We start from the raw sequence: 60948 nt of genomic DNA, 5'->3' as shown, positions 1-60948 counted from the left end.
TTATCAAGCGAATTTCTATCTTCCCCACCGCCAATTAGACGATTCGTTTGTCCGTTTAAAAACTTATTTGACAATGTTAAAAACGTCAACGATTTTTGTCAACGAAGTCAAGATTTAGAAGTGTCAAGAAAACCAGGTTTTGATCAAGTCAATTCAGTCGCATCTAATCTACAAAATAATTTATTTGGACACTTTAATAACCTTCCTACTGGTTACAATCCTAAACAATATGCGACAGAACGCACTGGAGAATTTAATTACCAACCAAGCCCAAAAACTCAAAATCTACAGACTCTAAAAGGTCGATTTAAGCAAACGCAAATGGATGAGAGCGCAATGGAGGTGTCGTCGTCTATATTTGGTTATTACCCAGAGCCCAGGTTACAACAGCTAACTGTATTTGCCAACCACCAGGAACAAAATACTTACTGTAAAACCGGAGGCAATATTTTGCCAAGTTACACTTCTGCCGTTTCAATGGAAAACAGGACCACATTAAATTGCAACGATAACATTACCAGCACTTGGTCGGTTGCTAATCAAACAAATGAAAATATAAATATCAAACATCTTCAGTCGTAAACTAAACAATAACGATTTTTCTGTATTTTGTTTTTTTAAACTTACTATGTTAACTTTGTGCTAAATAGCAATAAATAAAAAGGCCAATTTTTAGGTTCCAGGTTTATAAAAATAATAAAATATATTGCATTGTTTTTTTAATATAAAGTCGGGTATAATTGCATAGAAAAATACCCCTTTTGTATTATTTAGAACAGATTTGCGATCAACGTAAAAATTACATACCTGTTTTACTTAATTTCTTTGTTACTTGCCACTTTATTATTGTTGTTCCACACAACTGCCTTCTGTTCTTTATTATAACCGTGGGAAAGGAAATGGTTATTGGTGTATACTTCTTGTCAACTTTATCCCAAAGTAACATTAGTTTACCCTTTTATTTACCGAATTAATAAAACATACATTCTCGGTTACATTGATGCATTATCTTGTATATCTTTTTATGTAGAACTTCTTTAATTTTTAAGAACATAATTATTTAAATGTATGTGTTGCAATATGTTTTTAAAATATATAAAAACGAGTTCTAACGTCAATCTAAGGTGGATTAGGGATTGACAAAGAACTAAACTTGAATTACAAGCTTAACGTTAACTGCGAAAAATATTATTATTAAATTATACGGGGTCATGCGCCATTTGCTAAATTTGTTTATAAACTTCATAAAAAATTAATACTTCCTAAAACAAGTCTTAAATATAACAAACTACTGCTCTCACATGAAAGTTAAAAATATGTTTGTATCTACCAATATATTAACACACGATGATGACAGTTGACTTGCGAGCGATGTATATGCAAAACTTTAAACTACGATATCACGAAAACAGCTTAATTGTTTTAAAAATATTGGTATTTTCGTGCTAGTTAGAAAATGGCAATATTATTAACAAGTAAACTCCGCGGTATTATAATCCATTTAACAACATGGCACAAAAAATGGCTGATAGTTTAGAAAGAAAAATTGCAAAACACACAAGCTTTTAAGTTTACCTTTTAACAAGCAAAGCACGTCACTATTTCCTTTGACTATAATTTAATTTTTAAAAAAGTTTTTAAATTTCTTGGAATTTTTTTTTTTGATAAACTGTTTATCGTAACTAAAAATATCAGCGTGTTTAAAACATTTCAATTATACTCCCGCAAGTTGTCGCTATGTGACTAGTGACATATTATTTATTGTTTTTTTCGAGACTTTTTGCCATATGTCAGATGCGAGTATAAAAACAATATTAAAAAATTTTGTTTACTAAAATGTAACCAAACAATTTGAAATAAGGATTGTGTAACGTAATGAGTTAAGTAAACCTGAACACAATGCAAATAAAACATGTGGTTCACAATATACAATTATAAAAATTTTAAAAAGTCGTAATACACCAACACTTTAAATGGAAAAAAATTGTAGTAGATAACAACAAGACGGATTTTCGGCTAGTAACAATAAATAAATTCTAGAATTATTAATTAAAACCAGATTGTGGGACCTTTATTTAATTTTTAAATTTAAGCAATTGTGGCAAATATGACCTTATTTTAACTCGACATAAAATTCTGCCCTTGCCAATTTTGTCATCGTCAAAAAGAAACGAATTTTATATGATGTTTTGCCCCTTTCCTATAATTAAGAAATATTTGGAAAACGCTTTGAGTTGGGTGTAAGAAACTTTATGTTTACTGATTATTTTAAATTATAAAAATAACTTTATAAAGTAAATAAAAATTTTTAATTGTTAAGTTATTTATTGTCAATTACCTACTTTGTTATGCAAAAGTTTAATACGCAGAGTTAATACCAACTTTGTCGTTGCTGCAAAAAGAAATCTGTAAGTTTATCAAAATAAAAAAAATATGTGGCAATGTTAAATAATATATCAAGAATATATATGTTATGTTAAAACATAGCATTAATAACACAGTTATTTAAATAAAATATTAAAGTCTTGTTTGCTATATTATCTTGTCTAAAGTTCTTGTATTGGATTTTTGTTTTTTGTATTAATATTTTGCGCAGTTCTGTAGACTCTATGCATGTTTTCATTTTTTGCGTGTTTATAAATAAAAATAACTCCTTTTTAAGGGGAGGACACCTTTTTAGTCCTTATCAAATTGTTCACAGTTGATCCTTTTTTTTAAAATAGAGTCTGCATTAATATTTATATACTAAGCAAATATAATATTACAAATCACTGCGTAAATTATCACTGGAATATATTTGTTGCAAGTTGCGACCATATTACGACAATTAAAATGCATTCCATAAGGCGGGTCAATTCACAAGCTATTATTATGGCGAAATATTTACGAAATTTTTTTAAGCTACTGTGTGAAGTCATAACGTGAAAATTGTAACCATCGTGCTTGATGCGTGATAGCTGCGTGCTCTTTGAATGTAAATCACGTGTGATATAACACGTGATTGGAGGCGTGGTCTTACGTAACACAAAATGTTGGGAATTAATCGTTTTTATCTTAGCTCTAAATATAAAAAAACATCTTAGTTTAACACAAAACATAAAAATGTAGAATATTAGTTTAACCCACGATTATAGGTGTTTTAATTGAATTAAAATCTTGGTACGTCACTGGTACTGTGAGATTAGTTAAAAAAGTATCAACGCAAAATCGTTTGGTACTTGTAAAACCAAAACTAACTTGCGTTTGCTAAATTAATGGTCCTTTATTTAATTTTAATAAATATATACATATTATGATTCTTCAAACATATATGTTATGTCAAAATGCCTATCGCACTTTGTCCACTAAGAGCTTAAATTTCAAATAAAGTTGTTTTAATGGTTGTCAGAAAAGGGAGGATGATACTTGAAAGTCCATTTTCCAAAATAATATTTATTAGAACAATGGACCAAGAGAGGCGTTTTTTAGGGGGTATCACAGGCGTGTATTTTTAAGCCAATGATGATCAATTAAAATGAATTTTTAAAATTTATTGTATTTACAAAGAGTCACCTAATTTTATCATACAGCGTATTTCTTTTTAGTCGTCCTTAGCTAGCGATCATACTTAACAAGCTTTGTGTTTAAAAATTGACATAATTTTAAGTTGGGTTAAAATACTAGCCAGAGTTAAAGAAAGTTAAAAAAAAATATTTTGCCTCAATAAAATTAATACTTAAATTAAAAATTAAGTATGAAGATTCTGTATGTCAGGCTACGGGCTGTAGTTTAGAATCAATAGTTACATAACTTTAGTAGAAAAATGTCTAAAAAGCAGGGCACAAAGAAAGCATGCTGGTTAGCACGAGCTTTCTGTTTGAAATCACGCATTGCCGGCGTGATCATCCCTGTTATACTATGACGTATAACAATGCTTGAGTTGTGATTGGTTCTCTGCAGCAATCCGCCCATGTAGTAGCGTTGTTATTGTGCGTGGTACTTGTGTGCTTCGAGCCTGTTGATCATATCAAATCATCATTTTTCGAGGTAGCAGTTATATTCGTGCCTTTTATAATTTGAGTGTTATTTCTAGATTTAAGTAAAATAAGAAACTTCTAAAGTTTTTGTGGATTATCAACAAATATATGAAAAATATGCGGTCTCTGCCAGATTCTCCAGTAAATTCGAGTGACGAATATGAGGTAAGCTTTTTTTATTTCGCATTTTAAACATAGTGGTAGAAGAAAAACAAACCTATTAATTAGGTATTACTAGCAATACTTAAATTTCGTGTTTTAGTAAATTAAATTGGGTTGGTACATTTTTTTATTTATCAATTTGCTGTTACGTCAAAGCTGTTATTTTTTTTCTAGCAATTACAATTTAATTAAAGTAATTTGTTGGTTGTTGTTATTACGGTCATTTTAAAATAGTTTTTACTTTTTAATTTTATTTGCGTATTTGAATCCTAAAGAACTATCGTGGGCATTTTTGTTCTTTATTATTTTGATTCAGCTGTAGGCGTACTGTGGTTATGAAAACATGCGCCGAACGCGTGAACAGCACGTGATTCTATTCGCTTGCTCTGCGTGGTATTGTCGTGCTTTGTGTTATTTGAGAAACGCCCCTATTTAGGCGGCGTTGATAGGCTCACAGCGAATGGGATCGGTCGCCTATTAACGTATGGTTTCCGTGGACACGTTATTAAACTATTTGCACATATTTTAACATTATTTTTTTAACAGGGCAATTTTCATAAATCTCCCTCCATGGACTCTTTCGTAAACCAGTGTACCAAAGAAAGGACACGCCACAACAGCGCTTCGTGTGGTGGGTGTACTGATTGTGAGGCTGCTGACACACTTCTATCAATGCGCGGTTTTCCCAGCCGGTCGTCGTCTCAGCGCAAACCAGTTTTACCTCCTAGGTTAAGATATCGGAAATTACACAGACAAACCTACCTTGAAACAATTAAAAACAAAGCTGCTAAAACAAACAAAGTGCAATCTGAAATCGAAAATAATGAGGTAATTTAGTCAAAACATAATAATCCAACAGTCCTTAAATTAGTTGTTGTTTCTACATATATAACATAAAAACTATATATAATTAATATTTTAGATTGTTACTCCTCCTTATACACCACCTCCAACACTTACTCCCGACACCCAATATGCAATCACACATATCACAAATGCCCAACCAAAGGTTACGATGTCTAGCAAAAGGGCTTTAACAACGGTAACTGGATCACACAGTGTTGAAATTTGTAACAATGAAGGAAAACGATGTCGCAATGACTCAGGTTGTCAGGAAGGATCCCCTCCAAGTTGGTATATACCCAATTTTTCATCAAGCCGTTCTAATTCTCCAATTAGTATGGGAACTACATATGATAACTCATCAATTTCGGATATAAGTGAACCAATATATCTAACGCCTGTTGCTTCACCAACAAGCAATGATGAAGAACAAACGGATGTTATAAAAATAATTAAACCTATTGAAAAAGATTCTAATCAACATGATTTAAGTCAAGACTCTGAAAGTTTTAACAGAAAATTTGTCCAAAAGTTAGTTGATTCCCAAATTACTGAAAAAACATTAACTTCTGTACTCCAACAAAATGATATTAAAGTTACAACTATTCCACAAACAACGGAGCTACCAGCTACCAGTGTTCAACAAATAAGATTCTTAAATAACAACCATTCTCATTTTCGCCCAGTTACAAGCAATAGCAATATTCAAACCATGCCCATTGTTATAATGGGCAATGTACAGAGTATTCAACAGGCTGGAAGTGCTGTATTACTTTTAATGAACTCCCAAAATCAGATGCCTTTAAATGGTACACATGCAGAAGAAAGAAAACTGCAGCCCAAGCTTCACTCACTAGCCCCAGCTCAAACACTAGCACCTGTTACTATTAATGCAACATCACCTGCTCTTCCACAAAAACCTGTGGACTTGGGCAGAAGGCGAACGCATGTGTGTACCTATGATCGATGTGGAAAAACCTATTTTAAAAGTAGTCATTTAAAAGCACATTTGCGCACTCATACCGGCGAAAAACCGTTTAAGTGCAACTGGGAAGGTTGTGACAAGTGCTTTGCTCGATCTGATGAGTTATCTCGTCATAGACGAACTCATACAGGTGAGAAAAGATTTGCATGTCCCATTTGCGAAAGGCGTTTTATGAGAAGTGATCACCTAACAAAACACATGAGACGTCATAACAGCAACAGAAAAATACCGAACTGGCAAAAAGAAATTAATAAGTTTACTCCTATTCAGCAAAATATTGAGCAAGCTGTTAGTCAATCAACTGCTTTAAAAAAATCTGTAAGTGTAGCACCAACATTCTTTCCCTCGCAGCAACCAAACATTGCAACTACGACTAAGGCTCAAGTAAAGATTGCACCTAAAATTCCTTCGTTTCCATCTTCCTCTGCAACAACGGTTATTCAGTATGTGGGGATTCCTTCAACAACTTCACATTTCGCCCCTGTTATGTTAGCTGTGACTTCATCGCCATAGGCAAAATTGGTTTCCACTCACTGTTTTATAAAAAACTATTCGTACTTTCGTTTAAAAAATATTTATTTTATTTCTACATCAAATAGTTTATATATTTTATCATTTTTCCAAGATAAAACTCTGTATCTGTAATAATATCAATCTTTTTTATTTAACTAAAGTTATTGATATACTTGTATAGTTTTCGTAATTTGCCAAGAGTGCAATAACACGCCTTAAATCGAATTTGTTATATTGTCCCAAATGAGTCAACATTGCTGTATACATTTTGCCTTTTGTTTGTATCATCAAACAAAACCATTCTAATTATTTCTCCTTCTTGGCAAACTGTTATTGTGCACAAAATAATGTCATTTCATGCGAACAGTTTGTGGTATTTAACAATTTTTTACTTATATCGCAACAATTAAAACTGATTTGCTTAAACTCTAATTTTATGCCACCAAAAACAGTGTACCAATGTAGAAAGCAAAGCTTCTTTTGCTTAATTAACTATTTAAACAATTTTATGGGTATAAAGTTTTAATTCATTTTTCTTGCATTCTTTTATAACAATAAAAAAAAAGTTCAAAAAGAGCAACTTGCATATAAATTGCACAACAAAACAAAATAACTAGGTGCACAAATCAAATATAGGACACAAAGGAAATATCAGGTTAACCTAAATTCATTTCGAAGTGAAAAAATAAAAGAGCAGACAGAAAGGTAGTTGTTAAACGAAGTAATTATTTATGGTCAACAGACGGGCAAAAGTTACAAAGCTAACGTGTTTAAATTTTTTAAAACTTACAATTTTGTAAAAAAGAAATATTTTCAACATTTTTATTTGCTTGCTGTACGTAAACTAAAGCCTGCATTACTTACAGTATGTAATATTTAACAGTGCTACAGCCGCAAATTTTATTTTTCGTTAAGCGTTCCCAATGTTGATTATGGAATCAGCTTTTTCAGTATGAGCTCGTTGGTCAAAATATGCTGTATCAATATCATTGTCGGGAACTGGAATAAACTCTGGAGTCACATCCAATAAATTATCCCAAGGAAGTTCCGAAAACAAAGAATTATTTCGAATTTCTTTAAAATAAACAAGTTTGTTAAAATAAAATATTGTGCCAGTTAATATTAGCTTTAATTTAAATCAATAAAACTTTATGTATATACCCTTAGCACCAGCTCTTTCGTCAGGATTTTTTTTAAGTAATTTTTTAACAAGATCGACAGCATCGGGCGATAAACTTTCCTCTCCTTCCGGCCATTCTATTTCTAAATAAATATAATTTTTTATAAAACGCTTTATATTTAAAATACTATAGCGATATCATATCTCTCCTTTGCTGTCTTAAGTGGCTTATATTATTCCTTAAAGAAACTTTATCAGATATTTTGTTTTAATAAAAAACAGTTCTTAAAGTGAACTGGTTTTAAAGTTACCTCCGCACAAAATATTTGAAAATATTTTTTCCAAACTACTATCCGAGTAAGGTGCAATTCCAACTAAAAATTCGTACAAACAAACCCCTAAAGCCCACCAATCAACAGATGGACCATGTGGTTTATGTAACAGCAATTCAGGAGCTAAGTAATCAGGCGTGCCTTATAAGAATAAAAGATTAATTTAGTTCATTATGTATACAGGTATATTGAAAATGATTTTATATTTAAAAAACGAAACACAAGTTAAATTGATACCCTTATTTTGCCAAGCTAAAAATTAGATAAAATACCCCAAATTCTTGACTCCATTGGGTTATTTTTTATGTTTCTTTTTACACTTTTTGGAGTTCGCATCGGCGTTGGCCTGGGCGTTAAAACATTACAAAATTTGGGCGTCGTGAAAGCTGCTTCACGGAAATGACTTTTCGGTGTACAGAATGGCAGACTCGCTTTTGGGGTTTGAAAATTAACTCGAGTTGGCGTCTGTGGCAAAAAGGGTGTGCGACCAAGGGTGTTGAACCGATGTGCTGATTTAGGTTGCCATGATTGCACGTTGACGTCAGCCTGAAAACAGCAGTTACATTGTAACAATTATTTTTTTAAATATAAAAAAAATTAAAATGCATTCAAGTAAAAACATTATAATTCTTTTGTTGTGTGTTTATCTGTTTTCAAATTTGAAAAACACATATTTCAACTAAATCGGTATTATTTATTGGTGGTCAAATGGAAGTTTCAAACCAAAAAAAAATGGTAGTAGAATTTCAAAAACATGTAACACTGTTGCTTATTTTATAAATTTTATACTTTATAAAAAACATTTTAACAGAATTACAATCGTGTACTATTATTAAAGTTATGAAGAATCTAGTTATTATTTTTACTGTATAATATAACAACATTTTAACCCCTTTTTAAAAATATTTTATTTACAAACCGTTGGTCGTAATGGTGTAACGTTTCCACTAAAAAAGGTTGGTATAGTTTGTGACGTCATCAGTGTTAAAGGAATCCCGTCTTCAACACCAGATACATCTAATTCGGCACCGCTAACCAAACTCTAAAAACGAAACTTTATTTTAGGAAACATTTGAAGGATTTTTGTTTGGTAAATTACTACATTACATTTTTAATTTTAGTTGGACATGTTGTTTTAATTTCATTCTCTGTTTTTTTTGGCTTAGTAAATGGGAGTGGGATCCAACTTTGCTGTTCCTTATCATCTTCTTGAGAGGAAAAAGAGTTATTTAAGCTCTTAACATCTGGAGCGAACCCACCAGGAATGTCATTTAACGAGGGTCGGTAATCAGTGTTTGTCAAATCACCCCAACTTACCGACCTTGATTTTAGAGATAAACTATTTTCTGCTTTAAACGCAGACTTTCGCATGGCTGATTTCAACATTGCAATTTGGCTGTCATCACTAAAACTTAACTCTAAAACAGGGCTTAAAGTTCGACTGCTCTTTGCTAGGCATTCGTTTTTACTAAGATCGTAATGACTGGAGAAATCGGGTTTGGGGTTTTTGGTGATTGGCGAAATTTTACCATCAATAGAGTTGCTATGAAAATGCACAAGTTCATGGCGAGGTGACAATTCACTTGATTTCAGAGAGGTACTAAATGTGTAAGTTTTGCTGATTAATATTTACTATCTTAAGATTATGTGTTATCTTTAAAACAAAGTGACTTCTTAGGCGAGTTAGTAATGTCACCTTGTCGAGTCCAATCCAATAATTCCACTTTCCATGCTTGTTAGTCTTCTTTCCATTTCGTGACTCTGATTACAAGAAAGTGACAAGCACCTGTATCGCAAATGGATGTTATTTTACTTCCTAAAGTATTAAGCATGGCATCAGACTACAAACTGAAATATTTCAGAATTAAGCTAAACTAAAGCCACACTATTTGCCCGTGAGCCTGGCATTTAATGATAGCTCAAACAGCACACCCTACTCCAATAAAAATACATGAACTTTAAGATGGTATGAAAAAATGACGAAAAAAAAACCTAATTCAAAATCCACAGTTTTTATAATTATAACGAAATATAGCATAGAGCAGACTATTAGATATTAATTAACAAGGTAATGCTACATAATTTTTTTTTTTTAATTACTGTGCTGGTGCTCCTGCTATAATAATATCTTCTTCATTTCCACGAATATGTTCTAAAGAATGTTCATGAGATGGAGTTGAATGTGTTATGTTATTTAATTCATTGTAACTAGATGATGAGTGTTGGTCATTTGGAGAAGAGTGAAATCTTTCTTAATAATAAATTGTAACAAAATCTTTATATTAAGTACAATTTTAAGTTTACAAGCTACATTTCTTTTTGTAAGCAGAGGTTGTATAACTAAATTATATATACTTTGCTGATTTGAATCTATGTTCCTGTCAGGAGACTGTAAACGTTCAGAAGATGAGTGATGTGAACTAACTGGTGTTTCTAAGACAAGTATTGTATTTTAAGTTATAAAACAATAAATAAGGCATAAAATTATTTATAGACCACCACATAGCTAATAAAAATTATTATTTAATTTACAACATTTACCTAGATTTGATTTTTTTAACTTCTTTTCTTCGAATGAAAGATCTTTAAAGCTAACATCCATATCTGATAATGACTTTTCAAATGAAACTGATCGACTTCGATTTTGTTGGTCTTTTGATAATGATTTCTTTTTATTTATTTCAGCGTCACCTGATTCTTGACTCATATTAGGATCCAAGTATTTGGTTGTTTTTAAATTAGATTTACTGTTAAGTATATCGAGAGATGAAAATGGCGATGAAAGATTAGTATTTTTGTTTTCAGAGTTATTAAGTGTTGTTGTACAAAAATACTCTTGATTTTCAAGACTGGAAGCTTGAAAATATTTATTGTCACCTGCATTACCAAGGTTGTTACCTATTGTTGATGGTTGAGCACTATATTCTAAACTTTGATTTTGAGAAACTGGTATTTCTATTTTTTCCTTTATAAAAATAAAAATGGTAACTTTATAATAGCCGAATGCAAAAAATTTAAACCTTTTAAATTAAATGAATTTCTGTAAAACAAAGATTTGACTGGGAATTTACATTACTAGAAATACCTGTGAGATTTTTATAGACTGAATGTTTGTAGTTAATCCCGAATGTTGACTTGTTTTAATTTTTCTTTTTTTGCATGGGTGAAAAGGATATTTAGAAGTCACTAAATCAAAACAAATGCTGTATGAAATAAAAAGCTTAATAAAAAAGGGACAGTTTTTAAAAATATTTATTACAACATGGTAATTCAAGGTGATTGCTTGTACTCATTCGAAAATAATGTTTTTCATCATCCGAGGATCTCCTTCTTTGTTTTCTTGTATTACATGTTTCATTGTTCTCCTTAAATTAAAAAAATAAATTAAATTTTTACATATTTTTTAAAAGTTTCATCATATAGAAGTTACAATTTAAAAAAAAATTTATACGAACATCAAATACACTGTCTTCCGGCAAGTTATTGGAAATTGAATGATCGCTGAAAGCACTGAATATTCTTGATCTAACTGTATCTCCATCATGATTATTTTTGTTAGAGTTATGTGAATCTGAGTCCAGCGAATTTCTAAAGCAAATTGGGGACATGTGATCTAAAAAACATCACAAGAAATATTTAACCCAGTAAAAAATTGTTTTTTATCTTAAGATTCCTTAGCCTTTTTTTGCAAATCTTTGGCCTTGAAGTAAAAAGGTTGACTTTACAGCCTAAACACACGGTTACATTTGTTACCCTGACCCAGTTTAAAGTTGCCTTACACAGTTTGCACTGTTTTTTAAAATGACGATGATAACCTACCTACTGACTGGTTTTGGATTCGGTTACAACAGCTGTTGAAATTGATCCTATTACCTCATGTTGTAAAGCTAAGCATTCAACTAGTATACCACGCTGCCAGTAATGTTTTGCAAAATGAAACTAGTTTGGCCTAAGAATTACTAATCCTTTTAAACCAATGTTTATATAATCACTAGGAAGTGTCTATTTTACTTAGTAAATAAAAAACTGTCTTGTACAATAAATCTATATATACTGGTAATTTAATTCTCCGACTTAAATTTGTAATTTAACTTCTTGGTAGTTAGAAGCAATAACAAATGACCTTTAAAATTTAGTATTCACCAAATGGCCAAACTGGTCAGATTAAACTAGTTTAAATATTAGCAATCCCACCATTTTACTTGTGCCATATAATATAACATTTTAGCTAGTTAATGGATTTCAAAATACTATTTAAAAATAAAATCAACTAAAAATAAATATAAACATTAATTTAACAAATATCCTACATATGCTATCTTTAGATTGAAATCTGTTATGCAGTCTTCCAATTCCTGCAGAACTTGGAGTAAGTAAAGCTCGTCTTCCAGACTGATTAAGTGGAGAGATAAGATCCCGAACTGATGTTATTGAACCAGACATGGATCCTATTGCTAAATTAAAATAATAACTGTTTCAAATATGTTTGGTTAAGGTAATACCATAAAAAATATCAAATTTTTAAGTCTTTATTACTTCTATCACGAGAGAATAATATTCTGGCAGGAGTTTCAGTAATGTCATCAGAAACAGGTTGTTGTGACCCTGGTGGAGTTATTTTAAGTTTAGCTTTTTGGGGTGAAAATAGTTCATTTTGAGCATGTTTGCTTTCCTAATAAAACAAACCAAAGATTTTTTTCAATTTTTTAAAATATATTATGTCAGTTAAAAGTACAATTGGTATCTAAAATTAAACTAAAAAAAACTAATGTTCGATAATTAAAACGACAAATTAAAAAAATTGTGTTGCATTGATTGTTGCACATCTGAATTCTAAAATAATGTTTAAGATTTATTTAAATCTAGATTTGCAATTAACCAAATATATAACTGATTTCAAAAGTTTTTTTTGGCGACTTTCCAAAGCAAACATTTCTGCCCTTTTAAAATTCACCTTTTTAAAGGTGTTTGTAAGTGTGTATTTTCGTGATAATTTATAATATTAAAAAAAAATCAAAACAAAAAAAAACATTTCTTAACAAAAAGAAATATTTTTTCTAAAAAACTATGGTTGGCAAGGATATGACGTTGTAAACAGAACAAAAACAAAAAGGTTACAATTAAAATATTTTTCGATTTAACAAGAAATTTAGAAAATGATTAAAAAATATGAAATATTGAAATAAAATACAAACCGGGGGTAAATTTTGATTGTCTGAGATTAAAGGGCTATGTATTGTGGGAAGATAACCACGGTTACAAGTTGAATCGTCAAGGGAAAATCTTCTGCCTGCTTGTCTTGATGGTTTTCTTCTTCTAGCAGTTAATGGGGAAGCTATATTTCCAGAGGAACTTGAATTCTAAAAAAACATAAAACATTATGTTTATACGACATAAGAAAAAAATGTTTTTCTGTAAGTTTGATAGTTTATAATTGCAGAACATAAGTATTTAAAATAACTTGCAGAAAAAACACAATTTTTAAGCAATTTTAAATTAACAATGTTATTTGTGTATATAACAATATTAATCATTAAAAAATTGAAACGATTTGAAATTTAGGAAATCTAATAAACTCACAAAATTAAAGTTAGAAATAAGGGATAGAACTTGACCAGGTGTCCTGCAGTATTCTTTATTTGTTAATTTTGATGTTGCAGATGGAGTTTTGACAACATCAGACATATTTAAATCTTAATAAATGTAGGATTAAATAAATTAAAATTGCTTTGTATATATATAATAATTTAATAAAATTTTAAATAAGATTTTAAATTTTGATAAAAGGGCAATTCTATGTTGCAAAAATTTATTATTTTCTTATAACCTATTTTAAAAAGGTTAACTACTAGTTATTACACTCCACGACTTTAACTTTTTGAAGCAATTTTACTGGTGGAATTAAGTTTAGAAGACTGTTTAAACAACAAAATTTTGCTTTAATAATGTATGATTAGATAATGGTAATTTTATAAACTGTAAAAAATGCAAACAAATAAAACCACAAACCTCTATCTAATGCTACAGTAGAAAGACCAAAATCAGTCAGTTTAATGTGGCCCTTTTTCGTTACCAACATGTTGTCGGGTTTTAAATCTCTGTATTAAAAAATTGCATTAACATGAATAATTGTAAGGTGTGAAATAATTTAACAATTATCTTGTTATTCTATACATTTAACATTTAGTCCCCAACTTTAATGACTTAAAAATAAAAAGATTTGTAAGATTTATAATAAAACACAGCGAAATTCACAAATGCCACCATTATATAAAGCCCCTAAAATAACAAAATATACCTGTGTACGATGCCATGTTTATGCAAATACTCCAGTGCTAAAGTTACCTCTGCTGCATAAAGGGTCGCCATCGATTCATCAAAATAACCAAGAACAGAAAGAAGAGATTTAACATCGCCTCCAATTATGTACTCCATAATCTAAATTTAACAGAGTAGTTAATTTTTTTATTAACTTTCTTACTCTACCAATTGTGATGTATTTTTCATTAACATAACATATTGATATTTTTAAATTTAAAAGGCTTTTCCTAACATAACTTAAAATGAAACAAAAATTACAATGTAATAATGAAATGGAGCAAAAAAAATAAAAGTTTATTGCAATTTGCTCATATTTTGGTAAAACACCTGATTTGTAACAACACACTATACTTACAAGATATATATCTATAGCAGTTTCCAATGAATAGTATAAATGTACAATAAAGGGACTTTTGCTAAGTGCTAATGCTTTTCTTTCAGATAACACATTTTGGGTCATGTTTTTGCGAATCATTTTACTCTTTTTCATTACCTAAAAAAAGTTAAAATAGGTTTTAAAAATTAGGATTAGTTATATAATAAATAAAATTTACCCGGCAAATAATTAAAAAAAAATAATAAAAATGTCAGTCTTAGTTACCCTAAATGATAGAAATAAAATACTAAGTGTTAAACAATACATTTAAATAAATTTAAAAATATGATACCTTAATATATTTAGTTTTATAATAACTTTTAAGGGAGGGGTCTCTAAAATGTATAACTTTATTACCATAAGTCCTACTATTATCCTTATTTAGCAATTTATCTACATAATCTGTATAATTATATATTAAAGACATTTGATAGGTTTTAAATTTTCTAAATTTCTTCTGAGCGCAGTATTAATATTGTAATATTTTAACACTCTGTTTTGTATAAAATATTATTTGTAACGTAAACAATGAGGAATTTTAAACCTACAAAGTTACCAAAATTATGTATATAATGTTTTTAAAAAAAATGTTGACAAAAGATAAACTTGTTTAAATATTATTAAATTAAAATAGTACATGTATAAGTAAACATTGTCAGATTGTCTTGTGTGTAACAATTAGATCTTACTTAAGTCTGTGGTACCTCCAATACAGGATCGAATGGATCAAATGTATATCAAATGATTATCGAATGAACCAAATGGATTGAATGAATCAAAAATATATCAATGGGTTATAAAATGAAATAAAAAGATCGCATAAATAACCCCAACCTTTACCCATTCAGAATAAACATGCAATCCATTTGGTCTATTCGGTCCATTCGATAACCATTTAATCCATTTGGTTCATTTAACATACATGAGCAATTCAATCCTGTATAGTTTATAGGTCCCGTCGGCGTCTGACCGTCAGGTCGTTAAGTACGTTTTCACAGACAACCAACCAAATCTCATACAAACATAATTGCAAAGCAAGTTCAAGGGATACACAAACAAAATGTAATTTAATAAATATATATAAAGTATTCAAAGTTTACCTTAATAGCATAAATGTGCTTGTCTGATATTCGTTTTCCGATGTAAACATGGCCAAAAGCACCTTGACTGATGGGTTTAACAATAACAAAATCATTTACTGTGGGGGGGCAGGTTGATTTAATTTTTATTGCATCAACTTCAGAAGTATCAATATCTCGTTCAAAATCCATTTTGTCAAACTTGCTCAAATTTTGTGTAAAAAATAAAGTAATTGGAACTGTTAGACAAAGACAGTGACAGTGTTTTAGAATTTAGATCTACCGCCATTGGCGACGCGGCATTTTAGGAATAAAAATGAAGGAACTAAAAATGAAAAAAAAAATAAATAAATAAAAATAAAAAACTATGTTGCACATTTTATTTGCTTTTACACATTAAAAAATACTCGTGTATTTTTTCCTTTTTTTGTTTTCAATTGTGTAGTTTTACTAAAATGACCGTCTTTTCTTCGTATTTTAGTGCTTTCCGCACTCCCGGTCTTTCCATTATTTTTACAAATTTTGTTTTGATTTTGAAACATAATGTTGTTGTCATTATACTTATTATGGTTCAAAATCTTAGATATTAAAACGTATTTCTTAATTATAAGTATTCTTGTTATGGCAATTTTAAGCAAAAGTCTAATGAAGAAGGTTGCTGAATGACAATAAGAAAAATGGTAGAAAGGAGGGGGAGAAAAATATATAAAAAATATTCATATATTCCTTCATCTTTTTTGTTTTTTATTTTTTTTATTTTGGTTTCTACTTGTTTTAGTTGAGTTATGTTTTATGCATATTTTTTATTATATAGATTTAGGTTTTTAAAATGGTTAAACCGATTTCGAACCATAATTTATTTCTTAAATAAATCTAATTTGACTTTGTAATTTACTTTATGTAGATAATAAATATTAGTTTACCTTAGGGCTATATATAAAAATAATTAAGCGATTTTTAAAGTAACTTTTGTTGTTGAATAAGTCAAGTAGAATTCTGAAAATTTAGTATGTTGTTTACTATAATATAGAGACATATTTTATATAACTGAAAATCACTAATTATTAATTAATAAGTGTTTGTTTAATAAAATTTTAAGTTTGGCAAATTACTTAAACCAATGCTATTTTACTCGCGCACCAAAACTTTTTTATTTAAAGAGATAAAAAACAGGCCCAGTCCATTAAGCTTTATTTAATAGAAATGATATACATTTGGTATTTTTATTGTTGCAATAAACCTTGTTTTAACAGATATTGAAATATGCCTTATATTGTGTAAAACATCAATTTAGTCATATAACTTTTTTTAGTTTTTTTACACAAAAAAAACTTTTTTTGTTTGTTGCACTTTTTAATTTTTTTCGTACAAGTGGCAATTTTAAAAATCAACGCTTTGTAAATTGTTTTACAAGTAGGATTTTCACATATGTTATATGTAAAGTTTTTACATAAAACATAGCTACCAAATTCACGTTAATTAATCATCCAAGTTTTTATATTCACGCATCGGAACTATATAGGTATTGTTATGTAAACTATTATAATTAATTTAGGTTTTGTATTAAACTACTATAACAATGTTCATTCTAGTCATTTAAATCCATATCTAAGGGTTAAACAGTAAATTTCCGATTAACTTCAGGAACTTCGTAATTAATCTTCGTATTATGACTTTGACTTGGTTATTAATTTATCATTTAATTTCATTTTTCATTATACTTCCGCAATCGATGTTGTAATAAAGTGTTGTTTAAACTTTTTAACGAGTTAAACACAGAAAGTGTTGTACGAAATTTCATAAAATTGCAAAAAAAATTTTTAAAGGCTATTGATTTAACAAACAAAAAATTTATAGATAGAACAGTAAAGTTCAAAATACATAGATTCCATTTACAAAGCTTAATCAACATAACATAAACTAATAAAGCTTACGTGTGTTTAAAATCAACTTATCAAGTTAGTATAATTTTTTTCATAAAAGGACTGTCAGTACAATGTCAAATAATCAGCTGGCACTGAAAATTATGCTCCAGCAAGGAAAGATAACTTGTAGCTTTTAGAATTAGATTAACGTCAAACGCTTAAATAAGTAGTTACAAAATTTAAAAAAATTTTAAATAATTCAATCAATAACTTAACTATTTAATAGTTTAGGTAAATGTAAAGTTGTTAAATAAAAATTTTAATAAAAATTCTTCTCCTATAAGTTAAATATAAATTTTTAGATTACTGGGAAATAAAATTAAACAAATTTTACTTTTTATAAATTCCACATTATCATTAAAGACCTAATTTTATTTATATTTAAAAAATAATGCAATTTTAACCCTCTATTTTAGGTAGCATCATAGAATTCAAACATAAAATCAATAACTTTGTTTTATTAAAAAAATAAACATTAACCAAAAAGTAAACAAAAATTAAAACTTTAGCACATTCGTTTTAAAATAATATTATTTTTAATTTTTAACTATATAAATACATCTTGAGAGTTTATAAATTATATTAATAAACTAAGGTAAGAATTAGTTTATCAATAAACTAATGATAAACTAAGGTAAGAATGTAATTATTTAGTTAATAAATTAATTAAAATTGAATAAGGCATATAAAAAATAAGTTTTTGTACAATTTCTAATGTGTGTTGTTAAGATCGTTGTTAATAATTTATAGTCGACTATAATTGGGTCGTTAAATTAAAACTTTGAAATTTGTAATAGCCCTTTTTAAATGAATATTAGATTATAGTTTAAAAAAAATTATTTATTGCAACAACAAAATGAAACTGAAACTCTGTTTGCTTATATATTTCCTGTTAGTCATTGAAATTGTTGATGCCAGTCGAAAACTTTTTAGACGTCGACGTAACAAAGGTGATTTTAAATTTTTGTTAAGATGATGCTGGTTATTAAAATTGAATTAGCACAGCAAGAATAATATATTATATATTTAATTTATCTTTTACAAAATTAAATTACAAAAAATTTCAAAAGTTTAAGAAATGATTCACAAATTTTAAAATTGTTAGTTAAAAAAATTGTGTTAGATGTTTAACTTATTCCCATAGTTAGTGGTTTAAGAAATAACCTAAAGGTTTAAAATAAACAAATTATGAATTGAAAATATTTAGCATATTTTTTAATCCAGCAAAGTTAGAACTTATAATAAAATTACAACAAATAAAGCAATGTTTGTATTAATTTAAAATATTTTAGTTTGTGAAGGATTGTCCAAAAAATACATTAAATCAAAACCGGTCATTTACACACATAAACAAGAATTTGTTTTATAAATCTAATAAAATGTTTCAAAAATATTGTCTTAGGAGGTAAATCGGAGTTTACTTGCAAGGATGGCCAAAATATACTTCGGCAACAATTTTGTAATGGTAAAAATGACTGTAGTGATCATAGTGATGAAATTGTGCAAGGAATTAATAACACCAAGCTAGTTGTTACACCTTTTTCAACTAATCCTATAATTAGGTTTTACATGTTTTTGTATTGCTATCTTATAATTACTTTGTAAATTAAGTAAACATTTTATTTTTACACGGCAGTTGTAAGAACGCTCAGAATGCTGTAAAACGCTTCTGTTCCCTTTCGAGAAGTGATTATTGCGACGGTACAATTGTATGTAGTAGCGTAAATGAATGCGATGTACTCTGTCCAAATTATTATCGATGTCCAGGCACCTCAATATGTAAAGATCGTTCGCTTATATGTTCCGGCGAAGATTGTTATGAATGTCCAGGTAAGTCAGTTTGGAACAACGGAATTGGATTTAAATGTGTAAGGGATGGAGAAATGTGTGGACTGCCTCAGTTTTTGGTTTTCGATGGTGTGCAAGATTGCGACGATGGTAGTGACCTGTGCTATTTAACTTATCATCCTGACAGCACTTTGCTGAACGACCCAAGGTTATAATTTCAATTAATTTTTGTAGTTGTCTCATTAAAAAAACGTTTTTTTTTAATAATTAAAATTAAAAGAATTATATATTAATTTAATTTGTATAGAGATATTCGAGAAATGAAAGGTGCTAAATTTAATAAAACCGTTTGCTTTGTGTGCCTTGATAAATCTCTAGTTATTTCCCGGAAACATGTTTGTAATGGTATCATCGATTGTCCTGATCTATCAGATGAATGTTTATGTGAAGGCGAAAAGATATCAGCTTGCAGGCAAATGGTTACAACAAAGACTGCCGCACCCATGTACGACAAACAACACAGGCTTGATTTACTCTTATTTGTTGACAACCATTTGGCCAAAAATCATATGCCTGAAAATCGCATTTTACGAACAAGCCCCTATATATATTAGCCCCCACTTACTACAACTTTTTTAGAAAATGCTCGTTAATTTGTAAAAAGGTGGCCTGTTTTTAGGCAAATGTCTATTTGGTCAAATAGTATTTAAATATCGTATACTTTTTTACTTTAGAATTTTTTCAACATTTTTCTTTCCAATAAAATTAATAACAAACTTATTATGTTCTTTTCAAAGTATGTTTTAAGACATACTGTATATTATGGTTTAAACGGGATGCACTCGAAATAACAAAAATAATTACAAAAATAAAAAAAACATTTAGCGCATATTCAACAGCAAGTAATTTTTTGTTTAGAAATGTAGTTGGTTTAGAAAACTGCTCATATGGAAACATTAAATGTCCGAACGGCGAATGTATTCAAAGAAGCCAAGTCTGCGACGGCGTCATTGACTGTTTTGATGAATTCGATGAAAGGTAAAAAATAACTTTGAGTGATTACAAAATTAAATAAAACGCTTTCGTAACAAATAAAACGTATTCTTAACTAAATAACATGTTGTATGTTTTGTTTAAACTTTTGCCAAATTAAAAAACAATTGGCGGGTTTATAAAGCAACATTTTTAGAAATTTCTAAACTCCAAAAAAAACTTGAAACTGGATAGGAGTAATAAATGTTACTCCAAATTTAGGCGATAAAAAGTTGTCATTTTTACATCGGGAATAATTAAATATTAAAATTATACAAACCGACAACTATGTTTTACCTTTTCTTTATTACCAAAGTTTGTATTTTCAGCTATTCATTCTGCCATGGAACAAAATCTTGTAATAAAACCGTTACGCCTGGGCATTTTTGCAGGTAAGCTGATCAAGTATAATAAAGTTCAAGTATAAAAAGTTGTACTTTAAAACGTTTATATTGGCAAGATGAAATTAAATTTATTATTATAAATTGTATTTTTTGCGTTTGTTAAACTTTATATTCAGTTTGCTGAGCGCAAAGATTAAGTTGAACTAATTCCATATTTAAATTATAGGTGTGATAAGAACAACAGTTATGCTGACTGTAACAACGTTATTGCTATATATTGCAATGGTGTCCCTGAATGCCCTCCTCCTGGTTACCAGTCTCGATGGGTTGTTCAACCAGGCCGACCAATTGATGAATGCAATCCACAATGTATTTTAGCGAAAACAACTACAATTGCCCCAACCACGACGCAGGCCTTGTTGAATACTAGTCAAACCCATTTTCACAAAGCTTTTAAATGTGCTGCAAGCGACCAAGTGGTTACAAAAAAAGATCGTTTTCTAAAATTAAAATGTTATATCAAGGTATTATGAAAATAATTTTAGTATTTTTTGTAACAACTTAAAAGTTTTGTAATATTGTAAACAACAATGTTTTTTTAGGTTAAAAGAAAGTTACAATTAATACAGTTAAACGCATCACAGTATTGCGATGGCGTTTTAAACTGTCCATTTTCGGTTCGAAATGACGAGATGGTAAAAGAATGCACGCGACGTTTTAGTTGTGCTTCCGGAAATTTAGTAAGTATTCCAAAATCACGAGTTTGTGACGGCTATTTGGATTGTAACAATGAAAGAGATGAGAAAACACGATTGTGCAGAAATTTTCACAGATATAATTGTTCAGCATTGGGCGGTGCAAAGGTATAACTTGTTGTTTTTTTACAATTCCGAAAAATACGCAGCTCTGTTCACCTTTTTGTAACTATAAAAACTAGTCTGGTAACAAGTAAATACGAAAAAATGTAGTTGTTATTTAAAAAAATTGTTTATATATGATAATTAGGTTTCTATTAGTGAAAATCAAATTTGTGATTTCGTAATAAATTGTGATGACATGAGCGACGAAAAAAATTGCACCAATGATGATCGATTTTATTGCGAAAACCAGAAACCGCTGTTTATTGAACGTCGAAAGGCAAGTCTTGTAAAATTGCCCTGAAGTCAATTAATTTGTTATCAACAACCAATGTTAACTCAGCTTGAAATCAAAATTGTTCTTTTCTTAGTTGTTTAATTTTTATTTTTTTTAAGAATTGTTAATATTTAGGTTTTTAACGGATTAAAAGATTGCTCAGATTGGAGTGACGAATGCCCAACAATTCGAAACGATAATCAAGAAACAGTTTTATCTTCACGATATGAATTAATTGCAAACCCTGTACTTAGGGTATTAGTGTGGATTATGGGTTTATTAGCTGTGTTTGGAAACTTGGTTGGTCAAACAACAAATACGTGACAAAACAAGGTTAAAAAAGAAATTTTGTTAAAATAACATAACTTTTATTTTAGTTGGTTCTGATACGACAAGTTTTAAACTTAAATCAAATCAACAATTCGGCAGCATTAAGGGCCAATCACCTACTTGTTCTGAACTTAGCAGTTTCAGATATTTTAATGGGAATTTATCTTTTTATGCTCGGTGCTTACGGGTTAAAATATTCGGGTAATTATTGTTCGCACGATTTAACATGGAGGTCAGGAGAAGTTTGCAACATAATGGGTGTGCTTGTTGTACTTTCAAGCGAAACATCTGTAATCACTATGGTAATATTGACTTCATTTCGACTATATGTAATATACAAGGTAATTACTCTTATTTGGCTGCTTTTTATTATCAATAATTTAAAGAAAACTAAAGTTAAAGAAAAGTGTTTGTTGCAACCAAACAATTTCTTTGCTATATTAAGTTACTAAATAACTTACAACATGTGGTAAAAAAAAGTAATATTATAATCTGTGCTTAATGTAGCCGTTCAAGGCGTCTCATCACCCAAAGCTCATCATTGTACTTCTTCTGATATTTTTAACTTGGATTACAACAAGTTTAATTGCAGTTTTGCCCCTTACCACTAAATTTCAAAGCAGTTTTACTACCACCGCGCTTGTCACAGATTTACCTTTTTTCAAAAGCATCAAAGTGGATTTTTTGGGTACAATTGAATTTATTTTTTACGTTATTGTAACTAAATTTTTTAATAGTTTTTACTTTACTAATATGCTTGCAATTGATAAAAATTTTAATAAAAATGGTATTTTTTAATTTTTTAACAACAAAACAAAAACATTTTTTTTAAAACTTTTTCCGTAACTTTTTAGCAGTTAATATCGATCTTTGTTTGTTAATAATCAAATAAAATTGCAAATCTAATAAAACAAACAAAAAATAGTTTTTAATTAATTTCTTCGAAGGTATAGTTTAACGACTACGATTTACAAATCCAGTAACATGCTTTTTTTTCAAGAAACAAAAACCTATGTAGAAAACTTGCCATTTTTTGAACCAAAGTATCAAAACTGGACAGCTGATCACATAACAACATACCAAACGAAAATAAGTGACATAACATCTTGGCATCAGTTTGCAAATATTTTTCAAAAAAAGCATATTCAAGAATCTATGACCAGATTTAAAGTTATTAGATATTTTGGGTAAATTAATATTAATTGTATATATAATCGTTAATATTTATTTAAAGTGTTAGTTCTTAAATCAAACAACACGCCAACCTATATATCTCCAAATTTGTTTGTATTATTATTGCCTAAGTTATTGTAAATTAGAAATATTTCATGTGCTATTAAAAAAAAAAAATTAATTTTAGTTATTACAGCGTAAACAGCGTTTGCATTCCTAAACTCTACGTGACAACTGCCGATCGAGCGTGGAGATATTCTTTTTCGATAAACCTGTTTAACTTTGTGGCTTTTATATTTGTTGCTATTTCCTATACAATTGTTTATGCGAAATCATCTAGCAATGAAATCCGATCGGAATCAAAGCGGACCCTTTCTAAAAGTAAATCAAAAACTTCCTTCGGCAGGTTCATGCAAAAAAAGAAATCACAAGGTATAAACTGCCTAAAGTATATAGTTAAACATAAAAATAATAACTGTTTTTTTTTAATTTTATTTCTAGCGATGCAACGTAAAATACTTCGACTAATTATGACGGATTTTTGTTGCTGGGTTCCAATTTCGGTAATGGCATTTTTAAATTTGGGAGGCGTTCAGTTGCCTGGGGTTGCCTATGCAGTTTCGGCTATAATTCTTTTGCCAATCAACAGTGCTTTAAATCCCATCATATACTCTAATGCGATGGAGCGTTTTTATAAATTTATAATTTGTAAAAGAAAGAATCAAAGCTTTATTACTTCAAGCACAATTGCGTCATCTAGCAGATAGTTTAATAAAACAAAAAGTCGTTAATAAAGTATTCACATTTAGTCTTTGTTTGTTTATTATATTTATATTAGACGTTTAAAACTTGCTAGTATATTGCAATCTTATTTTGTGTACGTGTGTCATTTTACTAATTAAATTTATCATTTGTTATTTAAGTAGATGGAAGTCCAGGGGGCCCCTGTCAATATGTGTGTTATAATAAAGTTAACTAAAGTGTGTACTGAAATTCAATGATATATTATTTTCTAAATATCTTATTTTGCATTAAACTTTGTTGAAGGTGGCAAGAAAGTACAACTAGGACAAATATCACAAACATTTTTAGTTATTTTTGCTTATAAAACTAATCATTAAAAAATACGCAACTCACTTTGTTTTTTAGCTCGTTCTTGACAAACATATGATGTATTTTTACACATAGGATCTGTAATAAGCCGAAGAAAGGAAAAAGAAGAAAAACATTTAAACAAGAAAAACAGAAAAGGGATATATTGTTACATAAAGACAATAACGAAACAGAGAGCATTAAAAACTACAATATGCGCACGTATTAGTCTTGTATTGACTTTCTACTCTAGAATTTTTTTTACTGTGCGTCTTGACCTGTAAAAAAAGATTTAATGTAACCTTAAGTTGGTATAGTTTACTTTTTTATTAATTTAAATTTATTTTAAATTTTAATTATATGTTTACCCAGCTAACTTACTAGTTGCAGTCATCTTTAAATGTCGATGCTTCTAAAAAATATTCGGTTAATGTATTTTGACATATGTACGTAATAAAATATATTTCAAAAATATTTCAATTTATTTTTTGACTAAAATTATTTAAAAAGAACTTACAAAAAATTATAAATATAGTTTATACTTACGATGAGGCGCTAGCAAATGCCGAACTAAAACTGGAACTTTCTCCGATAGGAAAAGAATTTCCACCCAAAAATGAGTTCAACTTAGGTAATTGAAAGAAGTCAAAACCCCCCTCACATGGGATTTCAACATCAAGTGGAGCACATGGGATGATGTCTTGAACACATGGTTCTTCTTGGACACATGGTACTTCTTGAACACATGGTACTTCTTGGACACATGGTACTTCTTGGACACATGGTACCTCTTGGACACAGGGTACTTCTTGAACACATGGTACTACTTGGACACATGGTACTTCTTGGACACATGGTACTTCTTGAACACATGGCTCATCTAGGACACATGGAATTTCTTGAACACATGGGATGTCTCGAAGACATGGGTCTTCTAGGACACATGGAATTTCTTGAACACATGGGATGTCTCGAAGACATGGGTCTTCTAGGACACATGGAATTTCTTGAACACATGGGATGTCTCGAGGACATGGGTCTTCTAGGACACATGGCATTTCTTGAACACATGGGATTTCTTGAACACAAGGGACTTCTTGGACACATGGTGTGCATGGAACACGTTCTACAAAACACAATCGTGTTTAAGCAATTTTTTCTGTTTAAAATTAATTTAAATTTTAATGTAATTTAATAAAAAACGTACGTCGACAAGGCCGTTTTCTTATTCTACGTGGTTGACATCTTCTTTGAGGTTGTGGACAATAGTTACAACGTGGTCGTCGACATCTTTGTCTGGGTTGACAAGGACTTCTTTGTCTTGGAGGACAAGGCCTTCTTTGTCTTGGAGGACAAGGTCTTCTTATTTGTCTTGGTTGACAAGGTCGTCTAATTCGTCGAGGTGGGCATGGAATACAAGGTTCAATTGTTGGAATTGGGCATGGAATACAAGGTTCAATTGTTGGAATTGGGCATGGTTCGCAAGGAATATCAATAGTTGGAATTGGGCATGGTTCGCAAGGAACATCAATAGTTGGAGTTGGACATGGTTCGCATGGAATTCGTCTAATGCGTGGTTGACGAATTCGTCTACCAGTGCAAGGAAAGTTGAAGCAATTTTTAAAAAAATCACCAAATCCGTCGAGGACATTCAGTCCGCCACTTCCAGTTTCAGCTGAGGCTGATGCCGATAATGACGAAGATACGCCTTAAAAATAAGTTATAATTAATCACAAATAAACTTTAATAAAAATATTTCTTACTTGGATTAATGACCAAGGCAGAAGTTGTTCCAAGAACGAAGGCTAAAACAAAAAAGAATCGCATTTTATTTTCTATATTAAGCTGTTGCTTCTATAGAGTAATAACTGAATGAGGAATTATTGAAAGTTTAGGCTTCTTTTATAATTTTTAAGGCGGATATCAGTTTTACAAAAATGCATTGATTGACATATTCAAGAACCTTGTTCATAAAGTTCCAGTGCATTTGAATGCAAACTTGAAAATGACAACCTCTTTTACTAACAGGATCTATATTCTATTTTTAAACATAAAAGTATCGATATACATCATAATCTATTATTTAAAGTGATTCTTAAATCACGTGTATATTTAAAAAAGATGTATTACACAACGCCAAGTACATATGCATCAAGTTAAATTTATTAAACAACCACTTAGAAATGTTGAAGTTTATTTTTACAAGCTAAAATTTGGCTCGTATGACAGATAAGGGTCATTTGCATTCGTTTCTGCTTTTAAAGTATATTACAAGTTTGTAAGTATTAAAGCTAGGCAAACACATATAGTATAGGAATTAAAGCTTGTTAAATCGATTACACAACCAAATATTGGCAAAACAAAGTTGACAACTCCTGACAGCTTGTTTGATTTTTGCATAAATCAATTTAAATATTTCAAAACACTGAGGTCTTTTAAAAAGTTTTCGTATTCCCTTAAAAATATGTTTTAATATTAATTCCCTTTAAAATAGAATATCTTTTGACTTATTTAAATCTTTCAAAAAATTTTTTTAACTCCTTTTAAATTACTTTTTAATGTAAAACTTGTTTTAAATTACAATTTTTAATAGTACGTACGATAACTTAATTAAGTTGTTAAAGTTACCTACTCAGGGTTTAACTAACCTTATTTCAATATTGCTATCTGATAAGTGACCCAATTACTTATTTTCGATTATTTAATTAGTAAATTAATCCAGAATTGAAACACTTTAATAAATATTTAATAAAATCAAGTAAAAAATACCAAAAATCATATCCGTTACTGTACGGAAAGAATTAAATTAAAACAAAATAAATAAACGTTTTTTAATGGAAATTTCTTGGTACTTGTTAACAGTATTAACTGAACCATATTTTTTTGGCTTAAATAAAACGCCATTCCACTTAATTGCATTCGTTTTTTCATTTTTTTTTAATTTATGTTATTTAAAGAGATTGTGTGGTCGTAGGATTTTTTTAACTATTTAAAATTTTTCCAACTTGAACAAGGATATCATAATTTTTAAAAATTTATCAAGTAGTTTTTGAGTTATTATGATTTGCATTTAAAATATTCTAAATAGAAAAAGTCCCTACGCCCGTGAGTCACGTGAACCACGACGTCTCGTCGTAAATTCATCCGCTGGCAGACATAAGAAAATTTTCTTATTTTGCCATTTCTGAGCCGTTTGTTGTACTTTTTTTAATTTTCTGTTGTAGAAACCAAACTTAGCATGAAAAGCAAAATTTTGCCATATTATATAAAACATTTCTTACTTTTAAAGTCTTTTTAATTAGGTAGGGTATATGAGCTAACTTAAACAATTTGACAATGTATTAGTTAACAACGTTGAAGTCATTTTATTTTAAACAAAACTAAAACTGTGTTAACGGTAAATTTTGGTTCAATAACACTTAGTTGGCCTGTCTTCTTCTTATAAGTATTTGTTACTGTTTCTGACTGGTAAACTCTCAAAATTAACAACATACCCTTAACTTGGTAAAATTTTTCAAATACAGCCTACCTAATTAAAAATACTTTAAAAGTAAGAACTGTCTTATATAACATGGCTAAACTTTGCTTTTTATGCTAGGTTGGTATTCTCCAAAAAAAATTAAAAAAAGGTACGACAAACGGCTCAGAAAGGGTAAAATAAGGTTATTTTCGTATATCTGCCAACATATGAACTTACGACGATGACGTCGTGCGTAGGGATTTTTAACATAATTAAAAAAAACCTGCGACCACACAATCTCTTTAACAAAAAATGACGCTCTTTCAGATTGTTACAGCAACTAAATAGCTAAAACATGTCAATGACGAAATGTTTTTTTTAGTTAACTCGTATTTTTTTTTAGAGACTTTAATTAATAAATATAACTTTTTTATTAAACAATTATTACAATTTACTGATTTTTAATTAGACTTTAAATCCTATTGTTTTTTTGAAAATTATTTAACAAAAAAATTGCACACAGGGCACAAAAAATACTAGCAACTTTTAAACATTAGCTTTTGGACTTCTAAAAAATTTAAAAAATCTAGTTAATCGAGTCGATTAGGATGTATGGAACTTCTTTGACGAGTCAGCGGCATGCTCCAAAAGCAGGGAACATGGAGAAAACGCAGCACCATATGCAGTTTCATATCTACGCATATTCTGGACTAATTGGTCAGCTCCGTACAAATCAACATATCTAAACGGACCTAAAAATATATACATATAGTCATAAGTAAGTATTAACTTTTTACCTAAATGGGATCAGGTAATAATTTTGAAAACAAATTTAAACTTTTACTATACACACTTACCCCCTAGGTGTGGAGGAAATCCAAGGCCAAAAACTGCACCAATATCACCTTCAAGCTAATAACAATTTAAAATATATATTAAGCATTTTAATAATACAAAATAAAAATAAAAAAAGTAGTAGCTACCGGATTATCAAGTATTCCTTCCTGCAAGCACATAACTGCTTCATTTACAAATCTCGAAATTAACCGCATTTGAATATCACTATCTGATGCGCTATTAATTTAAAAAAATTGTTATAGTTATTTTTTATGTTACTTTGAACCTGATTTTTATTTGATATCTAATAAAAGAAAAAATGACATAACATGAAAAACCAGTTATAAATGTGCATATTTGTTTATGTACAACTTTACCACTTTTAATTAAAAGTATTTTTTATTGACATACATAATTATTAATCAGTTAAAATGTATCCAAATTATTTATGGCATTAAGTAACAAAACATTTAAGTTTTTTATTTATTAATTCGAAAAACAATGAGATATAATTTAATCTTACTAAAATAAATAAAATTTTATTTATAATAGCTTGTCCTTAAAAAAAGATTTACTATTTTTAAATTATAATTAGGCAGTAAAGATAAGAAAAGGTAACAAACATGAAAGCATGAACTACTTACACATCCTCAATAGGTTCAATGGCAAACTCTTTTAAGATAGTTTCTGCAGTTTCATTAACGGGCCTTACTTTTGCCTTCGCATCAGAATACAGGTATATTCCCTTTTTAGTTTTTCGACCTATTATATATAACAAATATATATACAAATAAATAAAACTAATTTTTCCTTATAAAAAATAATATTTTTTGTATTTTAAACTTTGTAAATTCCAAAAATTCTATTAAAAATGGTAATAACTTTTTAAAAAAAAAATAAATATTTTGTTTTTGGGCCTATTAAATGCAACATCCTAAGCTAAGTAACCTTTATTAATAAAAAAAAAAAATATCCAAGAACTTAGTTTAGAACAGTTCGGTAATTAGACCTAAAGTTAACTTTCTAGTAAATTACAACCTGCACAGCCACTGTTGACTAGTTTTTCAAGTACAGCAACATCACCTCCAGCAAATCGTTCTTTGAACACACCTCCAAGATAATTAGACACATGCACAGCTACATCAATACCAACCTTAACAAATCAACAACACAATTCTTAAAATTTGTTATTAGCAATTCAAATTTTTATTTTTTGTTTTGGTTTAACCAGATTTGCATGAAATTATATACAGAGATAAAAAATCAAAAAAAAAAAAAATTTGAGATTTGTTTAAACTATATTTTTAGTATTTTATAATTTAACAAACATGTTTAGAAAAATTTTGAAAAAAATACTTCATCCAAAAGTGTTGCAATTCCAACAGGAAAACCAAATGAGGTTGCAAGTTTGTCAATTTTTTGTGGCCCAATTCCTTCTTGTAACATTCTTATCACCTCACTTAAAGTTGGAGCTAACAGCCTTGTTGTGTAAAATCCTGGGCCATCCTTTATTACACAATACATGATTTGGTTGCTTAGTTATTAAAACAATATGAATACACTAAAGTATGGTTAGTATGTACAAATAAATCATTTTTTTAAGATTTAAAGGGCAGTAAAATTTTATAACATCTTTATAACCAGGTTGATTGAGAAAATTATTTATAAACCGGCAGTGTAGTGTAGTGTAGTGGTCAGAACACTTGACCCTGGGTTCGATTCCCACTGCTTTTATGCTGTAGTGCCCTTAAGTAAGGTGCTATAAATAATACGAAATTCTTTCAAGCCAATGCCTAATCATCAGCTTCATTTTCGGGCAATTATTATCTATAAAATCCAAAACCACTAAAGTCAATTGAAAACTGAGTTGGGGGGACAGGTGTTACTCTATGTTCAGGTTGTGAAGTTGACCTTCTCGAATTGAAGATAAATAAAAGTAAATTAATATCTATTTTTTAATATTGGTTTAATACTTAACTAACTTTACCTTAACAACAATGACAAGTTTTCCTTGCTTCAGCCCGACCTGTACAGCAGAAGCAGTTGTGTCCTTCGATGTTTTGTCAGTTGTAATAATTTCCAAAAGTTGCATTTTATCAACAGGTGAAAAGTAATGCATTCCAATCACCTGCATAATTTAAATTATTTAGAACTCAAAATTTCAAATAGCAACACAAATTTACCTTCAAGTTGCTGTTTTAAGCATTAAAAGCATTACAAACCTTTTCAGGCCTCTTGCTTGCCTTGGCTATTTCACTAATTGGAAGTGCAGAGGTGTTGGAAGCAAATACACAATGTTCTGGAATAACCTACTTATTTCAAAAAAAATATTAAAAACTGAATAATTTTAAAATACAACATAGTAAAAATTTATTTAAAATATAACAAACCGCTTCAGTTTCTTTAATAACTTGATGTTTAAGATTGATGTCTTCAAAAACTGCTTCAATAACAATGTCACTATTTTTAAGCGAATCATATGACAAAGTTGCATTTAGATTTGACATCAATTGGTCTCTCTCAAATCTAAAAAACAATTCCGAAATCTAGATTTTAGCCTCTATAAAGCTAAAATATAAAAGTTAGAAGACTTTTAAAAAAATATTCCCTAAATGAAAAAGACAAGGTAACTCATAAAAAGTACCCAGTTAGAAGTAAACATATTCATATGTAGTTGAAACAAATTAATTTTTACAAAAATAAAAGTAAAAAATTTAAAATTACGTTGTTATTTTCTTTTTTTTCGCAGCAGTGTTAAATCCCTTGTAAATTTGTTCCTGGCCCTTTGCAAGTCCAATACTAAACGAATCTTTTAAAACTGTTTTGTAACCTTTGTTTAAACTAACATGAGCAATGCCAGCTCCCATTAAACCAGCCCCAAGAACAGCAACATTACTTTATTTAAAAATTAAATTCCAATTTTATTTCAACAACTAGATTTTAAAATATACAAAAAAGTGCATTGAAAATTTAAAAAAACTATTCAATGGTAAAACAAACTAAGAATCAAAAGAATCAAAAGATTTCTGCTTTAGGTACTTACTTTGCTGGTCTCTGTGGTGCACCAAATCTATTTTTCTTGCAATGGGTTTGTCCATCATACAAGCCAATGAGAGCCTTAGATTGTCTGGTTTGCGAAAGTTTTCCAAATCCATCAGCTTCAGCAGCATAACCAGCTGTCGATCCATTTACAACACCTTCCTTTATAACCTTTAATTTTAACAGTAAAAAAATACATTTTAGTTTCAAGCTTCTTTCTGTAAGAAATTCTATTAATTTAAAACCCAAGGTTTATTTCACATGAGTCTTTAGTTGTCAACTAGATTCTAATCTAACATGATATTTCTATTTAAATTTAAACATAGCATGCACTAACATCAGCAATTGTTATAGGAGCTGGAAACAATCCTTTTGTTTGTTTAAGAACCTTTCCTTTCACCATATTATTGAAAAAGTAATTCCGAAAGTATTCATTTTGTAAAAGAGAAGCAATAATTCCTTGAAAAAAACAAATTATAGCCAACAAAATAAATGTTTTAATTTAAATATGCAACCAAGGAATGTAGGTTGTTGTTTAAATAAACTCTTATAATCCAATTATGATAAATATTTAATGGAGATTATTCAACAATAACTACATCCCTGCAAAATAAATACATTGATGTTAGTGGTGGGGGTGGATATTACCAAAAAGTTGCAACCATATTATGACAATTAAAATCCTGACCATAAGAGTAGTAGTAATATAAAAAAGCTTACGATCTTGCAAAGCATGTTTAATTTGGGGTGTTTTAACTGTTCCATTCGCCAATCCTCGTGCTGTTTCAACAGCAACTTTTTCCAGATATTTCATAGTTGCTTCCTCTGGGTTGGTTACACCAGGTCCTATGGTAAAAATTAATTAATATTGAACATTTTATACAATAAAAAGTTAAAAGGATTTAAAATTACAAAAATTTAACTAACTTAATACTGTACTTACTGTACTATACTGTACTAAAAAATTACATTTCCTTTGAATCAGTAAACTTATAACAAGAGCTAAACTAAAAATTTTATAGCTTACAAATTGAATAACAACTTTTATATTTTTATAGTAAGCACAATAACTTGCCTAATGGTTCAACAAGATGGTGAACTAAACCCATTCTTTTAGCTTTTTTTGGCTTAATATTTTTCCCCGTCATTGCCATGTCTAATGCTGAAGGAACTCCAACCAAATTTAGTAGCCGTTGAGTTCCACCGGCACCTGCAATTAAAACACGGAATAAACACAAATTTTTATTTTTTCTTACACCTAAAATATAACAGTTATTAGTTATTTGTGTATTCTTCTTACAATTTGCTTTATTTATCTAATTATTGTTACCTGGCAATAAACCCAGCATTACTTCAGGTACTCCAAGATTAGTTTTACGATCAGTTGTAGCAATTCTATACTGGCAGGCTAAAGTCAACTAGATAATTGTAAAACTTTTAATTTAATAAAATAAAAATAATTTAAATATATATACATATATGTACTCCAATAAACAGTGCCATAGATTTCAGCTTTTTGTTAATTTACAAGTTAATAAAATGTTATGCTTACTTCTAGGCCACCACCAAGAGCAGCCCCATGAATGGCAGCTACAAATGGTTTCGCACTATTTTCAAGTTCGTTAAAAATTTGTTGACCCTGTAGCGAAATTCCCTTTACTGCTTCTTCATCACCGGCATTCTTCAACATACTGCATTTAAATAATATATTTTTATTATAAATAAAAAATATTAAAGTTAAAAATATGCAGGCTTCATACTAACACATTATTAACCCACGCTTTTCCATTACATCTATTAGCCCCCTTTTTAAAAAAATAAATCAATAGTAGAAAACAATAGCTACAATTAAAAATCATTAAAAGATAGTAAAAGCTTTTGCATATTCCTTAAACTAAAGTGTTAGTATATATTTTAACTTTTGTGATTTCTTTAGTATCACTTACTCAATGTCGGCTCCAGCAACAAATCCACCAGGCTTAGAAGAAATAAGAACAGCACACTTGATTACATCACTAGCTTTAATCTTTGAAAATGCTTCAACAAAATCCTCTAAAACTTCCTTATTCAATGTATTTACCTAAAAAAACAAATGATAGTCATATCTTCATATACGAATATTTCCTAGTTAAAATAATGCAATAAATATTTTACTTTTTGCGTCCAACAAAACAAAAAGTTATTTTATTATCTTGATATTCAGTTTTTTAAACTATTCAAAACATTCCAACCATAATTTAAAAAAAATACTTTGGAATCTTTTTTGTCTAGTCGAACAATAGCAACATCATTATCCAAATCCACCTTTATGTGCTTTCCTATAAAATATAAAAATATTGCAATTTTGAGATAAAATCTAATTAATTAAATAAAACCAAATAACAAACCTTGCATAAAAGATGCCATTGATCTAACTCCAAAACCTTAAATAAAAAAGTTTAAGTATTATGATTAATATTGCTAAACAATAATAGAATAAAGTCAAAAATAAAAATTTGGGATAGAAAAAAAAGTTTAAAAAAAACACCTTTTTTTTGAATAATGTACACTTATAAGTGGGTGCCTCTAAATAGGCTGTGTGCAATGTGTGCAATGAGTGTAATCAGTGTAATAAAGGTAAAAATGTACATACATATTGTTTCATTGGTAAACAATACTAGAAGGGAATGGCCAGTTTGTACAATTACATATTGTCTGACAGTGTTCGTTCACAAAATACTGCTTTAACAGTCAGACTATACAAAATGAAAGTTAATTTTATTCAAGCTGACTTTATTTAAATTACTGAAAAAATTAGAATGAGCTAATAAGCAATGCAAGACTGTGCAATTCGGCAATGTTTAAATATTTAAATATAAAGTTTGCGCAGATAAAGTTATTTTTGTTCTGGCTTTGTCAAACTGGCAGGGGGTAACAACAGTTACCCCACCTAGGTCTCAAGTTGCCTGTGAAAGTTGGAGATATTATAGATTTTTAATCGCCTAGTAATTACGCTGCTGATTAAGTGTTGGCATTTAAAGAAGTCAGGTTGGACAAAATTAACTTTTTATTTTTTGTCTGATGTTATGCACAACTCTGCAAACAGATTATTTGTTGTATTTTTTTGACTCTGTCAGTATGTGCCCAACCAAAAACGTGTGCAGACACCTGTGTGTTTTGTGAGCTTGTCACCAAACTGACAATGTGTGTAATTGTGCCAATAGGCTATTTACCCATCAAGTATAGTTTAAATGCCAAATAACATTGTTTTGCTTATAATTTAGTAAAGAAATTGATAATATGATTTCTTTATATAATGTTAGACAGTTTGAAAAACGACAAGTTTTGTCACGATGCGTCATGTTTTAACAACGCATTCGTTTCTGATGCCTATAAGCGCAAGCTTTTAAACTAACTTTTTAAAGGTTTTAGTTGAAAAACAACCTATTCTTGCACATTCTTTATTAAAAAAATATCTATTTATTGTTTATTTCGTTTCAAATCTTATCCGAAAAACTGATCATAGATAATGAGATAAAAAAAATTAACGCGGTAATTAAAATTCCAATGCCCCGCTGTTTTAGAGGAAAATCTTTGTGTTGAGGTATTCGTTGGCCGAAGTGTCTGGTTACCGTTTCAATATGTACATTTTTACCTTTATTAAACTTTTTACCTTTATTAAATTACACTCATTGCACACAGCCTATTTAGAGGAACCGCTTATAAGTTGTGGTAATAAAAGTATAAAAAAATAATTTGAGGTCGCATGTAACTAAACAACAAGAGGAAATAGATTTTAATATCATTTTTTCCCAAATATTTTAGTCAAATACTTGTTAAACTATGATGTTGGGATTTTTATTATTCATACTAAAATTTAAATAGCATTTTCAAGCCGAATGTTTTTTTTCTAAAAAAAAAAACTATTTACCTATTTTCTTAATACTAGAATTCCCCAAAATGTTTAAACATCGAAAAACAGAAGACATTTCTTCGATTTTAGATCAATTAAACCAAAGAAAATTAAAACTAGTTTGTTTCTACTAACAAAAAAATTTTTTAACTTTAAATAAAACGCAAATTACTTTAGTTTAACTATTTTTAAACAACATAATTTAACTTTTCATGACTTTAGAATAGGTTTAGAAACGTAAGTCATGCGTGAAGAATACCGGTCCAAAGGTCATTAATAATGATATCATAAATTATTTTTTTAAATTATAAATTTAAACTATAAGCTTAATTTTTTAGATAAAAAAATATTCTAAATACATTTAAAAATATTTCTTACATATAATTGAAATATTTAAATATTAAACACAGTTGTTTAATTAAAAATACTTCGTAAAATTTGCTGAGTTATGAGATAAATTGAAAGTCATGCAACGAACGGATTTTATTATATTTTTTTCATTATTTTATTAGTGTCGAGTGACCTTGCTTGCAGAATTGTAATTCCAAAGAATAAAGCAGTAACAACCAGCAATTCTTTACCTTAATAATCAAAAAATGTTAAAAGCAACGTTGGTAATTTTTTATATTTTGATCTGGGAATGTGCTTGCTTCACAAATACTGAAATAAGTCATTCACCATTCACCGACTACGATTATTTGATTGGGATTCGGAAATGTTGTTTAAATCTAACCACCTAAAATATGGCCCTTTTTTGTGCTTTGGAGAAAACTAAAAAAGGCATTACATAGAAATCGTTGCACAGCATAGCTGGTTAACGGCTTTGTAATTTAATAATTTTAGTTAAATCTGTAAATGGGAAAAACAGTTCCATAATGCTTGGTGTGATGCCCTAAAAGTTACTTATGTGTCGAAACATGCATTTTAGATGTTCCAATCTAGTTTTGACTTTAAAATTAGAAACTCTAGTAAGGTTACACTGCAGGTTCTGTAAATATTTTGATAATAATTTCATTTTAAACATTCTATTTGCTTTTTGTATTTCACTTTAAAACTTCCAAATTTTTATTAGCAAGTTAAGGGTTTGGTGTTTTTTTTTAAATTTATCGCTAACAATGGCTCAAGTTTTAAAAATATCAACAAAGCTACCTTTTACAATAAATTCAATCAACCAAGGTAAGATTTTTTGTAAAACTTGCTGTCATAAAATTAAAAAATGCCCAAAACTTATTGGTTTTATGGGTTTTACACATTGTGACTTATACGTATTCTCTAATTATACCCTTGTGATTAGGTGCAGTAAGTTTTGTATGGGTAATGTTATAGCAGCATTATAAAAAATTATGTTTTTACACAGGTTTATTTTTTTAAACACTCCAAAAAGTAAATATATATATATATATACATTTTATTTTGCAGGATCTTTTAGAAATTTAAGTCTTGCTGCCAAAAATAATGCTGCTAAAAAGAACAAACCCGTCCTAAAGACTACTGGTGGTAGAAATGTGGTTTTAGTCGAGGGTGTAAGAACTCCTTTTTTAATGTCTGGAACTCAGTAAGTATCTGCCTTGTTATTTTGTAAAAAAGCTGAATTTTTTTATTTCTAACTGTTATCAAAAAAATACAGATTAACAGACCTTTAACCTTTTGGTTTGTTAACTACAAGTTAAACATTTTATTTTTTAGGTATAATCATTCTGTTTTGAAAGTCATTTTTTTTTATTGTTAGGTATACCAATTTGATGCCTCATGATTTACAAAGAGAAGCTTTCAAAGGTTTATTGGAAAAATCTCGGTTGCCAAAGGATATCATTGACTATGTTATTGTTGGAACTGTTATTCAGGTATAAGCAAATAGATATTTGTTAATCACAATAATACCTTAGAACTTGGATTTATAAATGTCAGCATTAAAAATATGGCACCAATATGATTTATGTTACCTAATAGTCAAGTTTTCAAGGATTAAAAAATCTTATTAATAAAATAAAAAAACATTTCTTTAAAGGAAGCAAAGACTGCAAATATTGCAAGAGAAGCTGCATTGGGCGCTGGAATTTCTAACAAAACTCCAGCACATACAGTTACACAAGCATGTATTTCTTCCAATCAGGCTATGACTACAGGTAAATAACACAGAAAGATGCAAGAAAACTTTTTTATGAAACAATTATTTGATTTAATAATAATATTTTTGTGAAGGTTTAAATCTGATTGCTAGTGGACAATCAGATGTAGTTATTGCCGGCGGAGTTGACTTTATGTCGGATGTTCCTATTAGGTATCCTAGAATAATGAGAAAAAAATTAATTCAAATGAGCAAGGTAATATCCTTAATGTTTAGGTGTATAAACATTTAAATTTGATTTAAAAAATAGTTTTATTTTTTTTAATTTTTAAGAAAGTTAATCCAATGGTAAAAGGTAGATTGATTTTGTTTTTAGACAAAGTCCACCATGGGAATGATGGGTCATGTTGGTTCCATTTTAGCTTCTCTTCCTAAATATTTAACTCCTGAGGTAATAAAACTGATTTAAAAAAAAAATTAAAGGTCTTTATAACAGACTTGATATACATTTTTTTGTATCTAATTTCATTCTTGATGTGGGAAACATAGAGTAAAAACAGCTACTTGGACCCAGTCTTGAGTTGCTTGTGGCAGCTTGAAGTTCGTACTATTTACAGTGCCTTACTCAATGTTGCTACAGCATTAGATCACTGGGGATTGAACTCAGGACCTCATTTAGTGTATGAAGTTTCTGACCACCAAACCTTGCTGCTATTATTTATCTTAAATTTGTGCTGCATTGTTTACTAGCTTCCAGCCATTGCTGAATTTTCAACAGATGAAGTGATGGGACACTCTGCAGATAGATTATGTGCAGCTTTTAATATATCCAGAAAGGCTCAAGACGAATTTGCTTTACGTTCACACACCTTTGCAAAAGCCGCAACAGAAAATGGAAACTTATCAGATGTTTTAGAATATAAAGTGCCAGGTTTAATTTTCAAATTAATATTAAATTTATCATATAGCATTGTTTAAAAGTGTTTTAAAAATAATGTTACATAAATTTTTTTAATCCATTTTATCAGTAAGGCTAAGAATGTCAGGTGTGTTAAATTATTGTATTGTATATAGGTGTTGCAGAACCTGTAACAAAAGACAATGGAATAAGAATAACTCCATTAGAGAAGATGGCAAAAATGAAAGCTGCTTTTATAAAACCACATGGAACTATCACCGCTGCAAATTCTTCATTTTTGGTATGTTTTAAAAGGCATTTTTTGCTATAAATATTATTGGATATCTCATACTTAATTAGGAAAAGCTGAATTCTCAATCAAAATAAAAGGTAACATTATTTTTATTTTAACCTAGTCTCTAGTTGACTTTAGCAGTTTTAAATATTGTAAGGCATTACCAGGTACTTAACCTGCTTATTGGTTTTGAGCTTGGCAGAGGTTTGTACCATTTATAAAGTCTTAGTCAAGGGCACTAAGCCATAGTGGCTGTGAAAGTTAAACCAGTGACCTTATGTTGCAAAACCAAGTGTTCTAACCACTGCACCACATAGACGGTTCGATGAATAATAATTAGACATAAATTAGATATTCTTTTGTTACAGTTTATTCAAACACTTTAATACATTTTATATTTTAACAGAGTGATGGTGCAAGTGCCGTAATCCTAATGGAAGAACAAAAAGCAAAGGCATTGGGATATAAACCAAAAGCTTATCTAAGGTTTATAACTGTTTAACTCATGAATTTAAAAACAACCAAAGCATAACTTAGTAATCTTGAAAATTGATTGTATGTTTCTAACCATGTTGTTTATATAGAAATTACACTTATGTGTCCCAAGACCCTAAAGATCAGTTATTATTGGGCCCTGCATATGCCATACCAACAGTTCTTGAAAAAGCTGGATTAAAAATGGAAGACATTGATATTTTTGAACTTCATGAAGCATTTGCTGTAAGGATTTATTTTTAATTATGTGATTTTTTAACTTGTGTGAGAGTATATACTATTGTAAATTATCTTTTTAAATGTATTAAAAGGGGCAAATTCTTTCAAACTTGGCTGCAATGGAATCAGATTACTTTGCTACAAATTACATGAATCGACCAAAAAAGGTAAAAAAATATTTCAGAATAAATAATTGGTTTCACTTAATATAGTTTGAGCATAGAATATATAATGTTTTATTGTCCATTTTTATTCCCAATATGGTAAGGCCGACTTCACAATATAAAATATAGAGTAACAATTGCTACACCGACTTGGTCTTGAGTTGCTTTTGGCAGTTTTTAATACCACTAAGCATTTTTCCATTTAATTAATCTTTTGATTTTGGACTCAGCAAATATTTGCATCTTTTAAAGCTTCCCACTGCACAGCAGTGGGAATTTAACTTATGGCTTTTTAGATAGTTATAAACTTAACATTCTAGGTTGGTGCCCCACCAATGGAAAAACTTAATTTGTGGGGAGGTTCTTTGTCGATTGGTCATCCATTTGGAGCAACTGGATGTCGGTTAGTTTCAACAAGTGCAAATAGATTAAAGGCAGAAGATGGACATTTTGCACTGTTAGCTGCTTGTGCTGCTGGTGGAATTGTGAGTATTAGTTTATTTTTTTGTTTTAAAAACCTAATTAGAAAAAATGTTTTATCAAAATAAAATAATTCTTTATGCCACCCAAATTATGTAACTTTTACAAAAAAAAAATTATTTTTGTGTAGGGACATGCAATGATTATGGAAAGACATCCTGACAACTAGCGTTTATTTTAGTTAATTATTAATTTTACTTCATTTAAACCAAGATTTATTATTTTGGACATTAAAGTATCTATTAAAAAAAATAACCTGTTTGTATAAAACTGAACAAATAACTAAAAATGCTAGCAGTCAATCTAAACAAATTATTTATTTTTTTGATTTTGAAACGTTACCGCAATACCCTTTTTTAACTTCTATGGGTTGCAGATAAAAGCCTATGTTCTCCTGATAAACTTAAGTTTAAGTATACAAGAAAATAAAATTGAATGAATGAATGAACAAAATTTTCGTTTTAACTACGGCCGGGAGGTTATCGAATAATTTATTTTACTAATTGTATTAATTAGATATCTAAAATTTACGAAATTACCCTATTTATTTCTTGAACACATTTTAATTGTATTAAACTAAATTTACTATTTAAATTGTAGCCAATCTCGTTGATGGTGTCTATATTGTTTAAAGAATATTAAGTAACTTCGATTGTTTGTAAAATTTATTGAATTGTTGTATAGTCTTACGTTAAACATTGAAGATAAAATATAAGTTTTAAAAATAACACGAAACATCGTTACAACGAACGATTTTGTTAAATAGTGACTAAACATGAATTTAGTCAGAAAATTGTATTAGTTTAAACTGGATTATATATCGATTAAGGTAGCCTTACCTTTTATTACTATAAAGTCACTGATGATGCTTAAAAACATTTGACAACACAAAATTTCGTTAAAAGGAAATTTATCAACAAGATGTTATGTATCAGCCCATATTTAATGTATTACGGATTAATAAAAAAAGTTTATTAATAGAGCTTTTTACGAAAGGATGCTAATAGTTTTTTGATTTTAATTGCCGAAGCTTTTGATAAAGTGACGAACACAAATTTTTGGCTAAGGTTTACGAAAAGCCCAGGCTCAAAGAAGAATAGCATAGATTTTGGAGTGATAAAACTTATTAAACCAAAGGATTTATATTTTAATTATATTTACCAAAGGATTTATATTTTTAAGTCTTTCGACTTGCACAAGAATATCTATAAAATTTCTATAAACTAGTAACATTAAATGTATCGGTGTTTAAAGTTTATAAAATCACATAAAGTGAAAATTTTGACGCTCACGCGTCATATGACTTGTTATGTCATCTTCGAATGCTTATGCTTAAAAACATAGAAAAATTCAGTTATTTAGCCTTTTCTAAGTTTTTGGTTGCTATTTTTGCAAAAAAGATGCTTGACAAACCAGATAATATTTATAAGCCAAAACAAAATGTAACTTAATAAGGATAAGCTACAAAGAACTTTGTTTTATTATTGACATACAAGACATAACGTCGTTTTTATATTAATTGGCTGCATCATAGCTTTTCCACATTAGCGATATATAAATGTATCAAAAAAAAATAATGACACCATACTGTAGAGGGATTACATTCTATACTTTGTTAACAATATCGCTGACAAAAAAGAAATTATCGTTTTCGACATAAATTTTGTTTAAAACTACTAGTTTAAGATAACTCATACTGTTTCTTAATGTTTAACAACCAATATAAAATTTAAACTGAAACATTAGGAATGGAATAAGTCATAGTATTTTACAGATATAATAAAATTAAAAGGAAATTATTTGTCGACCCAACAGAATAGACTTTCACTCTGTTTTCTGTTTCCAAAATAAACTCAGTTAGATAGTTAAAACGTAAGATTAGAAGATATCGCATGTAATACTGTTTTAAATAATAGCACAATTTAGTTGTTATGTAGCATTTGCAACAAATTAACATTCGCAGATAGCTGTTATAGTTGCTTTTAAAATTATGCGGAATTTTAAAAGATTTCAAAAGGGGGAAAATATTCATTAGATAGTATTAATAATAAACTGTACTAATAGTTTTTTTAAAAAGTGTTTTATTGTAGTATTTTTAGATTTAACTTCAGGTAAAAGAAATCTGCAGGGTAATTTAATTTGGTAAATGTTTTTTATTTCATGCGACTTCTATGTAGTTTTCTAGCATACTGTGTATCACGCATCTCCGATTGATTGTCGCTACGAAATAGCGACAACAAAACAAAGCCATTGTTTTTTCTATTTTGTAAACTAAAATTTAAACAAAATCTTTAAATACTTTTAATCAAAAGTTTATCGAAATTATTTATAAAGAAGAACTATAACAAGGATGTAATTAGAACCCATATTCAGTCTGTCTCGCTGCGGAGGTCCCCTCACTCTTTGTTTTAGACCACACAAAATAAATATGCAGTCAAGAAAGTACCAAAATGAGATAGAGGTATTGGAACTAGATATACAAAGAAAACTGAGGGTAAATTTTTCAACTAATTTATTGTTAATATAAACTGTTTTATTGTTTAAGACACAAAAGTAAAACCAAAAACTAGCAAAGTTCTTGTCCATGCAGGTCATCGAAAACGAAAAGTTAAAGGTTTTTCGGCATCTTCAATTTCTAAAATCGGGATCAAATTTTTGCTTCACTTCTTTAACGCCATCAAGAAAATCAAACAGTGTCAGAGTTAGGCCATTTACTGCAGAACCAAGAATGGTTAGTTTTGGCAGATATGATAACTATAACTATAGATGCCAAACACCAAACGCACAGCACGAGTTAAAAAATAAGGACGTGAAAGAGATGCGCTCAAATTCAGCTAAATCAAACTTACGCATTGATGCATTTAACAAAACAATGGAAAGGTAAATATAGTAAATATGATATTATAAAGGCATGTAGAAATTTATATATTTTGTGTTATCAATATTAACTACTATTAAAATGGCTTGTGGCGTTCTCATAAAGGTCAGGTCCAAGCGCCTGTCACGTTGAAAACTAATCGAGCAATATGCTAACTGATATTCATAACTGTCAAAAGAAAACTAATACTTCATTGGGGTAACAATTGTTACCCCATGCTTAGGTTGTAAAATCGTGCTTTTTCATCTATATAAGAAGTACATTTTTGTTATGTAAATTTTCAATTTAGTTGTACAAAATGACATAACTTTTCCTACTTTTGGAATAGAGGTAAAAAAGAAGCACCGCTTAAACGGGTGTCATGGATTGACAAGGGAAATGGAGGCGACAAGGGAATTCGTACTTACCAGCATCCTCAATATAAAGATATCACAGAATCACCCCGTACCACCACTTCTGGAACACAATATGAAGCTACAATGCAACAAACAATAAATTTATTAAATAAAACAACAACGGCTGTTACGTTCCGACCAACATCAAAAAGAACAGTCTTGCGAAGAGTAAAAACAATTCAACCAATAAATATTACATTTCCATTTGCGGTTACCACCAAGCAAAATAACAACAATACACAAAAAGTGCCGCATCGTGTTGTGACGCCTCAACAAAGACATAGTCCATTTTAAGCAATAGACAATAATAATTCTCACAAGAAAATACCGACAGAATAATAAACAATTTTACTATATCTATTTTTGAAGTTATTGTTTACCGACTGTTAGAACATTAAAAAGCAAAAACATTTTTGGATAATCTTTGTAAAATTCTACCTTTTCGCAGTTAAAAATGCTAAAATAAATTTACAAAAATATTCAACAGAAGAAGAAATTTTTTTAATTCAGTCGTAAACGAAATAAAGTTTTTTAAACAGCTTTTTAAGTCATATTATATAAATAAAATAAGGGTTAAAATTGCTACGAGCTAATTTTAAATAGTCGTAAAATTATTGCAACTAACATCTTTCGGTAATAATTTACCAGTGCATTATTGATTTTCGAATGGCCTTAAATTAGACAAACAAAAAAATATCCACTAAGCTCCATTATAAATAGGTTTAACATAACCTTGTAATAACAAGATACTAACCGTTTTAGTTTTTTTTTCATAAAGGGAAATTTATTTAAAGGAAAAAATTTGCGCAACATGGCAAATTAAAATTTAATTTTTTAGTTGAAATCAAAATTAATTTCCAAATAATACAAAAATTTAATTTTTTAAGTTTTTTCTGACAGTTAGCAACGACAAAAATCTCATAAAAAATGTTAATTTCTTTTGTTGGCAAGTTTGCAGCCTTAAAAACTCCAGTATATAACAAGTGTATTTTAATACTTATTATCATAACAAAAAATAAAGAAAAATGGTTGGATATAAAAATGATGAATTCAAAAACACTTCATTGGTTGAAATATATATATATATATATGCGTCATTTGTAAATAATAAAAGAACATAAAACAGGAAAGGTCACCCGGAAAGTTTACATTGATTGTGACATATAAAAAGAAAAATACGATACTACTGTAGAAATTTTTCCCGAGTCACGTTAAAATTAAAAAAAAACAATAATTTATAGAAGAGAACAGTAGAAGATGTTATATTTAAATTTCGAAAAAACTTACAAAACGCTTTTACTTTTGTTGTTACCCTTTTTTAATATGAAGAAAATTAAAAATACACACTATTTTATTAATACTGTGCAAGGAAAAAAAACGACGACAATAATAAAAAAAAACGTAAAAATTTATGCTGGGAACGTGAAAAAATGTCTGCAATAAAAAACAAAAAAGTTTAAAAAAATTATCCTACTTCATGGTAATGTGAAAATTAACGACGCCACAACAAAATGTTTTTTGAACTTCTTTAGCCATTTTAATGGTTTGGAAATGCATCGTGGGTTTTCATATGATGTTGTAGACGCGTGTTATCTTTTCTTAACGTCAAAACTTCTTCTTGCAAATATTTTTTGGATTCTCGCTCCTGCGTTAACATAAATTAATTCATAAACCAAAAAAAAAAAATTTTTACATTTTTCTCAAACAAAGTCATAAACGTTGTATTTCTTAACCGGTATTTTATTAATTTTCTTTATTTTTACTGATACAAAAGCCGAGATTGAATGTCAAACACTTATTCGTTTATTAACCTTCTGTAATTTTTCTTGTAACAGAGTGAGTTCACGTTCTATCCTTTCCAATCTCTGTTCCGATTCGTTGTGGCGACTGCTCGATGATTGAGATTTTTGTGATGTAACAAGAGGAGGAGGGTCCTGTTTGCGTAATAGGTGGTTTGAAACATAATCATTATCAATAGGTGACTCTTGATCGTACAGCTGTTTCTTAAAAAAAATTAATAACTGAAAAATTTATAAACCATGCTTTGCTAATTATTTCCAAATCCTACTTGAAAATACTAAAATCCTAAAAAAATCACCGTCGATTTAGTTTTAAACTTTACCATCGTTATGTTTGGAGTTCTTCCCAGTCCATTACTATGTTCATAAGAATTTAACTCATCAATCTCATTAATGTTTCCTATCGATAACGATTTAATTGCGGTTGCTTCAAAAGATTCGGCGGCATTGGCAGCATCTAGAATCCGATCCCAAGAGGAATCTTCCACGGGAAGAGGGATTGCATTAGGTGATGTACAGTAGGAATGGTGTATAGGCGAAGGAGCTAAAAAAAACAAATGTTTCCTTTTTTTAATCATTTTTGCAACGTTTTAGAATGATTTGGTGAATTTAAACTAAATTACCGTCATAAAAATTATGATCTAACTTGTTAGCACTACTTTGTCTAGCTAATATAACATCATTCGATTTAGCTCCACACAGACTTTCATCAGACATAGTTCGATAAATAGGATGACTTAAAGGTGATCTGACTCGGTTAACATGGATTGGCGAGGGCCGCAATTTTGAAGACTTTTGTTGGCTTGCTGATCGATTTGGTGATCTATTTAAGCGAGTTGATCGTTTTTTCGCTACGGGTTGCTAAAATTTTAAAAAATATTCAGAAAGGTAAATAGACTAAAATTATATTGCATAAAAACATAATCCCACCTTTGTTTGACGACTATCGTTAGTAAGCAACCTAATTAAAGAATTCTGAACATCTGATGACGTAGGGGTTGCTATTGGTGACATATAATTGGTCTTTTTTATTCGTGTTCCCATATCACCCCGGTGTTTGCTCTTGGAAGTTTTGCTAAAGTTTTGCTTGTTGGGGAGAAATGAAGCAGGGTGCCACTGAATAGAAGCATCGACAGTGGAACCATATGTATTTGGTTGAAACCGTAAACGTGGCTTTGCTCTTAAATTAAAATTAAAGTTATAGCAATTAAACGTTTTTTATAGATCAAATAAATTTTTTAAACGTTTTTTATAGATCAAATAAATTTTATTTCAACGCAATTTTTAGCTGCATAAAATAAATAAAATATTGTTATTTTTAGATTACTTGTAATTTACAGTCCTGGCTAATTCTCTCTTGTACATTTATTTCACTTAATTTACGGTCCATATGCTCCCATACGCCATTTTACTTATATAAAACATCTTGAACGAACTCTAGTACTTCACAGTTCTTGCTAATTCTCTCTCGTACTTTACGGTCCTCGCTAATTCTCTTTTGTACTTCCTATTTTTTTTCAAGCAATATATATATAACAAAAGATCCAAATTTTTTTTACCTCGGTGGTTCGCATAGCGTAGAGGAAGTAATCGAATGAATATTTTCTAATTTTCCATGAGTTTCAGTGTCTAAAATAAATACTCGATTGATTAAGAAAGTGCATAAATGAAATAGGAATAAAGTTGTCCAAAAACATTTATAACTAATTAAAACTAAGCTTTTAATTGTTACATATTTAGTAATTTTAGGATTTAAATATTTAAATTTACAAAAGCTTAAATTATTTTTGTTTCAATAAATTGATGTAAAACAATTGCAAACTCTTAAAATAAAAAAAAATCAAGAAATTACTAGGAACTGTTTTTGGGTTAAAATCCACTTCTTTAACACTTCGTCGAACTTTATATTGTCTTAAGGAATTGTTATTGTTTTGATTTTGCTGCAACAGAGGACCAGATACAGGGGTGGTCCACATATCACCCACCAAAAGACTTCGTTGGTTTCGTCCTTGTGAAACACTAACAAAAAATGGTTTTTGGGAATATTTTTTAATAAATTAAAAATAAAATAAAGTATTTAAGAAGGTTACATTTTAGGTACCTTTGAACAGCTGGTGAATTAGCAAAAGTTCTACTTGAAGTGTTTGATGAATTATTATTGCTATTTAGCCCATTGTCACTTGATAATCTTTGGTCCAATATATTTACTGTTGCTTTAGATTGGTTATCATCGAAATTACCTGGACTACTAAAACTACTTGAGACTGTTGACTTTGAAGTTGATTGATTTGAACTATTTCGCTAAAAAATTATTTTCGTAAAAAAAGTTTTGGCAGAAATATAAATTGACTTAACTTAAACTTGGAGTAATGTTATAACAAAACAATTAAATACTTACATGATATGACAATTGGTTAGCAAGATTGTTAGTTTTGTGTCTCTTTTTATCTAAACTCCCTAAAATTAACAAAAAAATTATTTTAACATTTTTTTAATAGATTTAAAGTAAATTAACTACAGAAAAACTCGGATAAAAACAAAAAAAAATGTTTAAATTTTATTAAGTATTAACCTGTGTGATAGATTGGATTTATGTTTTTTTTAGAAATTGTTTCCAAATTACTTTGTGTGGAAAATAGGGCGGGTCTAAATGAAAAAGATCTTAAGCATTTACATTTAATTATTAATGTAAGATTCTTTTAACAAAAATCAAACTAAAACACATTGATCAATAAAAAGATTTAAAAAATATCAATATATGTACACAAACAAGTAACATTTGGATCAAGGTTTTCTTACCTTTCAACAAGGTTAACTTTAACAGGCTCACTTTGGCTTCTTTCATGTTCAATAAAACAAGGTTTTACTTTTTTTACTTCCAATACTGGATACAAGTGGTACAATTCCATGCTGCACCTTTTAAGCAAGAAGTATCAAACAAAAAAAAAATTTATATTTAAAAAATAAATTATACGAAATGTTACGTATCATGTCACATTCAAAACTTGGAATTTTTTTCAAATATTTGTTTATTCTCGATGTGGAAAGGTCAACATCATGACCTAAACAAAATATCAATAACCCCGATCCAGTTCTAAGTTTACTTTGGCAGTTTGGGATATTATCGATTAAAATTTCCTGATAATTAAGGTGCTGATTAAGTATTTGCTCAGCAGAAGCTTATACCGTTTATAGCTCCTTACTCAAGGGCGCTACAGCATAAAAAGCAACCCTCCTATTGACAAATATACAAAATTTATTTTACAAATTAATTCTTATTTATGTTGTTTTAATTACTTTCTTGGTGTCATGTCCTCATTAGGTGGTATTAACACAACCTTAACACGTTCAGATGTTCTTAAAAGGTCAATAATTTCTTCATGGGACATTGTTGCCACGGCAACCTTGCATATCTAAAAACCAATTTTTTTATCATAACAGAATGTATCTAAACTATTTTAAAACAATAAGCAGTTTAAAAATAAAAAGTTTGCTTGTTAATTAATATTTTGATGTTATCAATATTACCTCAACCAACCGACTGCTTTGTTTAAGGCCATCTAATGCTGCATATCCATTAACTTCCACTTCCATAACAATACCTTCATAATTAACATGAAAACCCAGTTCACCTTTTGGATTTCGGCGAAGCTGGCGGTAAATAGTTTCACACCCTTTTGTGAACTTTTCAAGTCTTTTAACAAAAAGTAAATAATTATCAATTTAGATTGCATAAATATTAAAATCAGCTATACAATTAAATTTATGCAAACACAACTAATATTTATTTTTCTTTGCAATGGAATTACGAACAAATGGCAAAATAGGAAACTATATAATATTATACACAAGACAAAATGTAACTTTTTTAGCTCAATAAAAACTTACCTTAACACAATTTCTTCTCTTGTGTCAATTTCTTCAGAGTGAATTGTTAGTCTTTCACCCCTTCCATAATAAATATGCAAATCTCTGCATGACCCTAATGAAATAGGAACCGTCCAGCCTATCACAGCTTGACATGGTATACTAAATATAAGCTGCCGCAAGCCAATATCAACTAGAGTCAAAACACAGTGACTAATACCCATTATACATTGCACCAACCCACTTGAGCTAAAAATATAAGTTAACATAATTAAATCATTTGTCGGTGTTTAGAGATTTTGTAACTTCTTAATTGTACAGTAAGTAATTATCGCTTTTACTATAATTATTTTTTAAAACTTTATAATACCAGTTAACAAAAAGTCTGCAGAAAAATTAAACAACTAAATAAAAACTTTAATTTTACCTGTAATCATCAACAGAAACCTGCCAGGTTAAAGCTCCATGATTAAATATTGTAGGTTTTGCTTTTTGCTTTTCCTTGTTTTCGCGGATTCTTCTGGAAGCTGCAGAAATGGAAAATCGGCCAAACTTCGGATTTCCTTCCAAACCAACTTGGGTGACCTGGTTCTTTGCGATGTCACGTAAATATTCCTGCCTGGTGTTCATAGCCATGGACTGTAAACAGAACAAGTTAAATCAAAAAGTTATTATTTTTTTCATAATTAGTATTCGGAGTGCAGAAAAATAACTCTTAGTAGTCTTAACATGGGTTTAAAATGTTCCCCATACCCTGGCTTGTTGGGGTGTGTCAATAGCACCTTACTAAAAAAAACAGTTAAAATTAAACCCAGCGATAAACAGCTAGTTTTTGGTAAACGCATTTAAAATAACAATAAAATCCAAAATATTTACTACAGTATGTTAAAAAAATTGTATGCAATAAAATGACACATTTTCTTACAGAATAATAATAAAAATATGTTACATAAACTCTAAACACAGCCACTGCATTTTTTTAAAATAAATAAAAACTTATTTTTATTCAAAGTCCTTTTTAAAATAAACAACAAACTCTGGCTTAATTTTCAATTATTTTGATTTACAACTTAAAATCTAACTTTAAATTTTCCAGCAGCATGAGCAACATTTTCTCCATTAATTATTTTGGTTAGCAGAAATTCCCTAAATATTGACGATTTTGGAAACATTGAATTTTCAGGAATAGCTGGGCCAAATTTGGGAATATTTCTCTCTCTGGCAACCGAAACTCTGAAATAGTTTTTCTAATAGGTTTAAAGCTAAAAAAACTAAAAGAAATAATACAGTTGTGTTGTACAAATAACTTTACAGTTATAACCATAATTAAATAAAGATGTCTTGTTATATTTTTAAGCCATTACAGTTCTTTATATTAATTGTAGTAACTACCTATAATAAGTTTTGTTTGTCTCTTTGTCATTCACAACTCTAACAACAATAAAAACATGTTGAAAATGAGAGCGAATATGTTTTGGAGTAAAGGGTTTTGAACCAGGTTCTTGAAACACAACTGTTGCTATATCATTACCAATGTGACGTTTTCGTAATAACTTAAAACAAATAGTTAGTTCGTTAACATCTATAAATTTTTTTTACCCAAGATGCGTTTACTGCCAACATTTAATTTCAATATTAATGTTACCAATTTGAAAAAAACAGGTAAAAAAACACAAATCATTTTTAAAAAAGTTTTTTTAATGGAAAAGTAACAAACAATTAAAAATAATTTTATAAAATATACCATTATGCTGTTTTATGCAATAGTTATTTTTAAGGTCTATTTACCTGTTGTCGGTTGTTGGGTGTAAAAGGAAGCATAGTAGAAACATGAAACATAATCTTATAATCCTTAAATGTTGTAAAATATGATTCAGTTCCGGTTGAATCAGCTAAAAACAATTGGACTTTAAAAAAAATAGTATTGAATCTTATTTATAACACTTTAGTTTGTGTAAAAAAATATTGCCAAGATAAACAATTAAATAGTTAAATTTAAACATAAGTTGATGAAATTTTTTTTTTAGGCTACTAACTTTTGACATCTAGTCCACCTCGAAAATCAGGAAAATTTAACAGTTTAACTTTTTTTCCTAATATTTCAAGAAACTCAGAAAAGGCAGGACTGCCAACTTCATTATTATACATATCCTCTTCAGTTATTTGATCTGCTTTGCAATATAGTACCCCAATTTTGTATTTTTTAAAAACCTAATAACAAAATAACATAAATAAAACACAATTTTATATTGGGTATACCTGTTGATAAAAGAATGCTAAACATTAAAATGCTGAGAATGTAATTTTACTAAAAGCTAGAAATTATAAAACATTCTGCTAGTTTATAACAGTTAACAAAAAAAATATAAAAAATTTCCTGTATTCGTGAACTATTTTACATCAATAAAAAACATAATATTCATCTTTAAAAATTGCTTGTTTAAAAAAATTATTATTTAAATAAAAGCAAACATTGATTAAAACAATTTTTACATTTTGTTCGTCAACTTTCATTAACTGTTCTTGAAACTTTGGTGTGTTTGGCGCCACTTTGAAACAACCAAGATTAATTTCCGGACAAATATACTCAATAACTTCCTTAGAAGACACTTGATTTTTTGACCCATGTTTTGTTCCCATTTGAATTGCATCATCCAGTACTAACCCACGCAACGTACATAACTACAACACAATAGATGGCAAAAAAGTTTTTAAATTAAGTTAAACGGAATCAAAGGTTGGCATTAAACCTTTAATGCGTTAATCATTAAATAACGAAGTTAAATTTTTCGTTAAAATTTAACTTTTCAGTTAACTTTAAAAATTGTTAACGGACCTGTTAACTTTCATTAAATTGTGCTTCCGTTAAATAAAGTCTGTTAATTTAATATTTTTACAAGTGAATCGTGATATTATAGAGATATATTTGTTTAATTTTGCTGTTTATAGGATTTAAGTTAACTTTAAAAATTGTTAACGGACCTGTTAACTTTCATTAAGATGTGCTTCCGTTAAATAAAGTCTGTTAATTTAATATTTTTACAAGTGAATCGTGATATTATAGAGATAAATTTGTTTAATTTTGCTGTTTATCAAATTTAAACGTTTCAATTTTTGAAACAATGTGTGCAACTACTATCTGACCTCTGTTATTTTGGCATTACTTCAGTTTTAAAATGTTTTTTAAACTTAAGTTCGTTTAGTTAAAATATCAACTAAATTAAAAAATATTGTTTTTTTTAAAAAAAGGGTCGTTTCTTTGTTTGTTTTATTTTATTTAACGTTAACGGTTATCGATAACCTCCGTTACAGTCAATTTAATTTAACTAAAAAAGGTCAACAAAGTTAACGTTTGTGCAACGAATTACCACTTAAAAAAGTTACTTTCTTGGTTAACTGTGCCCACCTGTGAAGGAAATATAAAAAAGGTAAAAGTGTAATAAAATATGCCAATCAAAGGTAGGCCGAACACAGTTAATGTACACATTGTTACTATCATTATTAGATTCTTAATATTTTGCGACATTGTATTTTAGTAAATTTAAGTTAGTCATTTTTAAACCAATTAAAGTAAGAAATATTTTTTTTTATAAATTTTAAGAAATGTTGTTACTATGTTTTGAACTGGAACTGCCATGTAGGTCTTACTTTTTTGTATTAGCTGAGGTTTGTTTAAGACAAGTATTATATTACCTTAAAGTTATCGACCATTTTCGCTACATTTTTAACAAATTATTGAACAATGGTTTCCCAAACTATTATTTAACAAATTGTCATTCGACAAAGTTGGTTTTTTAGTTGGTTGTGCTTTTTATAATAAAAAACTTTTAAGTGAAACCATGTATAAGTTTACTTATAAATACATTATCTTATTTCCAATGACAAACATAAAAATGGCAATCCAAAATACATTATAACTTTATAGTATATATATAATTATAAAAAATGCAGTTTTAATTTTTGATATATAGGCCTATAAACTAAATCTTAAAAAGATTTTTTTAAATTTATCTCTAAAAATTTTTTTGTTTAGTACAAATAAAAAATATCTATAACTGAGTTCTAATGTTGATTTTAGTGTTTATAATATTATGATAGTAATACACAACATATTGTGGGATTTATTCAGTAAGCTATGATATTTCTAAAGCTTTTAATTCAACATAATTATGTTAACAGAAACCGTGGGATCTCATTAAGTTTAATTCCTGTTTACATATAATATTTTACCTCACTTGTCCTTAAAATAACTCTGTGTTGGTAAGCTCCAACTCCTTCATCTTCAACTTTTTCACGTCTTAAACTTAAAACTATAGGTCCATATCTATCATCTACTCCACAGTAATTTTGATGGTCTAACAACAAAATTTTAAAATAAAGTAATAGACCCCTTAAATTATGATTTGTTGTTTTAGTTTTTAATTTCATACAATCAAACATACCTTTGCTCCTTTATTTAAAAAAAACATAATTTAATTATACCTAATTAAATTATCAAACAAATTAAAATTCTCACATTTAAAAAAAAATTAAAATGTAACCTTTTTCATAAAAATAGTTTCTGTAATAAAAAGCACCATCATCCACATGCTCGATTCCAAATGTTACGCTTCCACTAGGTGGAGATCCAGGCGGTAAAGCACTTTTGTTGTTTGAACATTCACAGACTGACAAATAAGTCTGATTTGTTATAACATTTCGAGCTTGAATTATGTCACCATCCTTGCCCAACTAAAAAAAAGTCAATAAAAATAACTTGACTTTAACTAAATAACTAATAAGTTATTACACATAAACAGCAGTGCGGCACAGTAGATAAAGATATTGATATTAGGTCCAGGGTTTGGTTTTCACTACTTTTGGATCATGGAGTTCTTAAGTGATATGTTTTTATTTTAAATCTAAAAAATATCAGCAGGTCCAATATTTTGCCATAAATTAGGTCAATAATATCCTAAATCAAAAAAAGGCAACTTAAAAGTATGCTGTGTTAACAAAAGTTTTTCATGTTTACACTGTGAAATTAGCCTTCAATTAAAACAATTAACAAAAAGAGTTTTTAAACTCAATAGAATGATCAAACAGAAAAACTAACATACTTGAACAGATACAGTGGAGTGGTGCGATGTGTTGGTTCCTGATGACGAAATACAAACCACTTGTTCTCTTTCTCCACCAATTTCATTGCGAAAATAAGGACAGAGTTGAACCAAATCATTATAACCAGTTGAAGATAAACCTTCATCTTCAAAGAAAGACAAGTCCTCTATACTTCCATCCAAACTGGACCCACCCCTTGTAAGACTCTCAGTGCTTATAGCAGCTGTGTAAAAATATGTTAGTATCTGTATAGCAAAGCACAACTCGTACATGGTCTATAAATGATTAAAAAATAATCTTTTTTTACCATTTTATTCAATAAATCACAAACATAAGCCTTTTAAAACTAAATAACTTGAAATAAGTTGTTCTACCAAGTAAAGATAAGAACTAACCCACAAGCGCAGATGCTTTGCTTGCTCCCGTTGTCGTGTTTTTACGCTTTAAAACATCCATGGCAAGTAAGACATCCTTAAATGAAAACAACATACTCTGCCAATCATGATGGGCAAAATGATGACGTCTTTTGCGATCATCATCAAATTCTAAAATTATTGCATAGCAATATAATAATGAATTTTTTTTTTTATTTTATCAAATAAATAACATACTTTGAAATTGATATTAATGCTTTCATGGCAAAAAAAACATCTTTAACAGACCTGGCCTTTTAAATCCATCAACTTCTTCCATATCTTCATTATATATCCCAGGTATTTTGTTAAGCAAGATTTTATGGTCGGGAACATCAGATTTAGATCGAATTTTATCTTTGTTGAACCGGCGATGATTTTTTATACTCGGGCTGCTTTGATCACTGTTCACCTGAGTTCATAATTTAAATTAACATTTCCAATCTAATTAAATAATCACAACTATTTAAAACAATATTTAAATTCTATATTGAAAAAGTTATGACAACTATTACTAATATTATCGGACCTTTTTTATATTAACAGTCCTTTCTTGATCCGTATGATGTCTGTTTTGTCGATATCCCTGAATGATTTCTTCTATTTCTTTATCATTAACATTATTAAGAGAAGATACACTGCCATATGCACGGGATTCTGGCAATGATTTGTTGTCAATGGCACCATCATAACTTGCTGACAAAATTTCTGTTGCTACATCTGGTAGATTAGTCCAACTATCATTATGTGAATGTTTACTATCATTTTTTGTCAATTGACTTGTTTTAATTGATTTTTTTTTATCATCAGCAGAAGAGTTCGCAATGCTGTCATAAGAACAATTTTTAGTCCCTGAAGTAAAAGATTTGTTATTAATATCAATGGGAGGTGATACAGAATGCATATTTTTGGGTATAGGCAGTGTTGTAGCATAAATAATCTGTTTGTTTTTTCCTAGGGGGTCTTTTTGGCCCAGAGTTATGGAACTAGTTTGATAAGCATCGGTTTTGTTGGTTTTACCAATTGGTTGCATTGAACCATTGTGAATTTCAAAATTACCATGACTAGGGCGATTTAGAGATGCCGATTTATATTTCAGTGGATCTGCGGTGGAAGTGTAACAAGAACTATTGTTTGACCTTATGTATAATTCATCAGGTCTTGTAGATACATTAAATTCAATGTGACCAAAATTTTCCGAAGTTGGTGAAACACCATCCATGGAAACAAAAGTATCATTTGACGAAGATGACTTTGATCTAGACTTTAAAGAATTTACAGACTGATTTTGAGCTAATGCTTTGCTAGACTTAAGTGTAAGGCTTAGAGTAGAGTCCTCAGATTTATTTCTAGGTTTAATCCACATCCCATATTTACTTGGTGATGTTACAAGTGGGGTTGTCAATGGAGTGGTAGTTGTTTTTTTAGAGTTTAAATACCCTTGGGGTAGATCAGGACTTCCTACAGATCGTCGATTTACATTCGATCGGGAACTACTGTTTCTTGGAAGATCTCCATTTGATAAACCAACAGTGCTATAAAATTTTGAAGCTGCTTGTGCTTTTTGTTGTATTTTAAAAAACTCGTCTGATTGGTCACTTTCAATGGGTGTGATTGGTCCACGAGAGCGTGAGTTCGACGGAGCTGTCATTCTTCGTCCAGCTGTCGAAATATATCCAGAATGTTCAGCCATTTTTATCCATTAAACTAATAAACATATTAAACCAGAATATTTTTACACTCATAGCCTATAAAATCAAACTCATTTTTAATAGTTATAAATAAATTCAAATTACTAGAAAAGATGGGTACTGCATGTAGAATTAAATTTACTTACAAACAGTATTAACTTCTGCCGAACCCAAAACCAATTAGCAAGTTAATTATCAGCAGATATTTAATAATATCCAGAACTGCCAGAGGCAACCCAAGACTAGGGTGGGGTAACAAATGTTACTTTAGATTTAGACCATTAAGTTGATCTTTTAGAATCGAAGTTATAGAAAATAATCAAAAAATATTTGCAAAAATAATTGTAACAACACTACACCAAGATTAACTAATAGTTGAGCATAGAAGTAGTGATTTTGTCTTATTTTTGTACCTATGTTAAATAAATAACCTTAACAATCAACAATCTGTTGTGAAACATGCACACATTTTTTATTATTAAGCTTGAATGTTTTCCAAACTGACAAGATAGTCACTAATTGCCAAACACAACTAAAAGCTGCTACGTCACCATATTCTATAAAACGCACAATGCGTCATTGCTTCCTCTTGGGTTTTACCGGTCTAGGTGACGTTATTAGGCATCTCATTAGGTTTATGTAGGAACAATTTCCTGCATTATTACAACGAGTCATGTATTAACAAATCTATTAAATGTTAATAAATAAACAAAAGCATCACATAAATCAAGTTTAACAAGTGCTTATATTAGGTCCAAACCATAACAATTTTGTAGATAGAGTTCTAATGTAAAACATTGTTATTGTGACTTTAAGTTTATTTGCTTACATGTTTAGTTAAATAATTTTATTGTATTACACCTTTTACAAATCCTTGGTTCTTAAATGGAAATAGTCTAATTGTATAACAATTTTTAATATTAGTTTCAAGTTGTTCAATTTAAAAATCCATTTTAAAAAATTAAAAGATGTAAGTTTTCCTTACTTTAACAAAAATAAATCAAATTTAAAAGAAAAAATCTATATAAAGCAAAAAACACCTGACATGAAAAAATGTAATGCCTGTATATTCCCTTTTAAACTGCCTTTATAGAAACCTTGCAATAAAAAAAGCATATATGCTACCATTGGAGTAGGTTATGTGTGACCTTAATTCAAGATTACTTGTTAAAAGGTAGGTTTGTGTCTATGTTTCATTTCCTGTTAAACAAAACTTTATAATAAAGTGTTAACCTTTACAACCTGATCACAGAGTAACTTTTTTTTACTACTCCAACCTAAAATAAACTTGATTTGATGTTTGCATGCATATATAGGTTAAACTGAAAAAATAATTCTGCAAAAAGCTGCTGTTAAAAGAAAATTTTACTTTTAATTTGCACCAGCACTGAGACAGAAATTAATCAGTTATCTCAATAAAATTACAGCCAATAAAGTAATAACCAGTACTAGTTGTCAAACTTCATGAACAATTTAATAACAAACATATAAATTGCCCCCAAACTAGTCAAATTAAAATGAGACAGAATCTAGTTAGTGAAAAAAACATTTAAAAAAAAAAAATTAAATTCAAAAAAAAAATTAATAGCGTAACATTAAAATTGCATATGGTATTGCCTAGTAACACTACTTTTTAATATTAATCAACAGGTGAAACCTGCAACCCAAAAATTTATTCAAATATTAACCTAACTTTAAAGTTTAAATACTAGTAAAATTTCATGAAACAGAAGACTCTATCATGAGTGCTTTTTTGGTAAAACTTAAACATACTTCTTGATTAACTAATTATGTAAAAAATAATTTTTTAATTTAAAATTCTTTTATATAAATTATTGCGGTTATTGTTTATTTATCTATTTAATATTATTGTTTATTTATCTAGTTTAAAAAGTAACAATTTTAGCAAAAAGTTTCGCGTCAAAATATTTGTTTTAAAAGTTAAACTTAGAGTTACAACAAAACCGGTAATTATAAAAATATACGGGATTAGATATCAAATGTATCACATGGATCGAATGGACCAAATGCATTTCATGTATTAATAGTATTCTGAAGATTGCCAGAAAATATGGTTTTACGCTGACTTTATACATCTGAATTTCGTCGAGGCAGTACTAAAATACGGGGTGTGGGAAGTTGCGAGCTGCGGAAAATACAGAGTGTATGTAAACGTTAAGAAAAAATCGCTAAATGCGAAAAAAATGGAATTTTTATACCCTTCCCTAATCTTTCCTTGCGCTTTATAGTCAATTTCACATCATTCCTTGGCCTTTAAAGTCAATCCCGCATTATCCCCCATTTAATTAAATACAGCATTTATCCAGCGGAAAAGTACAAAAATGCGTCCCGCATTCCGCGGACTTTTGTTAGCGTTTACATATGGTCCTGCACTATCCCGTACTTTAGTACTGTCCTTTCGTTGCCGACTTCCCGCCGTTTTTGCAGGCCTAATCTTCTGGTCTCCATTCTGAATTGGTAAGGGTGGGAATTAGGGTTGAATCCATGCGATTCTTTCATTTTATTTATTAAATTTGTTCCATTTAAAATCCATTTGATACATTCAATTTATTTAATACAATTAATTTGTTTTAATATATTTTATATTCCAAAAACTGTTAAACACACATGTCAGCCTGTTCATAGCAAATTCTTACATCAAAAAAGTTTATTTTAAATTAACACCAAATAGTCACAATTTAAAAAAATCCAAATAAAACTATTTATTAACTAAAATAGAGTTCAGATGTTTGTCAATTCTAAAATATCCAGTAGTTACTTTTAAAATTATAATTAGTTCTAAATCAACCTTATTGACAAAAAAACAAAAATAAAAATAAACAAATTTGTTTTGTTCTTTATCAGTTTATAACAATAGCGGTACCTATAAACTATACAGGATCGAATGGACCGAATGGATCGCATGCATTATGCTTATTCTGAATGGGTGAGGGTCGGGGTTAGGGTTTAATTTATGCAATATTTTTTTCCATTCTATCCATTCAGTCCATTCGATAACCATTTGATATACATTTGATCCATTCGATCCTGTATAGTTTATAGGTACCCTTATCAGTTTATAACAATAGAATAGCCTACCCATTTACAAAACAAACAATTTTTTATTTCTTTAACAAATGTTTTCAACAAAAAAGCAACTTTAGTGTCAGATTAAAAGTCCTTAATTAATACAAAGTGCTTAGATTTTTAATTTCCATATCGCTACAGAAAAAAAAACAAGTAGATTTTTATAAATAAAAGAAACACATTCAGACATTGGTACAAAAAGACAGCCAGCAAAAACAAATTTATACATTTAATATTTTTAAAACCACATTTGTCAACCAGCAAAAATTATAAGTTTCTTTAAAACCTTACAAGCTAACCCTGTATCGTTAGCTGATTTATACGGTAAGCAGACACTTCGGCCCCCGGACACCTCCGTGTTCCGGCTACTTACTGCTAACCGCACTAAATAAGATTACTGCAAGAAACCACCACCGTATTTCTGCCAGAGAGCTGGCAGAGAGAGCAGGGAATTTTGTTTGGGCAGATAATCATAAAAATAGTGATTCCAAATATTTTTTAATCGTACAATACAAAAAAGAACGGAGTAAAATACCCCCTTTTATTGAAACAAATTAAAATCAAACCTATTATAAAATAAGTTAACAATATTCTTAACACTTTTAAATTAAAATAAAATTAAACTAAACATTAAAAAATTGTCAAACGCAGGAGTAAACTTTGGTACTAAACTGAAATACGTGTTATCACTAACGTCACAAAGCGGGGGTTTTAACAACACAAATATCATGGGGCTCCAAAATATTAGAAAGTGGTTAAGTACAGGTGTAAAGTTGGATTTACGCAACATACCCAACAACGACATACCTTCAAAAACGTGAATAAAATATTAGAAAGTTGTCAAATACAAATGTAAACTTTGTAATTTCGTAATATACGCTATAGAAGTGACGTCACAAATTGGGGTTTTTGACAATTTATCTATTATGTCGCTTTAATTTATTTTACATATTTTGTGGAGAACAACGTACCCAACAACGACATATCTTTAAAAAAGTGAACAAAATATTACAAAGTGGTCAAATACAGGTGTTAACAAATTGGAGTTTTTTTGGAAGGAACAAGGATTGTGACGTCATTTCCGGGGAAACAAGGGTTGTGAACGTCAAAATTAAGGTAACAAGGGTTGTGACGTCATTTCCGCCCAGTTACCCACCTCGCCTAACTACATCTTGCTTCCCCACCTCGCCTACCATATCCTCTAAACCAAACCTTCCCACCTTACCTTGACCCTGATTTGTCCATTCCGTAATGACAAAAAACATCCATCCACTGAAGGAGCTCATTCCACTTGTCCAGCAAAAAC

General features: G+C 29.2%; 8 protein-coding genes across 10 annotated transcripts; 4 read left to right on the top strand and 4 right to left on the bottom strand.

Moving 5' to 3' along the window:
- The first annotated feature begins 3993 nt into the window (after window positions 1-3993).
- Window positions 3994-7095, top strand: LOC145749372 (uncharacterized). The gene is made up of 3 exons (XM_082565120.1): window positions 3994-4181; window positions 4725-5006; window positions 5101-7095. The coding sequence occupies exons 1-3, from the start codon at window positions 4125-4127 to the stop codon at window positions 6517-6519; spliced, it is 1758 nt and encodes a 585-aa protein (XP_082421246.1). The 5' UTR covers window positions 3994-4124; the 3' UTR covers window positions 6520-7095.
- LOC145749370 (serine/threonine-protein kinase greatwall-like) lies at window positions 7036-15943 on the bottom strand. The gene is made up of 21 exons (XM_082565119.1): window positions 15769-15943; window positions 14648-14785; window positions 14270-14409; window positions 13981-14069; window positions 13552-13664; window positions 13167-13331; window positions 12508-12643; window positions 12282-12425; window positions 11427-11584; window positions 11231-11336; window positions 11057-11157; window positions 10513-10936; window positions 10327-10404; window positions 10072-10222; window positions 9668-9757; window positions 9079-9571; window positions 8891-9013; window positions 8244-8517; window positions 7951-8112; window positions 7681-7782; window positions 7036-7593 (listed from the first exon to the last, which is right to left on the bottom strand). The coding sequence occupies exons 1-21, from the start codon at window positions 15937-15939 to the stop codon at window positions 7430-7432; spliced, it is 3522 nt and encodes a 1173-aa protein (XP_082421245.1). The 5' UTR covers window positions 15940-15943; the 3' UTR covers window positions 7036-7429.
- Window positions 15944-18494: 2551 nt separating this feature from the next.
- LOC145750134 (uncharacterized) lies at window positions 18495-24966 on the top strand. The gene is made up of 15 exons (XM_082566083.1): window positions 18495-18622; window positions 19075-19234; window positions 19309-19668; window positions 19768-19965; window positions 20379-20498; window positions 20822-20884; window positions 21063-21360; window positions 21439-21699; window positions 21842-21973; window positions 22106-22270; window positions 22348-22641; window positions 22808-22988; window positions 23301-23487; window positions 23661-23905; window positions 23975-24966. Exons 1-15 carry the CDS (start codon window positions 18529-18531, stop codon window positions 24238-24240), a joined length of 3024 nt encoding a protein of 1007 aa, XP_082422209.1. The 5' UTR covers window positions 18495-18528; the 3' UTR covers window positions 24241-24966.
- Window positions 24610-26451, bottom strand: LOC145750135 (uncharacterized). 2 transcript variants are annotated; one of them, XM_082566084.1, is made up of 5 exons: window positions 26329-26451; window positions 25773-26273; window positions 25112-25691; window positions 24947-24977; window positions 24610-24843 (listed from the first exon to the last, which is right to left on the bottom strand). In XM_082566084.1, exons 1-4 carry the CDS (start codon window positions 26390-26392, stop codon window positions 24962-24964), a joined length of 1161 nt encoding a protein of 386 aa, XP_082422210.1. In that variant the 5' UTR covers window positions 26393-26451; the 3' UTR covers window positions 24610-24843; window positions 24947-24961. The 2 variants fall into 2 exon arrangements, with proteins under 2 accessions (XP_082422210.1, XP_082422211.1); XM_082566085.1 differs by having other exon boundaries at window positions 24947-24974.
- Window positions 26452-28437: 1986 nt separating this feature from the next.
- On the bottom strand, window positions 28438-35943 carry LOC145751331 (trifunctional enzyme subunit alpha, mitochondrial-like). The gene is made up of 20 exons (XM_082567447.1): window positions 35812-35943; window positions 34289-34324; window positions 34152-34219; window positions 33848-33981; window positions 33454-33592; window positions 33232-33319; window positions 32977-33111; window positions 32622-32747; window positions 32239-32360; window positions 31906-32072; window positions 31587-31757; window positions 31253-31388; window positions 31085-31171; window positions 30850-30990; window positions 30219-30368; window positions 29901-30015; window positions 29507-29624; window positions 29009-29099; window positions 28883-28937; window positions 28438-28777 (listed from the first exon to the last, which is right to left on the bottom strand). The coding sequence occupies exons 1-20, from the start codon at window positions 35867-35869 to the stop codon at window positions 28629-28631; spliced, it is 2286 nt and encodes a 761-aa protein (XP_082423573.1). The 5' UTR covers window positions 35870-35943; the 3' UTR covers window positions 28438-28628.
- Window positions 35944-36829: 886 nt separating this feature from the next.
- Window positions 36830-41155, top strand: LOC145751425 (trifunctional enzyme subunit beta, mitochondrial-like). The gene is made up of 13 exons (XM_082567566.1): window positions 36830-36969; window positions 37213-37348; window positions 37523-37637; window positions 37802-37919; window positions 37996-38117; window positions 38238-38312; window positions 38612-38792; window positions 38936-39060; window positions 39461-39540; window positions 39639-39774; window positions 39861-39935; window positions 40253-40417; window positions 40543-41155. The coding sequence occupies exons 1-13, from the start codon at window positions 36909-36911 to the stop codon at window positions 40579-40581; spliced, it is 1428 nt and encodes a 475-aa protein (XP_082423692.1). The 5' UTR covers window positions 36830-36908; the 3' UTR covers window positions 40582-41155.
- Window positions 41156-42811: 1656 nt separating this feature from the next.
- Window positions 42812-44138, top strand: LOC145751140 (uncharacterized). The gene is made up of 3 exons (XM_082567230.1): window positions 42812-42906; window positions 43003-43292; window positions 43619-44138. The coding sequence occupies exons 1-3, from the start codon at window positions 42841-42843 to the stop codon at window positions 43977-43979; spliced, it is 717 nt and encodes a 238-aa protein (XP_082423356.1). The 5' UTR covers window positions 42812-42840; the 3' UTR covers window positions 43980-44138.
- A 337-nt stretch (window positions 44139-44475) lies between these two features.
- LOC145749378 (uncharacterized) lies at window positions 44476-56607 on the bottom strand. Of its 2 annotated transcripts, none has more exons than XM_082565127.1 (26): window positions 55394-56607; window positions 55114-55276; window positions 54847-54996; window positions 54451-54674; window positions 53893-54082; window positions 53582-53706; window positions 51845-52033; window positions 51388-51562; window positions 51140-51243; window positions 50744-50904; window positions 50434-50584; window positions 49779-49990; window positions 49373-49600; window positions 49013-49178; window positions 48782-48897; window positions 48284-48400; window positions 48057-48130; window positions 47883-47941; window positions 47586-47785; window positions 47337-47503; window positions 47044-47113; window positions 46415-46664; window positions 46108-46345; window positions 45808-46028; window positions 45497-45688; window positions 44476-45330 (listed from the first exon to the last, which is right to left on the bottom strand). In XM_082565127.1, exons 1-26 carry the CDS (start codon window positions 56555-56557, stop codon window positions 45223-45225), a joined length of 5214 nt encoding a protein of 1737 aa, XP_082421253.1. In that variant the 5' UTR covers window positions 56558-56607; the 3' UTR covers window positions 44476-45222. The 2 variants fall into 2 exon arrangements, with proteins under 2 accessions (XP_082421253.1, XP_082421254.1); XM_082565128.1 differs by having other exon boundaries at window positions 44478-45330; window positions 45497-45682.
- Window positions 56608-60948: the final 4341 nt, after the last annotated feature.

This window comes from Corella eumyota, chromosome 4 (assembly GCF_963082875.1).
Source record: "Corella eumyota chromosome 4, kaCorEumy4.1, whole genome shotgun sequence".
NCBI lineage: Eukaryota > Metazoa > Chordata > Ascidiacea > Phlebobranchia > Corellidae > Corella > Corella eumyota.
This window is presented reverse-complemented; position numbering and strand designations above follow the sequence as displayed.

Coding starts and splice junctions, on each gene's coding strand:
- LOC145751140 (XM_082567230.1), top strand. CDS start 42,841: ATGCAGTCAAGAAAGTACCAAAATGAGATAGAGGTATTGGAACTAGAT. Junction 42,907..43,002: donor ATATACAAAGAAAACTGAGG/GTAAATTTTTCA, acceptor TTGTCCATGCAG/GTCATCGAAAACGAAAAGTT. Junction 43,293..43,618: donor TTTAACAAAACAATGGAAAG/GTAAATATAGTA, acceptor CTTTTGGAATAG/AGGTAAAAAAGAAGCACCGC.
- LOC145750135 (XM_082566084.1), bottom strand. CDS start 26,392: ATGCGATTCTTTTTTGTTTTAGCCTTCGTTCTTGGAACAACTTCTGCC. Junction 26,274..26,328: donor TGCCTTGGTCATTAATCCAA/GTAAGAAATATT, acceptor CTTATTTTTAAG/GCGTATCTTCGTCATTATCG. Junction 25,692..25,772: donor AAGAAAACGGCCTTGTCGAC/GTACGTTTTTTA, acceptor TGTGTTTTGTAG/AACGTGTTCCATGCACACCA.
- LOC145749370 (XM_082565119.1), bottom strand. CDS start 15,939: ATGGATTTTGAACGAGATATTGATACTTCTGAAGTTGATGCAATAAAA. Junction 9,758..10,071: donor ATAGCAGGAGCACCAGCACA/GTAATTAAAAAA, acceptor TTTGCGATACAG/GTGCTTGTCACTTTCTTGTA. Junction 7,594..7,680: donor CGAAAGAGCTGGTGCTAAGG/GTATATACATAA, acceptor TTTATTTTAAAG/AAATTCGAAATAATTCTTTG.
- LOC145751425 (XM_082567566.1), top strand. CDS start 36,909: ATGGCTCAAGTTTTAAAAATATCAACAAAGCTACCTTTTACAATAAAT. Junction 37,349..37,522: donor TTTTTAATGTCTGGAACTCA/GTAAGTATCTGC, acceptor TTTTATTGTTAG/GTATACCAATTTGATGCCTC. Junction 39,936..40,252: donor ACATGAATCGACCAAAAAAG/GTAAAAAAATAT, acceptor TTAACATTCTAG/GTTGGTGCCCCACCAATGGA.
- LOC145749378 (XM_082565127.1), bottom strand. CDS start 56,557: ATGGCTGAACATTCTGGATATATTTCGACAGCTGGACGAAGAATGACA. Junction 54,083..54,450: donor ACTCCACTGTATCTGTTCAA/GTATGTTAGTTT, acceptor ACTTTTTTTTAG/TTGGGCAAGGATGGTGACAT. Junction 48,898..49,012: donor AAAGCAGTCGGTTGGTTGAG/GTAATATTGATA, acceptor ATTGGTTTTTAG/ATATGCAAGGTTGCCGTGGC.
- LOC145749372 (XM_082565120.1), top strand. CDS start 4,125: ATGAAAAATATGCGGTCTCTGCCAGATTCTCCAGTAAATTCGAGTGAC. Junction 4,182..4,724: donor ATTCGAGTGACGAATATGAG/GTAAGCTTTTTT, acceptor TTTTTTTAACAG/GGCAATTTTCATAAATCTCC. Junction 5,007..5,100: donor CTGAAATCGAAAATAATGAG/GTAATTTAGTCA, acceptor TTAATATTTTAG/ATTGTTACTCCTCCTTATAC.
- LOC145750134 (XM_082566083.1), top strand. CDS start 18,529: ATGAAACTGAAACTCTGTTTGCTTATATATTTCCTGTTAGTCATTGAA. Junction 19,966..20,378: donor ACAAAGACTGCCGCACCCAT/GTACGACAAACA, acceptor TTTTTTGTTTAG/AAATGTAGTTGGTTTAGAAA. Junction 22,989..23,300: donor CATCAAAGTGGATTTTTTGG/GTACAATTGAAT, acceptor TTTTTTTTCAAG/AAACAAAAACCTATGTAGAA.
- LOC145751331 (XM_082567447.1), bottom strand. CDS start 35,869: ATGTCTTCTGTTTTTCGATGTTTAAACATTTTGGGGAATTCTAGTATT. Junction 30,991..31,084: donor CAAGCAAGAGGCCTGAAAAG/GTTTGTAATGCT, acceptor TAAATTATGCAG/GTGATTGGAATGCATTACTT. Junction 28,778..28,882: donor ATTTCCTCCACACCTAGGGG/GTAAGTGTGTAT, acceptor ATATATTTTTAG/GTCCGTTTAGATATGTTGAT.